Source organism: Phalangium opilio, unplaced genomic scaffold (genome assembly GCF_054372755.1).
Source record: "Phalangium opilio isolate 3A_F unplaced genomic scaffold, DU_Popi_V2 ptg000217l_1, whole genome shotgun sequence".
NCBI lineage: Eukaryota > Metazoa > Arthropoda > Arachnida > Opiliones > Phalangiidae > Phalangium > Phalangium opilio.
The window spans coordinates 12,103,346-12,166,454 of NW_028324218.1; the positions used below are offsets into that span (position 1 = coordinate 12,103,346).

Consider the following 63,109-nt stretch of genomic DNA (forward strand, 5'->3'; position numbering starts at 1 on the left):
AGCCGGTACTATTAATTAGCATGGAATTATATCTGCCCTTAAAACTAACAATTAAATATTTATCCCCGACAGTAACGATTCCAATTAATGATCTCCCAAAATAGTTGGTAAAGATAAAAATACTGAATATCATGCAGCATGCCAGTACGTGACAATTTGGTCTCGCCGATTTGGTCTTGGGGCAAATGGGTCCCGGGCCAAATTGGTCTAGAGACAAATTGGTCTCAGGACAATTGGGTCTAGAGACAAATTGGTCTCAGGACAATTGGGTCTAGAGACAAATTGGTCTTGGGGCAAATGGGTCTCGGGACATTTTGGTCTCGAGACAAATTGGTCCAGGTACAATTGGGTCTCGGCACAAATTGGTCTCTGGACACGAAAGTCTCTTTTTTTAAAAAAATATCACCCCTTCAGCATTTTTTTTAACCAGCCAAATTTAACCGAACCAAACCCAATATAACCAAACCTAACCAACCTAACCTAACCCAACTCAGCCTTGTTTGGAGGTAAGAAGATTATTTATATGAGCATTAAAAGCCCGCCTCTTAGCACGAACAATTTATTAGCAAACATAGAAATATTTTGGAAAAGGTGGCAGCTAATTAATAGGAGAATATTTTGGAAAAGGTGGCAGCTAATTAATAGGAGAATATTTTGGAAAAGGTGGCAGCTAATTAATAGGAGAATATTTTGGAAAAGGTGGCAGCTAATTAATAGGAGAATATTTTGGAAAAGGTTGCAGCTAATTAATAGGAGGATATTTTGGAAAAGGTGGCATCTAATTAATAGGAGAATATTTTGGAAAAGGTGGCAGCTAATTAATAGGAGAATATTTTGGAAAAGGTGGCAGCTAATTAATAGGAGAATATTTTGGAAAAAGTGGCAGCTAATTAATAGGAGAATATTTTGGAAAAAGTGGAAGCTAATTAATAGGAGAATATTTTGGAAAAGGTGTCAGCTAATTAATAGGAGGATATTTTGGAAAAGGTGGCATCTAATTAATAGGAGAATATTTTGGAAAAGGTGGCAGCTAATTAATAGGAGAATATTTTGGAAAAAGTGGCAGCTAATCAATAGGAGAATATTTTGGAAATGGTGGCAGCTAATTAAAAGGAGAATATTTTGGAAAAGGTTGCAGCTAATTAATAGGAGGATATTTTGGAAAAGGTGGCATCTAATTAATAGGAGAATATTTTGGAAAAGGTGGCAGCTAATTAATAGGAGAATATTTTGGAAAAAGTGGCAGCTAATTAATAGGAAAATATTTTGGAAAAAGTGGAAACTAATTAATAGGAGAATATTTTGGAAAAGGTGGCAGCTAATTAATAGGAGGATATTTTGGAAAAGGTGGCATCTAATTAATAGGAGAATATTTTGGAAAAGGTGGCAGCTAATTAATAGGAGAATATTTTGGAAAAAGTGGCAGCTAATCAATAGGAGAATATTTTGGAAATGGTGGCAGCTAATTAAAAGGAGAATATTTTGGAAAAGGTGGCAGCTAATTAATAGGAGAATATTTTGGAAAAAGTGGAAGCTAATTAATAGAATATTTTGGAAAAGGTGGCAGCTAATTAATAGGAGAATATTTTGGAAAAGGTGGCAGCTAATTAATAGGAGAATATTTTGGAAATGGTGGCAGCTTATTAATAGGAGAATATTTTGGAAATGGTGGCAGCTTATTAATAGGAGAATATTTTGGAAAAAGTGGCAGCTTATTAATAGGAGAATATTTTGGAAAAGGTGGCAGCTAATTAATAGGAGAATATTTTGGAAAAAGTGGCAGCTAATTAATAGGAGAATATTTTGGAAAAAGTGGCAGCTAATTAATAGGAGAATATTTTGGAAAAGGTGGCAGCTAATTAATAGGAGAATATTTTGGAAAAGGTGGCAACTAATTAATAGGAGAATATTTTGGAAAAGGTGGCAGCTAATTAATAGGAGAATATTTTGGAAAAAGTGGCAGCTAATTAATAGGAGAATATTTTGGAAAAAGTGGCAGCTAATTAATAGGAGAATACTTTGGAAAAGGTGGCAGCTAATTAATAGGAGAATATTTTGTAAAAGGTGGCAGGTAATTAATAGGAGAATTTTTTGGAAAAGGTGGCAGCTAATTAATAGGAGAATATTTTGGAAATTGTGGCAACTAATTAATAGGAGAATATTTTGGAAAAGGTGGCAGCTAATTAATAGGAGAATATTTTGGAAATTGTGGCAACGAATTATTGGGACCATTGTTTTGGAAAAGGTGGCAACTAATTAGGTAACCAAATAATTACGAGACCAAACCGTCCCGAGACCAAATAATCACGATACCAAATAGTCCCGAGACCAAAAATCATGAGACCAAATGGTCCCGAGACCAATTAGTTCCGCGACCAAATCAGCAAGACCAAAATGGCGTGACCAATTCAGCGAGACCATATTTTCCTATTCCGGCAGCATGCATATTTCGACAGATGCCAGCGGTCCTATACTACGAGGTTTTCCTCTCTACTAATTATTTCTACGCTTATCCTACTAATTGATAATAAGTTTAAATAGCGAAATTGTTGTACTCATCACTTAATTCTTCAGGCGGCGAGCGGCGATAGTTGAAGAAAGTCTATATTAGAGTCGAAGTTGTATAGATGGGCTTGCGCGGTGCAACGGTTTAGCTGGAACCATTGATGGGCTATTCCGGCAGCTATGTTTTACTCTCTTGGAAAAATCAGCGGCCAGCGCTAGGTCTTCTCAATTAAGTTAGTCCATAGGCTCGGTCCGGGTGGAAGGCATAAGTGGCATCCTCTGATTTCGCTCAGTCGAATTGAGTTTGTTCCAGAATCCCGTTAAAAGGTCGAGTTCGAATGAATCCAATAACAAGACTGTAGTTGCTTCCAGTGTTGCTGACTTATATAGGCGCGGGAGAGTTCAAGTGACGTGTCGTGATTCTTGGTTTGAAAAACCAATTACCGACAGTCCATCGATGGTATTGGTAATTTCTCTCTCGGTTAGCTGGTTTGAATTTGGTGCGAACGAACGCGCACAGTACCGTGGGGTTTACCACGGGTTTTTAGGTTGACCCTACCTAGCGAACTATTTCTATGGCATCGGTATTTTGTACTGGCATGCACAAAAATATATATCTTTTGAAACTGGGCTCTATAGCCAGTTGTCAATTTGCTAAGGTGACACCCAGAAGGGGCTTAACGTTCAGAATTGAATCTACACTTGATTGTCGAGTGGCGCCCAGAAGGGGCTTAAGACTTCGAGGTATGGCTTTTTGTGAATAGAAATAAAATAGGATGAGGAACTTTAAACTGCGGAGAAATGCGTTTGGCAACTCTTTAGGATAGTGGTGGTGGTTTTAAAGAATAACAAGATAGGTTCACGACCGCATTATCAAGAGTCTAAAATCCCTAAAAGTACGCCTAAAAGCTACTGGAATATTGAGAAGCGTGGTTTATAAACTAAAACTATTATCTAATGTAGGGGACCTAATAAAATTATCCGCTACAGGTAAAAATACTGTGGAATGGTGTATTTTTGAAAAGTTATTTGAACGAAACAGTACTGATTTATCGATATCTCCCTCATGAGTAGTCAAAATGTGCTATTCATAGCATTTTTACCATCATCGGTTTAGCTTTTCAATCTATGAAAAATACTACGATTTTCACTGCTATCCTATTAAAAAACGTTCCCACTATCGAAAAATACGCTGATTTACCCATAATCTCTAAAGGTTTTTCTCAGAAAATTCATACGGTATTTCTGAAATAAAATAACTCCAAAGGTATTTCTCAAAAAAATTGCAATGGTGTTTCTCAAAAAAAAAATTCAAAGTTATTTCGCAGGAAATTCCAAAGGTATTTCCAAAGTATTTTTCAAAGAAAAGACGCCAATATTCCGAATTTTCCAAAGAACGCCTTAAGGATTTCTAAAGAAATTTCCCATGGAATTTTCCGAGAAAAGAGCTCTGAAGAAAGATTTAGTTTTCGACTCAAAATCACCAAAAGACCATTCCCATTAATTTATGGCAGACTTATCAGAAACACCCTGAGTATAAGTAATTTTATATAATAGCTCCTCACACCGGTGTATTTTAGGGTGATATATAGTAGTGAACTCAAAAAGCACACGCGAATTTTATAAGCAAAGTCAAATTTACGATCGCCTTGTTAAACAAGTACTTACGTTTGAACGGACAAAGTTCCAGGTCTCGGTAGCAACATACATTTAATAAATTCTCCATTCTTTTAAGTTTTGCGGCGGAAAAGTATTTGAAACAATGTATTAAATTGCCTTTATATAGAGAATAAAATTATATCCGGCTCGTAAAAAACCGGAAAATCGCAAGGAACAGGAGTGTTTAAAAAAAAGAATCTCATTGGCTACAGTATATGGACGCCAAATCTGAAGACGTTGAAAGGTTAGGGCGTATCTATTCTTTCACATTTAACGAATTTGATTTGTTGGTTTCGAATCAACGATAACGTTAGGGCCGTTATACAAATAATCATAATATCTTCTACATCTTACTTAAGTTTTTTAGCCCCATCCTATATTTGATTTTGGTATTTTTTGTTTCTTTCCAAATATTTAACAAGATTTATGGACTTACATTTAATTTGGAGCTATTTCTTTCCATTAAGTACCAATTAAATTACTTTAAACTCAAGCTATTTACACATTAAAATGCAATTAAGCAACATAAGTAATTTTTCTCTTCAGTTTAGACTTGTTTGACTACCTTAAATAAATTCCGAAAAAGTTACGGCTCTAGAGCAGTGTTTCATGAGATTTGAAAGTAGTGCCGTGAAATTTCCAGATCAGCTTGTAAATTTCGAGCCTTAAAATTGAAAATTTGGTTTATAGACAAAGTTTACATTATATCAGGGATAGATTTAATTTTAGAAGTAGGAATGGAGAACAGAGTAATCTGGCCGCGTGTCAAAGTCCCGGACCCCCTTCCACGGGATGGAAGAAGAGGTGGGTCATAGCGACAGAGGTAAAAAGGAATTATGTATTTTTCGACGTCCCCGTCAACAACGTCATCAAAACGTAATTTAAGTGAGACAATAAGATGATTTAAACTTTTCCTTACGTGTTGGAGGGAGGGACTCTATACTGGGTTATGAGTCAGACTGAAGTAAATACTAACCGTTCTCTATTCCTACTTCTAAAATTAAATCAATCCCTGACTATATATATTCCTACTGAAAGATGCGTATGCCATATGGTAGTTTTAAGTTATGATTATCGGTTCACAAATAATCTTACCGTCTCTAAGAGTTTAGTCCTGTGACTTTGATTAATACTGACTATAAAATCATTATAAAAAAACCGTTTTTACAAACGGAAAAAACCTGATATATACTACATCGTTGATTTTGGGTCGCCACTCACTGTTCTTGTCACGGCTTCTAAGGGACAGATATTATTTTTTCTAACCGTTTCATATAACACCACCATTTATTAAAGAGGTAACATTGCGTCATGACAATTAATATCACATATCATGACAGCACCAACTATTAATGCGGTAATCTTAACACATTTTCTTTACTTTTTATTTCGGCTGACATTTTTTGAAGCTAAAAATAAATAATTTTTACCATAACAACGAAGTTATGGTAAAAATGTCAGCCGAAATAAAAAGTAAAGAAAATGTGTTAAGATTACCGCATTAATAGTTGGTGCTGTCATGATATGTGATATTAATTGTCATGACGTAATGTTACCGCTTTAATAAATGGTGGTGTTATATGAAACGGTTAGAATAAATAATATCTGTCCCTTAGAAGCCGTGACAAGAACAGTGAGTGGCGACCCAAAATCAACGATGTAGTATATATCAGGTTTTTTCCCTTTGTAAAAACGGTTTTTTTATAATATGTGTCCCTTCCTTGAAAGGCTTGGTCTTACTAATAATGAAATATGAAATGATTAATTTCGAACGGAATGGATATTTATGTGTCCCTTCCATGAAAGGCTTGGTCTTACTGATAATGAAACGAATCGGAGAACGACAGAGATACGTGCATTGTAACTCATAGAGAGTCCAAGTCTCAATAAACGAATCGAAGATACGTGCATTTTAACCTCAATGCCTTAGTACGTCGTTAAAAGATCCCCCACCATGATAAGAGATAGATAGAGCCTACCCTCGAGAAAAACCTACGCGACCTACGCGACTTACGCGACCTATACGCTCATGGCAGCACAAGGGTTGAAAACGAATTGTCGTTTATTCGCGTGAAGTCGTAGGGTTGCCATTTCTGCACCTCAAAAATACTTACGCTGAGGGGTCCTGTTTGCAACACAACGGTTAAAAATGAATTGGCGTTTATTCGCTTGAAGTCATAGGCCTGCCATTTCTGGCGTCAAAATTATCTACTCTCCCGTTCCAAAAATTTGCCCGTACAAAGGCAGGAAACTCGAACGACCCGTATATATCAGCCAGTCTGTCGACTGGCTTAAATATTTTCAACAAAGAGTGAAAACACCAGATATAACACAGATTAAGGAATAGTTACTTGAGATTTTCTTTACAAAATGGACTTTCGTCATTTAAAAATGACTTCCCACTGTACCGAAATCGTTTACAGTCGAACTCAAAATTCGAAGGTCCCATTGAACCGAAACCTTGTCCCTGGGCGCTATACGAAAATTGCGTCCGCGAGCACTTAACGACAATGAACGTCGCTTAAATGCACCCGATTCATAAAAAAAAACATATTTCACCAGGGGCGCAATGATAGAACCATTTGATAGAGCTCGGAATTTTCAATCCATTATCCCCAAATTGGTGGATAACAGATTATTTATAAACAAAGTTGTGGATTATAATACGATTTAACATGTAAGTTCTGTGGATAATTTTCGAGTATGGATAAAGAAAAAATAACGAGGATAATGCAGAGCTCTACCATTAGATTATAAAAATTTACGGGTAATGTAAAATAAGCCTAACTTCGAAATATTTCAATTGATATTATGCTTAAATGCAAAAACGGATTTATGTACTAATTTGCTACGTTCAACGTTCTTCCTACATAAATCCGTTTTTGTTAAATGGTAATTAACACAAACAAGTTGGGAAACCAAATTAAACCTCTCCTAGTCGAGACGATATTATGAGGTTTTACTTAAATAAATAAATAAATATAATTGATTTTAATTATTTTAACCGTCATTAAATTACCTTAATTCTAGTTAAATCGTTTTATGGAACTTTATTCCTAAAATCATTTTAAACATTTTGTTGACATTTGTATTCAAGCGTATGCCTCTTTAACAAATTTTGGAAATTTAGGGTATATTAGGCGATTGATTCACGATAAATTATAAGAAAACCCGCAAATTGCGTGAACCTTTGGTGGAAGCCCTGCCATTGGGAGGCTAGATGTTTCTCGTAATTCTTGCCGGTCGCCGCGTACTTCTTAATCCTAAGAAGCCAAAAATTGCTTTCTGCGAACGCTTTTGCTTCGATTTGCCAACTGCGAACGCGGTGACAAACACACACACAGACACGTCCAGTGTAATACCTCTCCGTGACGTCATCGTCACTCGGAAAGGTAAAAAATATATATATTTATTTATCAGAAGTTTATGACTTCTTATCCTGGGAAGTATTGGACTCTAACCATATCCGGAACCATCTCTGTTAGCCAACTTCTTATTAGGTCCGATCACCGCGCCACCTACGGCGTTTCCCTCATTTTGAGCTGGCAGGCTGATTTGCGCGCCAGCAGCGGGCAAGTAACGAAACTTTAAGGTGTGTCCTGTGGTTTGAGGTAACGAATCAGAAACGGTGACAAGAACAGCTGTTAATAGAGTTTGCTAGAAATTCCGGTCAAACTAGTGTGGGGTCCTATAGGCCCACGAATTGTACTGGATTTTCATAAAGTTCTAGCCGGCTTTTCAACGATTGGTGCTGAAGAAGTTTTGAACACGCCCCACAGTTTGAGAGCCACAGCCTCTCGGCGTGGGGTTTCTTTCAGTAGATTAGATATTTTTCCTAGTGGGGAGGAAACTTTCGACCCTCTTTTACGATTGCCATAGGCGATTTTGACTAGCAGGGATGGATACTATATAAAGCCTTAGTGTCCAATACTTCCCAGGATAAGAAGTCATTAACTTCTGCTAATACTGTTGGTGAAAGAAACTGTTGGTCTTGTATTTAATTTTACTCAAAATCTTCCAGTTTAGTAAAGCTTTATCAATAAAAGATAGGGCCGAATATATTTAACCCGTAAAAGAGGTCATTACGGATTTTTAGAACAAATAGTGGAAAAATTATTGGCACGTATATGTCTCGACGCCTAAATGTCGCGGAGCCTAAATGTCACGGCGCCAAAATGTCACGGCACTTTATTGTATTGGCGCCTAAATGTCACGGTGCCTAATTGTCTTGGCGGCTACATGGCGGCGCCTAAATAACCAACGCTTAAGTGGCGGCGCCTAAATGTCACGGACCGATTATAGCCTAACCAAACATAGAATATTCTAGCCTAGCCTCATCATACCAAACTTAACATAGAATATTCTAGCCTAACCAGACATAGAATATTCCAGCCTAGCTTCATCATACCTAACCTATAACCTAGAATATTCTAGCCTAGCTTAATCGTACCAAACCTAACCTAACCTCTATTATTTTAGCTTAGCCTTACCATACCCAACCTTACAACCTTACCTACAATATTCAAGCCTAGCCTAACCAAACCTAGCCTTGAATAATCTACATTACCCAACCCAACCTTGATTAACCTACATAACCCAACTAAACCAAGATTAACCTACATAACCCAACCCTACCTAGATTAGCCTACATAACCCAACTAAACCAAGATTAACCTACATGACCCAAGTAAACCTAGGTTAACCTATCCTAACCTTACCTAACATAACCCAACTCAGATACAGAACAAATTTCCTTTCAGACATTAATATTTAGCTTATTTCCGTTCCTGATCTCTCATATAAACATTAATTATTCGCCACGGGAAGAACATCACGCAAGAGTTGTCACAATCAGGTGAAAAACATTAGCATTCGTATGATAGCATTGGGATTACTGCATAAACCCCATAGATTCGAAATCAAACCTGCTACGTTAGGATCAATGGTGTGTATGTATGGCGCTGTCAACTGTGGGCCGTGGCACCACCACCCCTCTTTACATTGTAACGATGCCCCAGGCTTTGTATGGACATTCTTGGACAAAGTTTAGATTATTATCATAAAAATCTGATTAATTTGAAATTCGCCATTCCGCTAATTTCGAAAATAGTTTGGAGCATTTCTGTTGAATGTGATTTCATTCCAATGTCAAATTGCTTCACAGGGAGGATACCATTTTGATCGAAGTGTGAATGTTCGAAAAACAATATTAAAAATGTTCGGTAGAAGAATGAGATGATGGCACCAGAGGTCAATGCTATGTCCTCATATTCTTAGCAACGTAAACTATTAAGGGTTAAGGGCTTGTCCATCTTGTTAGCTGCCACTAATCTTATTAAATGTATTAAATTGTAACAGTTCCTCGTAACTTCCTTTTCCTTTGATTTTTTTCCAACCGATATCACAAAAAATAATACTTTGTTTCTCTAAACGGATATCACCAAAATAATTCCTAATCGTGTATTTGCCAAGTGTCGAGATCTATATAATACCTTCCTGCTCTAGCTGTTATCGAACTTCTCTGGTTTAACACGCAGAAAAACTATTTTTAAAACAAGTTGGGAAAACCAAAATATTACCTCTCCGAGTCAAGAGGTCTACTACTACAAACTTATTTACCCAGATATGGAGTTATTTCACTTTTTTGAAGTAAAAATTTACGAAATATTGAAGTAGTATTCCAAACATAGCAAACAGTAAAGTAGACGACATTTTACATCCAATAAGGATAAATCTTGGACACATGGAAATCAGTCAATGGGGAAAAGAACAGGAAATGAAGTCTACGCTTCAGCTGTTTACCCTATATTCTGGTAGCTACATTCACAACTGGTTTTCAGTGTAAACACAATCGTCTCGTCTCACCTCAACAATATTCTTAGTTTGCCAACACGAATGTTAACGTTAAATAACACCAAAGCTAAATTATACCCAGACGCACTAATAGTCATAGCGCACCGTAAAGAGAATAAAAAGTCTGTAGCTACTCGTTTACCACTAGCCCTTTTACTAATCTAATTGCCACCATGATCTTTTCTTCTATTATAAAATCTTTACCTGATTATTTAAGAGTGTATTTAACTTTCGGCTCACTCTGAACCGTTAATGTCTCTTCATTTCAGACACGAAAATCAAAGCCAAAAGTTTACTTCACTTCAGGCCTCAATAATTTACACTTTGTTTCACTAAGCCTATTGCGGATAATACTTGTTTTACCCGCCGGAGTCTAGGTCTTAGGTTTCTTCATGAAGTCACTAAACCAAGGATTATTCTATATACAGATGTCGTATAGCTTAAGTAATATATAAACAGCCATTTCAAATAACAATATTAAAAAAAATCTTTGGAATATCAAAATGAAACAGAGCTTTAAAGCTACAAAACTACTAAATGCATCATAATTACGAAAAATACTTCCACATATTCACTTTATATTATGTAAAAAGGGAATATTAAGGTTCTGTATGATTTCTTAACACATCAACACAAGGCTAACTGCTAACGCGACGCACTAGTGTAACAACGGACGGACACACACAGACAAAAAAATAAGCTGCTTTTTAACTCTTTCCGTATTAATTTTGAGATGAGAAACAAGATTATCTTAAATATTAAAATAAATATAATTAATATTAAATATTTTCTTCGTCAGTTGTTTGCCTTATTGAACGTTACATCGTTTTGATATAGAACAATTAAACATTCTAGAGAGACTTGACTAATATTGGCGTTTGAAATGAAGCATACGCCGGTTGCTTCGACTTACTCAAATAGGTAGTATATAAGGGATTCGAATCGCGGCTGTAGATAAGAACATCGCAATTGCGTGAACCTTGGAGGAAGACCCCTCCATTGGAAGGCTAGACGTTTCTCGTAACCCTAGCCGATCGCCGCGTATGTCTTAACCTTAAGGATGTTGGTGGTGTTAGAAGCCAGGTGTACAGACTGGTGTCCATGTGGGATGGACAAAAACAAAGACCAGAAGATGGTTGTGTTAGAAACCAGGTGTACAGACTGGTGTCCATGTGGGATGGACAAAAACAAAGACCAGAAGATAGTGGTGTTAGAAGCCAGGTGTACAGACTGGTGTCCATGTGGAATGGGCGAAAGACTAGAAGATGGTGGTGTTTAGAAGCTAGAAAGTTCAGACTGGTGTCCATGTGGGGTGGACAAATGAACAGTTGTTAGACAGACAATGGAGTTATAGCCTGTAAGTGGAATACAATTTCCGGGACTGTAAATGCGGTCTGGAAATTGAATACACGTTTGCTCCGATCTGCAAACTGCGAACGCGGTCACGTGGGTATAACAACGGACAGACAGACAGACAGACAGACAGACAGACAGACAGACAGACAGACAGACACGTCGAATTTAGAACCTCTCCGTGACATACGTCACTCGGAGAGGTAACAAATATGCCACCGCAGATAAGAAGAGGGGTCGAAAAAGAAAACTCATTCAAAAACCCTGTTTTTTTTCATATTCATTAATGTAATAAGAAAATCAAGAAAAGAGTTAAATTATTATATTAAAAGCGAAGAGCACTGTTAGTTATTGGCAATTAGCAAAGCGATCCCGCCGTTACGGTCGTTGTCTGTGATATTTTAAAAAGTGGAAGCTGTCCTTTTTCTGTAGACACTAAATAATCTTTGGGCCTCCCAAAAGGAAATGTCTGCGTAAGAATTGAAGCTTTTTACAAGTTTCAAATTCAATAAAACAATGCTTTCTTAGCTACGGGTCTTGAAGATTCTTAACAGGCTTAATACCAACAGAACCAAACCACGTCAAAAACCTTAACAAAGTTTGACTGATATCAACCATGCTGTTTGACCAATTTCGTTAAAGAATTGGGACTGTGCATAAAGAAAAAACCGTTTCAAGCAAAGAAACAAAAAAACCAACAAACCGCTTTGTGAAATACAAAATGTTTCTGAAGGTCTGTCAGCAATTACGGGTAGTGTTCTTTGGACGATTTCAAGTCGAAAATGTTTGTGACATTTTGCAGTCCGATCCACCGTTTTCGAGTCATGTTCATGGCGTTTTAAGGATCTGCAAACCAGGATTACAATTCTATTTATACACTTAACTCTTAATTGTCTTTAGGTCACCCGTATAAAATATCCGCATGATGTGGTTTTTTTTTTGGAATCGAAGTTTTTTACAAGTTTTAAAATCAAATAAAACAATGCTTAATTAAGAGTTATTCATACGGCTAAAATATTACGGGTTTCATGTATACCCAACTTTAGGGAGTTCAACCAAACCATTTCTAAAACTTTCCCCTGGTGTTGTTTATACTAACCATTTAGTTTTGTCAAATACGAATGTAGGACATAATCCCCCCTGGACACAATCCCCCGGATATAATCCCCCCATTAGAGAAGAAAAGGACATAATCCCCTCAGGTAGGAGACAAAATCCCCCGGACAATTTCCCCCCGAATGGATGCCGAAGATAAAATACCCCCAGCCCCAGGACAAATTCCCCCCAATCCCCCCAATGAATGTAAAAAAAATGTTTTGGAAAAGGCGTACCTTTGTTGGTCGCTATAATTTCCATGGTTTAATGATCAAGTGCTAAAATATGCATTGTCTTTTATAGAAATCTTAAAAAATATTAAGCCTATAATTATAGGACAGTCTCTAAAGAGAGGGAAATCTCAATACTTTAAAAGTAATGTTACTTCGGAAGAAAAAAAATGTAAAAAATAATATTTTGGAAAAGGCGTTGTTACAACATTTCCAAAATATTACTAACCGAACAAAACCCAACTCAACCTAACCTAACCTAACCAAACCTAGCCTAACTGAACCCGAATAAAATCAAAAAATTGTCAAACTGAATGTCAATATTGAATGTCAGTGACACAACCAATTAACAATTCGAAAGCAAAAATTGTTTCGTATTTCCTTACCTTAGAAATGAATGAAACTGAACGAAATAATTAGATACAATTCAATTTATATTTTGCTAATACTCAAGTACCTTCGGGGAATCGAACCCACCATTCTTCTCTCCGCTGTTCAACGCCTCATCCACTACGCCACCAGATCGCTGAGGCTTCCAGTGTTTTAGATAATATTGATATTGTATTTTTTATTGTCGGGGGATTATGACCGGGTAATTTTGTCTAGAGCGTAGGGGGTTTTGTCTTGAGAGAGGGGGGATTTTGTACATTTTTAAAAATGGGGGGATTATGACCGGGGGTCTTTTGTCTTGGGGGTATTTAGTCCGTATACCGTCAAGAATAGTAATGAACTGTGACCGTGCATTAAAAACAAATTCACGAACCAATTCTCTGTACACTTATAGCGCATTACATTTAATCATTTTCGCACTCTCAAGGGAATTGCTTTTAAGATTACGAGTAATGCGTTTGATCCTTTATTACAGTCTACAGTTAAGTAACTTAACTAACCCCTCGATTCTTGTATCCCCATCATCTCAGCTGCATTCCAACTTTTGGCATTGTTTCTTGGCTAAACGGAGGATACCCCAATGGCCCCTGTCTGTTGGTTTCTCTGTTTGTAATAAACGAATTTGTCTATAGGGAGATAACAACTGGCTACGGGGAAGAGATAGCCTGACGTCACGCAGCTCCACTACTGGTTGGCATTTTTGCGTGTAGAATACTGTTTCCAACCGCAGGGGGAATGAAACTCCAGTAAGAGATAGAAGGGTATGACCATGAATTTATTCATTAACATGAATACATATGTGTATCATTAGCCTTTCTATCATGTTATTCAGGGATGGGAGGGACCTTTCTATTACAAACGCGTTTAAGGTCATCGCGGTAGCCAATCAAAATCGAGACACCTGGAAGTTCGAACAGCAGCCAAGCCAACCAGTTTAACAAAATTGTGTGAGGGGTACAATTTTCGGTTAGGTTTACCAAACTGCGTCAATTGAATATTGAACATTATCGCCGATACGTGAATAAATATCTCAACACGATGTGCGAAGGTGATATTGATATTTCAAAGAAATTATATTAAGTGCGTGCAATGTTTTTCCTAATCTAAAACTGAAAACTGTTGGTAAAGTGCTAAGCCTTGGCCATAAAGAAAATGAAACTGTTGAAAATTAACTATCAACACCTGAAATCTAGGAGGATGGAACTCGTTCCGGGAGGGGAAAATAGCTTGCCAATAGTACAGAAGTCTTACACCCATGCGTGGCAGTGTGAAAAAGTGGGCATACGCTTTAACTGCTGCCTAGTGGACGAAAATCAAATCATATTTCTTGAGTCCCCTACTCCCCCCCCCCCGCCCCTTCTCTATGACTATGAGAAAAAATTTTTTTGAATTCTAACCGTCCGTCTGCTTCACTCTTCAGTAAGTTCAGTGTTTGGATGTCTTCTGTTCGTTTCATTTCGATTCATTAAGTTTTAATGATTAAGTAGTATTTAGTTTTAATGATAAGTAGTATTTAGTTTTAATGATAAGTAGTATTTAGTTTTAATGATAAGTAGCATTTAGTTTTAATGATAAGTAGCATTTAGTTTTAATGATAAGTAGCATTTAGTTTTAATGATAAGTAGCATTTAGTTTTAATGATAAGTAGTATTTAGTTTTAATGATAAGTAGTATTTAGTTTTAATGATTAAGTAGTATAAGTAGTATTTAGTTTTAATGATTAAGTAGTATAAGTAGTATTTAGTTTTAATGATTAAGTAGTATAAGTAGTATTTAGTTTTAATGATAAGTAGTATTTAGTTTTAATGATAAGTAGTATTTAGTTTTAATGATTAAGTAGTATAAGTAGTATTTAGTTTTAATGATAAAAAGTATTTAGTTTTAATGATAAGTAGTATTTAGTTTTAATGATAAGTAGTATTTAGTTTTAATGATTTAGTAGTATAATTATAAGTAGATTAATTATTTCTAGCAAACAATTACTCTCCGACCCCGACTGGGCCGACATTGCGAAAATTAAAGATCCGAAGGAAGTCCGAACTAGCAGAAAATGTTTATCCAAAAAAAAACAATCCTTGGAAATAACTAACAAAGCGCTCGATAGGTGGTGCCACTATCTTATGCCCACCTTTTTACACTGCCAATCATGGCGCACCCACTCAGCTCTCTTTTCCCCTCCCGGAACGAGTTCCATCCTCCTAGCTGAAATGGTGAGAATTGATCATGCTGGTTTTTTTTCCTGCTGTTAGAGGTAAAATTAATGCGGTAGTTGATCAATTTACAAGCATAATTAGTCTTTCGCATGACAAGAGCTTTAGCTTTAAAAACAAACCGCCGGAAATTCTCTGACGTCATGCAAACTAAGCCCCTCCCATCCCTGAATATGTAGTTTAACTAGTCAATGCAGATATATATTCATGTTAAATGAATAAATTCATGGTATGACGTTTCTGGGTCAGAACTGTTAGCTCCCTATAGTGAGAACAGTGATTCTAAGCAGAATGACGCTTCGTCGTATTCTACTCCAAGTCATATATGCCTGATATCTTGCCTTAAAAACATTTCTCTATAAACGTCAGAAATTTGCTTACAGTTTTTGGTGCAGATTTAAGATCTGGAATTTTTTTATCTGAGCCAACCTTAGCCAGTTAGCCTACAAACTATAGTTCACCTCGACGAAGAGATTTCCTTTTTTCCTTGAAAATGTATTGGAATTGTTTATTTAATTTAATTATTCACAACCTTAAAAATATGAGGTATTGCAATATTTTCTCTTTATTTATTAAAATCTGGTTTTTCCTCAGAAAGGTTCCGCCGTAATTGGCAGTCGTTTAACAATGTACCCGATGTTCCAGAAGTGAGTGTAGAATTAGGCGTAGGTTGATTTGAAGCTGCATCTTGAAGGGTTCTTACCGCTTCTCGGGCTGGGAAATAGAAAAAAAGTAAACATTCATTAACCAAAATACAATTAAGTCACCCGGCTTTGCCTGTCAGTTCGTCGCAACATTTTTTTTTTAACAGGTAAATTATAGTTTTTAAAAAATACGGTAATTTCACATCTCTAGGTAGAACCACTTCAGTGTAGCTTATTAGCAACGAGTGTAGTCAATTTCAACATTAAAGTAAGCAAATTCATTAACTACGCCTGTAAATTTCTTTCCACCATCACTGGTGGGTAGAGAGGAGTGAGGCAAGACTGGACCTAAACTGGACATTAGCATAGGTTCCGCATAGAGCGCGGCATTTTCTATCCATTATCCACAATTCGGTGGATAACCGATAATTTATAAAAAAGTTATGTCAGGGATAGATAGACTTTTTAAGACGGAATGGGTAACAGGGTTATTTGGGGCGGAGGGGTATGAAAGAAGAGGCGGGTCTTATTTTCGTTATGGCGTTATATGTATATCCGGGTCAAATAAACGTCGTCTGCCCCTTCGTCTGCAAAGTTGGAATGGGCTAGGATTGTAATTTTTGAAATAACATTTTTTAAAAATGGAAGTTACACAAGACATAGGGCTTGCAACTGAAAAAAAAAACGGGGAAGACCCAAGAAAATTAAAGTGAGTTAGAATTGAGTAAAAGTCTTCATAGATATTACAGCACGAACAGGTTTTAACCAAACACTAAGCTCACAAAACTCCTGACCATTCACTAAGCCTTGGTTAACTTCATCAAATTCGTTTACAAAATCATGAGGATAGTAGAAATGATTGGCTTAAGAAAGAAGTAGCGAACACTTTTCACCCTTACTCCAAATCCAAAACACCGGCACCAAATTCACTAACTACCTTCTTAATTGCTATTAAAAACAATTACCGAATAATTACCGGACCCTCGCATTTAGACGGCTCCATTTTGAACCCCTGTGAAGATGCTTATCTGTACAACCAAAGCCCACTCGATCCGCGCTCTATAACTATAGCGCGAGCAGCTTGCGTCGTGACGCGCGTGATCGAGTGGGCTATGGTACAACGCATTAGGGGTCGTAGTCATGGCGACAGAGGTAAACAAGAATTACGTATTTTTGGCCCTCCCCGTCAGCAACGTCACCAATACGTAGTTTTAGTGAGCCAATAAGATAATTTAATTTTTTGGTTACGTGTTGAAGGAAGGGGCTATATACTCGTCTATGAGTCGCACTGAAGTAAAGGCCAAACATTGTTTATTCCGTCTTAAAAAAGTCTATCTATCCCATCATGAGTGAATCATATACTAGCTCCCTATAAGTTACTCAGTCGCACTGGCCTAATGTATCCAGCATTTTCTTCCGAATAGTCGAGGCGATAGGAGGGGAGGCGGGTGAAAGTGATAGTAGACGGCGCCCTCTCTTAGGGCTTCGAAATTAATATATCGGTAACTTGAAAGTGACGATAGTTCCAAATCGGATTAACGGTTTTGGTTTCTTTGCGTCACATTCATTCTTTTGCTTATTTAAAAATAATTTGGGTTTCTCAACAGGCTTCGTTAAAAATGAGTTGGATCTTTAAGTTTTTCTGTTGGTTCTTTAGACGCATTATTAAAAAGTTTAGTAAGGTTTTCGAGAAGACTAGGCCTATTAAGTTGTTGCTTAGCTCTAATTTTTTGATAAAGTTTGGTTCTCTCACCATAAATAGTTCCTGTCTCTGAACGTTGCATACGGAATAAAAATTCTTATTCCGCTCTGAGTTTCTTTCAATTGGGCTTTGTAAAAAATATCCAAAATTCTGCCATTTTAATGCGAAAAATTAAACTTCCTATTGCGCCAACCTTAACCCATTAAAATAATTCCAAAGATAAAATACGTCTGTGAACCGACCGCAAACATTCACAGCATTTCTAAAACGTCGTCTGCTTATACAAACTACCTTTCAGTTCAAAGTTTCATTGGTTGATCTCCTTTTCCGGTTTTTTACCGGAAATACGTAAGCGCCGGGAGAAGTGTTATTTTTCTCACTGTAGGTCGCATATAGGTAACATTTTTTGGCGGGAAGAAAACGCTGGATACATTAGGCCAGTGTGGCTGAGTAACTTATAGGGAGCTAGTATATAATTCACTCATGATCCCATGTTATCAAAAACGGATTTATGGGATAAGAACGTCGGATCATAGCTTTAGCCTCTAGTACCATCCTCGCATACTTTATTGAGAAACTTCGTCTGCTTATATTTTGACTCCACCCACAAATTCGATCTCTAGAAGTAGCTATATACAGAATTTGTGGGTGGAGTCAAAATATAAGCAGACGAAGTTTCTCAATAAAGTATGCGAGGATGGGGAGTGAATTCGCTAACTCCGACGTTCTTATCCCATAAATCCGTTTTTGATGTTATGTATATAATACGATTTAACATGCAAATTATATGGATAGTTTTTTGAGCACGGATGAAAATAAAATGACGTGGATAATGAATAGATAATGCCGAACTCTAGTTCCGCACAGTATTATAAAAACTATATAGGTGATTTTCAATGATAGCAAATAACTTCGAAACACGTTAAAAATTTTAGCATTTTACATAGTGTACCAGAAAGTTCACTTATGATAATCTAGAGTCTATAGAGTCTGCGCAGTGACTTACCGGATATTAATTTTTGGAGGGATAAATCTGCATCTTTGTTACATACATGGAATAGTGCCATTGAAAGAGCCCTTTTTAGTTGGTCATTTGACAAATTCTTAGCTGCCAGCGCGTTCGAAAATTCCTCCATAGATTTTTGTACCTCTTTGCTATTATCACGTGCATTATTAACTTCATGAACCGACGTACTATCCGAATCATATTCATCGGCTTCTATGTCATCTAAATCATCATCTTCATCAGCTTCTTTATCATCCAAAATATCATCTTCATCTCCGATTGGTGTGATTAATTCATCGTCTTCATCTTCCACTGTAGCATCCACATCATGATCTTCATCTACCTGTGCAGTACTCGACTCTCCTTTTTCAATTGTTGGTACAGCGTTAAATGCATTTTTAATGCTTGGAGATAAAGTATCAACTTCAGCACATTTATGTTTTTCATCTTCCGTTGTTGCTGAAAGGTTACAAAACTTAATAAAATATATGTATATATATAGGCATATATGCCTAAAAGATATATTCTAAATTCCTTATGTTTAAAGAAATATCTATTTTAAAATTGGCAATTTAAAAAATCCTAGGCATTCAAACGATGGGCTGCAAATATTTTATTTTCGGTTTGTTTTAGAAATACTTTCGGTTTTAAAATATCAAAACGACTTTATTAGGCTCAATTTTGACATTTGCATGTATTCAATACTTATCAAGCCTTGGAATTTAAACGCTTCTGTTGCTTTAATATTTATTAAATAGCTGAGCCACTAGTTTTAAGTGAGATAAATTAGTGCCAACTAAACCAAATTTTCTACAATTTATCACGAAAAAGCCTTCCTAAACTGATCTCTAAGATGAGATTAATAAAAGTTTATACATTGATTACGTCATATTCAGGTGTATTGTGGTTCAGATTCCTAGAGGCTTATTGCGTATCTAATTCCATAACAAAATATTAAGGGATCAAGGGATCGGCTAAGGCGACTGTTTACATAAGCCAAACACCTTAAAGTGTTGCTGTGGTGGAAACTTATTTTGGTAGACAACATTTGAAATTATTAATTTACCTTCTTAATAACTTAAGAAAAAAGCCATTTTAGAACACGATGTTTTACTTTTTCATACTTTCCAGTGTATTTTGAAAGGCAAGCGTATTCTTAAAGTGAGGGTGAAGTGGAAAATCAAGTGATTTTTTTATCGATTCTTCTATTAATTATAAGACCAGCCTGCATAGTGAAACATTCAGGAAATACTTCCGAATGATTTTTAAATTCAAATTAGGTTCAGATTTAAAGGATAATTTTAAACAAGGACTGCCGACCAATCGCGTAACGCCCTGCCTTTTTGTTAACAAAATTTTCGTGGCACGTTCCGTGTTGAATGATATTTATCACGAGATTTGATAAAATTAGGCGCGCGACGTGACGATCGTGACGCGAGACATGGATCGTGCCACGAGAATTTTGTTAACATAAGGGCAGGGCGTTACGCGATTGGTCGGAAGTCCTTGTTTAAAATTATCCTTTAAATCTGAACCTAATTTGAATTTTAAAATCATTCGGAAGTATGGTCTTATAAAGTTATAATAGGGACTTGGCAGTACTACGTCATGCAACGTCAGGCTACCTTCCACTAGTGCTAAAAACATACCAGGAGGAGGGGCTTATGTAGCTTTCATTCTGTTAAAAAAACATACCATAATGGCGCTGGGGGCGGAGTTAAGCCCGAATTGCCAAGTCCCTATTGGTAGAAGAATCGATAAAAAAATCACTTGATTTTCTACTTCACCCTCCCCCCTGGCCTGATATGTTTTTGCCTCAGTAGGCCTAAATATACGCGGTGCCGTGAAGCCGAGGTTTAAGAGAGGACTCGTGATTCGATGTGAATTATCAAAATATGGTAAAACATAAAATATTTTAATTTTTGATTTAGGCATTTTTAAAACGAGAAATCGCATCTGTTAGAAGTTGCTCAAAAACGGGTTACAGAAACCAGACAGAGAAGACAAGCAAGTTAAAGCGTGACAATGATCTGACCAAAATTATCTTCTCGATCAGACCTTGAAAGTTGAATGAAGAAAATGAGCCTAGAGCGATACTTACATCCCTTTTCTTTCCAAGATGAATCTACATTTTGCGAACTCGCGCGCGTATACTTCAGTTTTTCATTGTTTTCGGTAGATGGCGAGCCCTTTCTAATTTTATTTTCAGTTGTGAAAAGAGGCTTTTGAGAAAGTTCGTCACTCATTTTCCACTTATCGCTAATGGTTTTCTATAATTTTAGATTTGAGAGAATATGGCCTCGGACATAGTTTTAACTGAAGTACTTCTCATAAAATCCGTAGAAACTCTGATACATTGTAGCAAAATCTAGTCTAGGCTCTTCAATTGAGAGAGAAAATTTTGGCGCCACTAGTGGCGCTAGCTGACGGTGGTATTATAGATAACCGGAATTATCTGTAAAAGCGCGGGAATACTCGATCGAAGTGTCTAGTAGAGAGGGAATGGAATAGTTGAATATTCATACCAAATTAATTAAGGGCCGCTACTCGCTACAATTTGGGTTGCCTTATATTGCTTATATTAATTTCAGAAAATTGTTGTTTGTATGTTTATTCTTTACGCACAGTCTCAAGTCGTTACCGAATTTGATCAGACTTTGGGGTGGGGTTGATAATCAGTAACTAGGACTTTCACGAGCTCGAGGTAGCTCAGGCATCGAGCCACTACGACTCGCGAGTTGGCTCGCGAGCTTAGTCACTGAAATAGTTTCCATTTAGTCTTTCTTCTCTCCACCAATAGCGTTCCGTTGTATTTTTACATGAAATAAAGCGTCGGAAAATTTGCTTTCTCTCGCCTCTAACAGTGTGCATATAACGATTTCTTCACATTTTACTGATCGGTTTTTACTGAACCACTAGATTCCTATACATGGGATAGCATTTCTAGTGGTTCTCAAGACTTACCAAGCCGAGTTTTTAAAAAGCTCGACTCGTAACGCTAGTAGCAGCACAGGTTTGAGAAGTGGTTTGACTGAGTTTTTCTCAAGGCTGATAGGGCGGAGAACATATTAGTTTCATGATTAACCCTAAAATAATAATCGTTTTATTGAATTTGAAAGAGTAAAACAAATTAGATTCTAAACAACAACTCATGTGGATACTTGATATTGGTAGGCCCAAAGACTATTTAGTGTTTTGGATCTACGTAGAGAAGAAATGCTTACTGGCGGCTTCCAATCCTTCAAAACACAGCCAGGTATCTTCCTACTTCTTTACGTTTACCCTCTTTTGAGAAATTAAGAACTAATAAACCAATACTGTTTGTATCAGAGTACTTGAATATTAAATTATTTATCGCATCGAAGTTGTAATTTCATAGAAAATACCTGAATTCCTGTTTATAAGGAGTCAATTTCATTATTAAATATGTATCAAAGTATTTATTTAGTTTATTTTTGAAATATTCTTGTAGCTAATTTATTCGTTTTCAAACTTGGTTAACGCCCAAGAATTCCCAAAGGCCTGGTTAAACCAACACTCTACTCAAAAGTGGGGTCTTTACGTAGGTTGTGTCGGAGTAAGTTTCGTAGATAAGTAGGCCTACAGAGTCAAAATGCAAAATTTCACTTTTGGTCAATAAGTGATCGAAGGTTAGTTGCCACTTCTTCATTTTCTGATCCAGACACTGACAGAAGAAAAAATAGCTATGTTTTCTCCATCTCTATGTCCGGCCATTACTGATATTACTACTGTCAGCACTGCCTTAACTTCATTACAGGTCCCAGGGCAATGCAGTACTACGGGTCCCATATTGAAATAAATAAACATGAATCATGGTGTGCAATGGTATCCCTACATAGGGCAAATTATCCATTGAACCCATGTGCAAGTGCCATAATGGATAAGACGGCCTTGAATACCCTTTGCTTAAAACGCACAAAATTTTACATGTTAAGGAAACTGAAGCTGTGATTGGTTTGTGGATTCTCATAGGCTGAGAGCAGGGCTCTACATAAGGATATTTTTTAAGTAGTCAGCCTGACTAGTGAGACGCGTGACTTACGAATATTTGGGACATTTTCTTTACTAGTCAAGTTTAGAGCTCGGCATTATCTATCCATTATCCACAAATTGGTGGATAACCGATTATTTAAAAACAAAGTTGTGGATTATAATTCGATTTAACATGTAAGTTCTGTGGATAATTTTCGAGTATGGATAAAGATAAAATAAAGTGGATAATGGATAGATAACGCCGAGCTCTAGTCAAGTTGACTAGTGAACTCCCAGATTTCGATTTATTTTAGTAGTCAAGGCATTTTTTTTAGTAGTCAAATGCCTTGACTAGTGCCTTATGTCAAAAAAGATTGTTAAAGAGGCATACTCTTGAAAGCAAACGTCAACAATAGCTATGTTTAAAATGATTTTAGGAAAAAAGTTTCTTGAAACGATTTAACTAGAATTAAGGCAAATTAATGACGATTAAAATAATTAATATCAATTATATTTATTTAACTATTTAAGAAAATCCTCTTAATTGCGTCTCGACTCGGAGAGTATTTTTGGCTTCCCAACTTGTTTTTCTTAGTGTTCTTTTCTTTCATGTTTAGAAAATGGTCGTTTATTTAAGGCATAATGTTATGTTACCTGCCTTTTCCTTTAAGAACCCGGAAGTGCTTCTTTGCTAGTATTGATTTTTGGCTTGTTATTTTGAGCGAAAGATTTTCAAGGGCACTGTGTCTGCAAACGCGCAGCCTTGGAGCGTAGCATAGCAACGACTTCCTAGAACTAGGGTAAATCAATTTTATACAATGTAGCATACATACAATGTTTGGAGCGTCAAAATCAACGAAACTTAAGTTAGAAAAACATAAAAATTTATGGCTTCATACATTGGATCACTAACTAAAATAGAAAACGATTCAACATGCACATGGAAAAAGTCTTCGACAACAATGTGAAGTTGTTAGAACTCTTATACATTCGAAGTAAAGTTCTATAAGAAATGCTGTATTTCAGTGTTCTCCAAAAAGAGTGGTATGACCAAAGTTTTTTGGTTTTACAGCCGATGACGCGACTTTGAGTCAAAAATGTTCTGTGACATTTTGTCCTAAGGGCCACCGTTTTCAAGTTGTAATATGTGATTATATAAGGTATTTGGTCTTGCTGAACTTGTTTATTTGATTATTGATTGATTTATTGTTTAGTCATGGATAAATAATGCGCGTGAGGAAATTTGTATTCAAGCTATCCTATAACATGAAAACAAATTTCCTCACGCGCATTCTTTATCCATGATCATACGATTCTGAGCGCCAGCGTCATTTCTCCAGGCTAGAAACGTGACGAGGGATGGATTTAATTTTAGAAGTAGGAATGGAGAACAGAGTAATGTGGGCACGCGTCAAAGTACCGGGCCCCCTTCCACTGGACGGAGGGGTATGAAAGAAGAGGCAGGTCATAACGACATATGTAAAAAGGAATTACGTATCTTTCTCCGTCCCCGTCAGCAACGTCATCAAAACGTAGTTTAAGTGAGCCAATAAGATCATTTAAACTTTTCATTACATGTTGGAGGGAGGGGCTCTGTATTGGGCTATGAGTCGGACTGAAGTAAATACTAACCGTTCTCCATTCCTACTTCTAAAATTAAATCTATCTCTGGTTATATTTTTCAATTAGCTCCTCCTACTTTATATATTTACCTTTTAGAGTTCTTTAGGGACTTCTTAGACATTTTTAACTAAAAATCGCAACAGTACTTCGGTGCTACCGCCATTTTTGGTGCGCCTAATATTTCCCTTTGTTATTAACAAATGTGAACAAAGGACAATCATTGAATTAACTTTTATATAATGATTTTATTTTTGATTTTGTTTATAATGACAACGTTTACATAGAAATTATATATATTTCCTTTAACATCAATAACGATTAAATTTAAAAATTACAATAATATTAGAGTGGTAAAAATATTTTCACCACTTACAGATAATTGGCCTTAACATCCACTAATACCCCCAATATTAATTTTAATTCGGAATAGGGGCTTTTAGAATGTTAAGTTACCATTGAAAAATAATGAATTTTGTGCTTTTCAGAATATTAATAAACAAAAATAACATTAATTAACACAGACAACTTAATTGACAAGTCTTCAATAAGATACGACATTTACGAAGAATATTGTAGAGGGAACAAATATTTAATTCCCACGCTTTGTAGGTAAAGTCTGCAGAAATTAAAATCACGTTAATTATTTTTAGATCAAGCTTGAGTGAAACAGGACTAGAAATAAGGTGAACCAATGAAGTTAAAGTAATCTAGAATATTCTTGGTCACTATATAGAAATAGCAAAGAGCTTAAGAGACTTAATTTTAGAGTGTTCAAATTAATTGATCACTTTCATCTGTGCAGGCTTGCTACAAGTAAAATACAAAATAACAGTAAATAACATATTAAAAAAATTAATGAATCAAAATTGGTGACAAAATTGTCAAATGTTTTACAATTTATTAATATTATTTTAAAAACGCCTAAAAATAATTAAACTGTACGAAATTATTTATTATTTAAGTTTTTATGTTACGGGAAAACAGGGCAAATAATGTAAAATAGCACCATTCCATTTAAAGCCATAAGTTCAGTTCCCAGCAAGTTTCTTAATACCAAATGGTTTATAAACCCAACCCAGTAACTTCTTAAGTCTTACTTGATGTGACTTCATGAAATTACGCTTCTTGTTAATCTCTTCTTTACAACTGCACTTTTAACCAAACACATTTACGATAAATACACTTTTGGGAACCGCGCTTATGTCCACCAGGGCTCACTGTGTCCACGTACTGTTTGATTTGTATATATAAGACAGATCGACGTACAATATTGAGAGACAAAATCGTAAAATACTCTTTTTAAGAGTAATATTAGAAAACCGTATTGGTAACAATACTTTTTGAACCATAATAAACAAAATATTGTAATTATATATAATCTTAAGTTAAAATATTGCGTGCTGTTCCGCTAGAGCAAAGCGTTATGATTAACTGTAAATCTGACGGCTACGTAATTCGGGGTTCAGAGACAAAGCGTTGCATTCTGGGAGTCTGAGAAAGGCGTAGGTATACATGTCCACGCCCAATTCTCCGCGTCAGTAAAAACAAAAGTAATATAAGAAACCTCCCTTCGGGAGGAAAGTATACAATGGCGAATTTTTCCCGATACATCCTCGTCCCGCGAATGTCCCCGCGCACTTATACGGCCGTAAACAAAGTTTAAAAAATAGGGCCGTGCCGCGTAGAGCGTAGGAATACATTCTCTGATCTCGCGATTGCGTCGGCTGCTTAAGTTAAGGCAATTTCACAGACTCATTTTAATTTTAAACTCTTCCAATGAAATAATTCATGCAGCATTTTTAGATTTTGATGATAATCAATCATTAATAAACAGGCAGTGACTCGATTATAGGATTTTCATAGGTATTTGCATAAAATTTGATTTAAACCCTTACCTTGCCAAGGTATATCACTAACACTATACATAGATAGATTTTAAAATGGTGTTATTATCTATCTCGAAATTTTTTTCTTGTATTCATAATTTTCATCTTCTTCTTGGCTTCACAACAAACTAGATTTTCGTTTCGAAATAACCGTATGTGAATATTTATTAGCAAAATCAAGAATCTTCTTAGAAGATTCTTCTATTTCTTTACAACAGACAGCTAAGCAAACTACACTAGTTTGAAGCGCTTTTTCCTCTTTCCCTTTCCAACGACCATATCAAAGGACTAAGATCTACCGTACCTTGTCCATGAGCAATAGAGTCTGAATATGGTATTTGGTGGTTCGAGGATGTCTCGCGTGTTTTAACGTTATGCCTATGGCGTCTTGTATACTTCCCTCCCGTAGGGAGGTTTCTTATATTACTTCTGGTAAAAACAAAGTCCTCTCAACGCTATTTTTTTAACTGTTGCAAAAGGTAGCTTTTCTATTTATGTGGTCAAATGTGACGAACAGGGAGACGTTTATTTTGATAAACTTAAGACGAGTCTCCTGTTTTGATTTGACGGAAATGACCACTCTAGATTTTTTTTATTTTTTTTTTTGTTTTTGGAAGAGCAAATAAAATAATATTTCAAGTACACCCTTTTCAAAAGAGTGGCCTCTGTATCGTCTGTTAAGCCGGAACATCCGATATGTGGATCCAACGAGGTTAGATTGGGCTGCAAAGTTATGAGTCCACCAGTGACTTATTTTGTTTAGAGTCTTTGGTTCTATCACCCGCGACATTCGAAAGGGTCTATTGTTAGGCCTCTCAGTGATGCTGGTGTCCTTTTAGATACATTGTTATCTATTTACAGTTCCAGCACAACGTAATGTCATGATCTGCTTACAGCTTACAACTTCACAGAGAGATCTGATAAATAGGGTAAAATACTTGCTCGTACCTTGTTTATATGTTATTATTTTATACGTTCTTTCAAAAATAAATGAAAACCATTCTAGAGTAGACTTTTTCTTTCCCAAAATTTTTGTTACTGAAAAAAAATACTATGGAGACCCTAATTTTAAATAAAATTTAACCGCTCCTTTCTTTGACTCGAATAACTTGAACGGACGGCCACAACATTTTAAAATTCGTTCTGTTTGAAGTTTGATATTTACAAGTTTTCATCAGAATCTGATTTCTGATTTCTCAATGAGGGGCTTTTTTTTATAATTTAGGCATTATTTATTGCTGGGGTAATAGGTTGGCCCTGGTAACATTGAAATATTTTCCATGAAATACCCTGGTGGATATACAGGTAATGGGAGTCCATAAAGTCGTGGAATGTGAGGATGGACGTTGTAAGGGTTATGTAACGTTGCCCCTGGGACTGATTCTCGAATTGATGGGACTTGACCTGGATGCGAACGATATGGTGGAACTTGAAGATCAGTCAGGTGAAAACTAGATCGTGGAGGTCCAATTATCCTTAACCGTTTCACTTCGTCTCTCGCTAAAAACAAAACATAAAGAATAACTGTTACCAATTTTGAAAAACAATAAATAATGTCATATTTTTTGATTTTCAGTTTAAATTAAGATGAGTTGCGTTAAATATGATAAAATTTGCAGAAATAACAAAAATGTTTCATTTTAATAAATATTTAAATCGAATGTTATAAACACGTTAAGGATTAGCACCCAATAGTTGTAAGAAAGGCTGTTTCATTTTGACGTTTTGCCGCTAAGATCTAAAGAATAGAAGAAGTACAATAAACTGAAGAATAGTACAATCTACCGAAGAATACTAGAAGCACAATCTACCGAAGAATAGTAGAAGCACAATCTACCGAAGAATAGTAGATGTACAATCTACCGAATAATAGTAGAAGTACAATCTACCGAAGAATAGTAGAAGTACAATCTACTGAAGAATAGTAGAAGTACAATCTACTGAAGAATAGTAGAAGTACAATCTACCGCAGAATAGTAAAAGTACAATCTACCGAAGAATAGTAAAAGTATAATTTACTAAAGAATACTATTATTACGTCTAACGGCGGCAGCAAGTAAAATATGGAATGACGGAAATATAATAAATCATTCCTACTGTTTTTCATGATGTGATATACCGACAGACCTACTTCTAAATAATATTTATATATGGCTGCTCTTTCAGTGTTGATACGTTAACCATAAGCCAAGTTCCGGACAGACTTGCAGTAGGCCTAGACTGTTTTCTAGCATCAACCGCGTGAACGCGTCAATATCGAGGCGAAACAAAAATCAATAACTACACAAACAACGTCTCGCTGATTCGCGAAAAGTTCCCAGACAGGAGAAAACTTTTCCATCAAAGATTTTCAACTACGATTAAGTTTTCACCTCATTTCAGTAAGTTTTGAGACTTATAATAAAGTAATTTTTCAATATAACCAGGGATAGATTTAATTTTAGAAGTAGGAATGGAGAACGGTTAGTATTTACTTCAGTCCGACTCACAGCCGAGTAAAGAGCCCCTCCCTCCTACACGTAATGAAAATTTTAAATAATCTTATTGGCTCACTTAAGCTACGTTTTGATTACGTTGCTGACGGGGACTGCGAAAATACGTAATTCCTTTTCACCTCTGTAGCTATGACCCGCCTCTTCTTTCATACCCCTCCGTCCTGTGGAAGGGGGTCCGGGACTTTGACGCGCGCCCACATTAAGTCTGTTCTCCATTCCTACTTCTAAAATTAAATCTATCCCTGCTGTTCCAAAATGGCTGGTAGGACGGAAGCCAAAAGGGTCCTTGAGACGATATGTGGATCCAAAGACGATATATATGACTTTAAACGAAAGAACTTTGATGGACTGGTAACAGACGCTACTACGGTCATCATTTTGTAAAAGGCCTATTCATGCGTTCAGGTTTGACATTTGTTCTTGGTATTATGAACTTGCTGCATCAGTTACGGTAAAATGGGTCAACTATAGTAAAAGGGTTTTGGATCATCTAGCCTCTGATCCAGACGTTATCGCTTCGATGGCAATATAGACGTCTAGACATCGGGAAATTGAAAAGGCCTTGGAACATTTTGGGAAATAAAACATTTTACCAAAAAGAGCTTAAAATTTTAGATAGTCTGGAAAGGGTTACTATGTAACCGATGAACAAATACATAATTAATTCTTGTTTCGAAAGCTATGTTACTTTCTATCCTTTTATTATATATCTTAAATGGCAACTTCGTCCTAGAACTAAATAAGAAAAGTCATGCTGATACGTTGAATCAATTTATTTGCTGGTTTCTCCAACTAATGCAAAATCGCCCAAAGAACACCCTCCCCCCCTAAACATCATGTATAAAGAATTTTGCATGAATTTTTAAATTAGAAATTATTTTAGGTTTCAATATGTATATATAGTTTAAAACTAAAGTTTTTTATTATTTTGGTTATTTTTGAAATTATTTTTATAATTTACCTGTGACTAATTTCCATAGTGCTTCTTTCTTGTCAGCATTACTAGCACGGAACAAAGCAATGGACAAAACTCTGACCAGTTCATGACTTTGGAGATGAAGCTTCTCCTGGATCAGTCTTTTTAATTCTTTGATGCATCGTTGTGAGTTATCATCTTCATTTTCTTCTATGGTATCTATTTGACAAAAAGAAAAATAATTTTGTTATAATGGTATCTAATTATTGACAACAGAGTGCTCAATCGATGGGGGAAAATCGTTTTCAATTCTATTAGCTCTTGCGACAGACTTTTGTTTTATCTAGGTATAAGTTTGTCGAAAAACTCAATAATTAAATGACCCGACACGTGTGGTAGCAGAGATAAATTAGCAGAGGGCAAGACAGAATTTTTTTTTATAACTAATAAAAACAACTTGGGAAACCCATGCAAACCTCTCCTAGTTGAGACGCAATTAAGAGGTTTTTCTTAAATAGTTATTTAAATATAATTGATATTAATTATTTTAATCGTCACTAATTTACCTTAATTATGGTTAGACCGTTTTAAGAAACTTTATTCCTAAAATCATTTTAAACATAGCTATTGTTGACGTTTGAATTCAAGCGTATGCCTCTTTAAAAACTTTGGGAAATCTAGGGTATATAACGCGATTGATTCAGTATAATTGATAAGAAAAACCGCAGTTGCGTGAATCTTCGATGGGAGCCCTGCTGTTGGGAGGCTAGACATTTCTCATAACTTTAGCCGATCGCCGCGTGTTTCTAGTTCTTAACAATGGGCTTAAAAGTCAAAAATTGCTTTCTGCGAACACAGTATCAGAAACACAGGTACGTCGATTGTAATACCTGTCCATGACGTCATCGTCACTCGGAGAGATAAAAACCTTTCCAACATTATTGGTGTATTTTAATCACTTTAAATCCAGTTGAGATATGGCCTAAATATTATCTAAATACTTTGTTTTTCATTTTAATTTATGTTTACAAAATGTTTGAAGTTTCTGGCCTGCTTTTGTTATTTGTAGAAATTTTCCCATAATTTTGACAGTGCCCGGTTTAAAGGGCGTATTAATCTTTCCGTTTTTGATTTTCACACTTCCAAAACAACATTTCTGTTATATTTTATTTCAAAAAGAATGATACACTAAAATTCTAAAAACAAAAACCGAGACGAGCGTGAATTTGAATATAAACCTTAGAAGTGTGAAAATAAATTTAAGAACATGAATAAAAACTTAAGAACATGAAGATAAACTTAAGAAAATGAAGATAAACTTAAGAACATGAAGATAAACTTAAGAACATGAAGATAAACTTAAGAACATGAAGATAAACTTAAGAACATGAAGATAAACTTAAGAACATGAATATAAACTTAAGAACATGAAGATAAACTTAAGAACATGGACATAAACTTGATGATAGACTTAAGAACATAAAGGTAAACTTAAGAACATGAAGGTAAACTTAAGAACATGGATATAAACTTGATGATAAACTTAAGAACATGGATATAAACTTGATGATAAACTTAAGAACATGGATATAAACTTGATGATAAACTTAAGAACATGGATATAAACTTGATGATAAACTTAAGAACATGGATATAAACTTGATGATAAACTTAAGAACATGAAGATAAATTTAAGAACATGGATATAAACTTGATGATAAACTTGAGAAAATGGATATAAACTTAAGAACATGGATATAAACTTAAGAACATGAACATAAACTTAAGAACATGAATATAAACTTAATAACAAGAATATGGACCTAAATTACAATTTTTATAATATTAATACACTCTTTTTAAAGCATTTTGAGGATAAATATCAATTAATTTTTATAGAAAATTGGGTTTTCACGCTTAACTTTTAAATTTGGATTAATTATACAGGGGGTAGCAAGGGGGATTTTCTTTGGGCGACTTTGAGTCTAAAATGTACTATGACATTTTGCCGTATGGGCCACTGTTTTCAAGTTAAGATTGGAGTACTTTGCGGAAGACCCCTTAAATTTAATTTAAAAACTGAAAGACAATGATTTCTAATTTAATTAATGGGTCATTCCTGAAACGCTCAAATCCTAACTCGAAAACGGTGACCCGAACGGCAAAATGTCATAAAGCATTTTCGACTCAAAATCGCTCAAAGAACATCCCCCTTAAATTATGTCAGACTTATCAAAAAACGGCATAATGCAAGAAGAACGTTGAACATAGCAAATTCAAATTCCCTACCCGTCCTTGACCACTTTGAATGTTTCGATGGGAGTGGCTTAAAATGTCAGAACTCGCGCTCGCCACTTATCAGCCAATGTTTGGGAACCCATAGACAATTTCGTTTATTACAAACAGAGAAACCAACACTCAGCGTCGAGGCCGCCATTGGCGAGGGGTCGGTCATTCATGAAATCAAACTTGAGAAATCCGAAATCAATGCTGATTTCGAAATCCAACTTAAGAAATCCGAAATCAATGCTGATTTCGAAATCCCATAAAAAATCCAAAATCAGTAACGAAATCACAAAATCAGAAAAGAAATCATAAAATCAGTAACGAAATCACAAAATCAGAAAAGAAATCATAAAATCAGTAACGAAATCACAAAATCAGAAAAGAAATCATAAAATCAGTAAAGAAATCAGTAAAGAAATCATAAAATCAGTAAAAAAATCTGTAAATCAACAAAGAAATTACGAAATCAAAAGCGAAATCACAAAATCAGTAAAGAAATCGCGAAATCCATTACAAAATTCACGAAATACAAAATCAGAAGAAATCACAAAATCCGACGAAATCACGGTACAAATAGCAAAATCCGATGGAATCACGGTACAAATAGCAAAATCCGATGGAATCACGGGAAAAATCTCAAAATTCGATGAAATCCATTGGATTTTATTGAATTTTGAAATCAAACAAAATCCGACGAAGTCAAACGAAATCCGATGAAATAAAACAAAATCCGAGGAAATCAAACGAAATCCGATGAAACCAAATTGGATTTCGAAAGCCCGTACACTTTTCCAAAACGTCCGACCCCTCGGCCATTGGGGTGTACCCCTATGGCAGCCTCGACCCTCGATCGAGTGTTGGTTTCTCTGTTTGTAGTAAACGAATTTGTCTATATCTCCGTAACTAAATTATGTAGACCCCATGTTCTTTGACTCTTTCGACTCAGTTTGACCCTAGGAACACACCCTTTTTATGGTAGATTTATAAGAAACACCCTGTATTTTAGAAAACGCTCAATCATGCCATGAAACCTGTTCTGAACGTTTTATTATCACCAGTAAAATTCATGCTTTATGATTAGCCATAATTAATCATCGTTACATTGAATTTGAAAGATGCAAATTTTAGTTTCTTAAAAAAATGACATCATGCAGATGTTTCAGACATGTTGACACTAAACGTATTCAAAGTTTAGTATCTAGGGCCTACATAGAAAGGAATCTATTTAACGTTTATAGACCCTTGAAACACCCAAGAAACTCCGAATAGCTTAGCTAGTGCGTTATAAAATAAAGATTTAAACACTTAATTTCAGTTTTTTTACTTCTAATAAGGTTTTTACATTAGCTGACCAACAAAACGAGGTATTTTTTCTCCCATGGAAACTATGGTAGTGATATTTAACTGTCCACCCCATCTAGAGTATAATTTTAAGAAAATAGTCTAATATACAATTTTAACAACGCCACCCCCTCTAGTGTATAATTTAATAATACAATTTTAACAACGCCAAAACTGTAAAAATAATACCGTTATTGTATCTCACCAACCCTTTTAGCTGCACCGTAAATAGAACTAATCCTTTGAAAGGGGTAAAAGCGGTTGTTGGGCGTTTGCATGCATGGATATATACGAGCAGTCTAGACAGTCTACTCAGACGATGGCTCCGTTTCACGTGCAATTAAAATGCAAATTTATCGCACCGGGTTTCTTGCTACCACCAGAAATCGAGTAACATTTACCCCGAAGTATATTATAGTCAAAATTTAATTGATACCCTATAATTAGCAACTGTCATTGCACGAGTCGTATTTTAAGAATTTTGACTAATTAGATTAATTTACTTGATGATATAGTTTAGGAATTTAATACACATTTTTCAAAAGGGGGGAAACAGTATTGTCTGATTGGTATATGGGTTGCGTTCAAGAACCTTCAACGGTTGTTGAACGAATTTTTGGTGCTTCGCTACGTTATTTAAATTTTGTCTGCTGCATCATATTAAAACAAACCAAGGCTTAACAAAGTTCTTTGAAATTTAAACAATTTTTGAAAGTATTGGGCTAAAACTCTTTTGAAAACAAATTAGATGACTTTCAAAATTTCCTGAATTATCCTCCAAACACTTTTATAAACCTTGGGTACCAATTATTAGTCGCCATTACAATTGACGTCACGAAACAGATGGTCAACGAAAGTACTTCATCCATCAGCCGATAACTTCCTTGACAATCCGGTATGTGGATCCAAAGATGTTACATAGGGCTTTAAAGTTACCAGTCCACCAAAGTTTTTTGTTTGAAGCCATATCTATCGTCTTTGTTGTATTCATAACGGATGTTAAATTTTAAGAATCAAGGTGATCAAACATCAGACTCTGTTTTACCCATGACTTTTTTAAAGGTTGGTGCAATTCAGACTTCTACAGAGTTTCAGGCATTGACTATCGGCTGCCATAGAAAGCATTTAAGTAATATACTTTTGATAGAAATGATATTAGGTTCTGTTCCTCCGCTTAAACACCACCTTTTCGTGGAAAGGTTTAGTTCCTTCGTTTATAAACATAGTATTTAACATGACTGATACGTGGAAGTTTCTTTAAGCGCATAGAAAAGATCTACAGTATTTCATAAATAAATCATAACCCCTATAAGTATACAAAATTTGTAGTTTCAACAGCCCATTGACTATTTGTAAGTGAACGCAAAACTCTGTCTCTCTCTTGTTAGGTTGAAGCGGTGAAACTTAATAAATAGGATAGAAAGACGATGCCAGAAGTGGCAGAAATTGTACGAAACGATACAATACATATACTTAGGGTCAATTATTAGCTTATGATTATATTTATTAAGTAATAACAGTAATAGACAGTAACATTTACTTTATTTAACCTAAATTCCTTGAATATTTGAAAAATTGACAATTTTACGTGTGGGGCTGTAATCTTAAATAAAATTATTGATTATAGTGATTACGTGTCTGTTTCGAAGTAACCTACGCCTTATTTCATCAGTTCAAAGGTATACATTTCCCAGGTCAACGAATTATTATGTGAGAACTTCAGACAGTGACGTCAGTAGGGTGCCCCCAGATTAAACTGTAGTGATAGTTACCAAATAATTCTGTGTATAGGCTTCAAAAGTCAAGGTTTAAATATGATTTAAAATTTTGGTGTATTTTATTATATTCAATATGAAACAGGGAAATTTCTTTTAAATAAGAATGTGTCTCCAACCCTTTAAATTAAAGTACACCTGATTTGCATTCTTAACATGAAATGTGTATAGAATCTGTGAATAACTACCTCAAAATAACATTAAATAGTTGTAATTATGACATACTACAATTGTAAAATCATTTTCAATATTTTAGAAATGGCATTTGAACATTATTGAGCAATTATGAATCAACATTTTTTGTCGGACTATCAGTTATGACCAAATTTAAATACAAAAACCAGTGAGCGACAGACCATGATGATTTAAAAACAGACGTAAAATATATTATTCTTTTCTATTATTTGGAATTTGGCTTCGTCTGAATGATATGCAAATTTTTACGATCGACGAACGACGAACTTTTGTAAAACCAAAAAAAAAAACCTGTGTCCCATGTATTATTCTTCGATTTAAGCGATGTCTGGCTTCAAGGTAATTATTGGGTACTTTGACAATTGAATAGATTCATTAAATGCTACAACATTTTTCGTTTGGGTTGAAAAGCTGAAGTGTTTAACTAAACTAAGTAAATCTTTGTTTGAAACAATCGTTTCAGTCTGTAAGTTTAATCAGAAGTGAGATGAGACTAGAAGTGAAGGGCTCTAGCATTGATAGTAGATCCTGGCACTAGTGAACAAATTTGAGGATTTTATGCCGCTTCCCACGCGCCTAAAATAGAGAGAAAAAAATTGGTCGAGTTCCAAAAACATTTCCTACCCCCTTCCCCTCAACCTAAAGCGGCCGAACACGGACGCGGCTCCTTGAATCTAGTTCGGCCGTCTACCACCGCGAGCGTCTCACGTTTTGGAGGGAAAATTCATAAACCGCTACTAGAGGGCCAACCGTTCTTGTGTTATCAAGAATATTCACCATCGCCGAGTGAACAATTTGGTTAGCTCAGTACTTCTGGTCTCATCTCACTTCTGGTTTAATCAATAAGTATAAAATGTAATAGTGTTTAAGCTTGTCTCGTGTCTCCGGCAAACAGTTGAAACTTGGATGAGTGAGGGGAGATTTAGTAGCAATCTCCGTAGCAATAGCTAGCAGATGGGGTAGTCTCTGTGCCCCATCTGCTTGGTTTTAACATATCTGCGCAAGTACGAAGGTACCTTAAAAACTGAACTTCTTTGTCGTAGAATGGAACTAGAGAAAGTGAGTCTTAGATTTGTTAACATCATACTGGGCACTAAGGAAGGTTCTATTACAACCCAGTGCCTGAGACTCACAATTGGTTATTTAAATTTGCCTTTGATACTACAGCTTTATTTAATTTTTACCTCTCCGAGTGACGTATGTCACGGAGAGGTTCTGTAACGATCGTGTGTGTCTGTCTGTGTGTGTGTGTCTGTTGTTACACCCACGTGACCGCGTTCGCAGCTTCCAAATCGGAGCAATCGTGTACGCCATTTCCGAACTGCTTTCACAGTCACGGAAATGGCTCCTCTACTTGAGTTCTCACACCACCATCTTCTGGTCTTTGCCCATCCCACACGGACACCAGTCTGTACTTACTGGCTTCTAATCACCACCATATTTTGATTTTCGTCCACCCCACATGGACACCAGTCTGTACATACTGGCTTCTAATCACCACCATCTTCTGGTCTTTGTCCATCCCACTTGGACACCAGCCCGTACATTCTGGCTTCTAAACACCACCATCTACTGGTCTTCCGTCTATTCCACATAGACACCAATCTGTCTCATTGGTTTCTACTCCATTATCATCGTATGGTTTTAGGATATAAGCGGCGATCAGCTAGGGTTACGAGAAACGTCTAGCCTCCCTAAGGTGGGATCGCCACCAAAGGTTTTCGCAATTGCGCTTTTTCCTTACTATTATAATGGAAACGAATCGTATATATACCCCAAAATTTGAAGAAAGCGGGCAAGAGGGGTACCCTTCACTCTAAACGTCAATATTAGCAAAGTTTGAGATGATAATAGGTATAACTTTATTTTAAACGATTTATCTATTATTAATGTTAATTATTGAAGATTAAAATAATTAAAAATAATTATATTTATTTAAATATTAAAGATAATATTGTTTCTCAACTCAAAATTAATACCGAAAGAGTTAAAAAGCAGTCTATGTTTTTGTCTGTGTGTGTCCGTCCATTGTTACACTAGTGCGTCGCGTTAGCAGTTAGCCTTGTGTTGATGTGTTAAGAAATCATACAGAACCTTAATATTCCCTTTTTCCATAATATAAAGTGAATATGTGGAAGTATTTTTCGTAATTATGATGCATTTTGTACTTTTGTAGCTTTAAAGCTCTGTTTCATTTTGATATTCCAAAGATTGTTTTTAATATTGTTATTTGAAATGGCTGTTTATATATTACTTAAGCTATACTACATCTGTATATAGAATAATCCTTGGTTTAGTGATTTCATGAAGAAAACTAAGACCTAAACTCTAGTGGGTATAGTGAAACATAGAGTAAATAATTGAGGCCTGAGGTGAAGTAAACTTTGGGCTTTGATTTTCGTGTCTGAAATGAAGAGACATCAACGGTTCAGAGTGAGCCGAAAGTTAAATACACTATTAAATAATCAGGTTAAGATTTTATAATAGAAGAAAAGATCATGGTGGCAATTAGAATAGTAAAAGGGCTAATGGTAAACGGGTAGTAGCTACAGACTTTTTATTCTCTTTATGGTGCGCATTGACTATTAGTGCGTCTAGCTACAATTTAGCTTTGGTGTTATTTAACGTTAACATTCATGTTGGCAAACTAAGAATATTGTTGAAGTGAGACGAGACGATAGTGTTTACACTGCAAACCAGTTGTGAATGTAGCTATCAGAATATACGGTAAACAGCTGAAGCGTAGACTTCATTTACCATTCTTTTCCCCATTGACTGATTTCCATGTGTCCAAGATTTATCCTTATTGGATGTAAAATGCCGTCTGCTTTACTGTATTATTCGCTATGCTTGGAATACTGCTTCAATATTCGTAAATTTTTACTTCAAAAAAGAGAAATAATTCCATATCTAGGTAAATAAGTTTGTAGTAGTAGACCTCTTGACTCGGAGAGGTAAAATTTTGGTTTTCCCAACTTGTTTTAAAATTAGAAGTGCATATGCTTTTACGTCCCCGTTGGAAAGCTTTCACCTATAGGCGAATAACTGGGTCGAAAGGCGCAAAAACTAACAAGTTGGGAAACCAAAATTAATCTCTCCGAATCGAGACAATTCTTCAATAATTAAATAAGTAGAATTGATTTTAATTATTTTAATCGTCATTAATTTGCCTTAATTCTAGTTAAATCGTATTAAGAATCTTTATTCCTAAGATCATTTTAAACAAAGCTATTGTTGACGTTTGAATTCAAGTGTATGCCTCTTTAACTATTATTGGAAATTTAGGGTATACATAGCGATTGATTCACAATGAATGGGTTGCAAAACCTGCAATTGCGTGAACCTTTGTTGGGAAGCCCTCCCATTGGGAGGCTAGACGTTTCTCGTAACCCTAACCGATCACCGTGTACTATTTAATCCTAACAATGGGAGTAGAAGCCAATAATTTCTTTCTGCGATCACGTTCCGATTTGCCAACTGCGAACGCGGTGACAGACACACACAGACAGACATGTCCAGTGTAATACCTCTCCGTGACGTCATCGTCATTCGGAGAGGTAAAAAGGAAGATCGGTTGGGATAGACCCAACTATTAAAATTTTATCAGAGCAGTGGAAGAGGCGTCCTTGATAGTTACAGACTCCCACTCCATCTATTAAATACGTTTGATGAAATTTATATTTATATAAGTAGAATCAAAAGCTGTATACTTTTTACATTATAACTACTTATGGCATACTTTTGATGAAGGATAATAGACACATTCCAAAAGTAGGGGGCAAAATAGGGTGTTGCGTTTGACCAACTTGTTGCCTAAAGAAGACGAAAAATCCGATACAAAGACGTTAGATATGACTTCAAACAAATGGCCTTTGATGGACTGATAACTTTTAACTAACGTCATTGGGTTGCTACACCTTAACCCTATATCAAGAAGACGATACTGGACTCCCCCTTCCAAAAATGTCTGTTAAAAGGTTTATATTTAGAGTCTGCTAAAATTAACATGCCAAAAACCGCTACATTTCCAAAAATGTTCCTTTTAAAGCTACCTAATAAAAATTAGTTTTTCCAAATATTCAAATTCTGTGACGTCAATGAAAAATGATGGAGAGTCAGCTAGGATTTTTATTTAATCATAAAGGCCATTCTTAGAATATCCATAATTCTTCAAGCAAATATATCACACGTGTACTTATGTTTAGAATGACTTTTTCCTGTAAGGAAAATTTCTTTTGAATTTCATGAAAAACCAGTAAGATTAAGGGTTTGCCTAAATAGCAATAAAAACCATTATGAAAAAGTACAATTTTGTAGTTGTAATTTCAGTCGCGCGAAAACGTTTTCTCTTAGTAAATCATTATCATCAAACGCTGCTGTAAAATATTTAACAAGTTGGGAAACAAAAATAAACCTCTCCGAGTCGAGGCGAAATTAAAAGGTTTTTCTTGAGTAATAAAATAAATATAATTGATATTAATTATGTTAATCGTCATTAATTTACCTTAATTCTAGTTTAATCGTTTTATGAAGATTTGCTCCTAAAATGATTTTAAACACGGCTATTGTTGACGTTTGTATTCAAGCGTATGCCTCTTTAGCAATTTTTGGAAATTTTGGGTATACAAGGCGATTAATTCACAATAAATTATAAAATAACCCGCAATTGCGTGAACCTTTGGTGAAAGCCCTCCCATTGGGAGGCTAGACGTTTTTCGTAACCCTATAGCCGATCGCCGCATACTTCTTAATCTTAACTATGGGAGTAGAAGTCAAATATTGCTTTCTGCGAACACGTTTGCTTCGATTTGCCAACTGCGAACGCGGTGACAAACACACACACACACACCCAGATACGTCCAGTGTAATACCTCTCCGTGACGTCATCGTCACTCTGAGATGTAAAAGTTGGAAGAAAAAAGTGGTTAGCTATTTGACGAGCCGCATAGCAAAAGACTAAATGTTCGTTTTCTGAAAAGTGGGCAAAATAATCTATCAATATCTATATTAGTCAAAGACCTGCCTGACTAATAATCAAGGTGGAGCCCAAACTACTTCACCTAGAATTCTGAACACTTGAGGGGACGTTTTAATCTTAAGTAGTTTTGGCTTTTGGGTTTCACGATCATTTAAAATGGTTGCCAGGTATGCAAAAAAACCATAGTAAAGTGGTTCCCTTGTAGCTTTAGGTGTTCGTTTTTCAGTCATCTTTAAAATGGAGGCCCGAAATGGCTTAAAATATTCAGAAAGGCAAGGCGGGTGCCTTTGCTTCTTATAATGCATACATATTCTGAGTTTCATCAAGGATCCATATACGACCTGAGAACGTGCAGGTTTGTAATACATTTCACAATTTGTAATTGAAAGAACGCTAGATCATAGTCGAATTTAAATATTACTTTCCACCTTAGACCATTTAACACATGGACAGGCATCAGGCAACTGAATAGGGAGCTATGTTTGCTTTGAGCAACGACTGACACTAGCGGCGGATGTTGCAAGTTTTTCAATAAACCCTAGTAAAATTCGAGCCATTTTGTTTTTTTCAGGAGTAGAGGTCTCCAGTCACCGATATGGGGAGAAAATCTGACTAAATTATAAAAGTGAATTGAATTTCATTATTTATTTATTTATTTATTTATTTATTCATTTTAGCCTATCTTTCATTAAAGATTCATAAACGATCTATCAAATTAGTTTTTGTAAATATCACTCTGGTATTGTTTATAAAGTCTGTTTAATATTAAGCCATTAAGCCATGGTTAAAAAATATCTCGAACCATTACAGACGAATTTTTCTTTACAGGACATTTGGTGATAAATTGCGGTCGGTAGACGCGTAAGGGCGCGTGCTACGCATTGCCATTTGTTAACGGGTTTAACATGGCTTTGCCTGTCCATGGGTTAGGTGGTCTTAGTTTCCACCTAGGGGCGCACATAGACGTATGAGAAAGAAGGCCATTCATCTCTCCTTTTTCGACCTTCAATATTTTTGAAAGCTGAGAAAGAATACTGAATTTTTTGGCTTTTTCAAACGTTCTCAGATCTCATATTGGTTCTTGGTTTCATATATTATCAGAAAATGATATCAACTGCTTATCTAAATAAGTTTATTAAATTAGGTTCTATATAATAGTAATCTGTCGAATTCTGACGTTATGAATAAATTATAGTGTGGATTTGCTGACTATGTATATTTTTTTAAACGTTATCGGCTGATTGTAACATTGCAAAAGGTCTTGATATAACTTAATTTTAGTTGAACTTTCAATCATTTTTAAGCACCCATATCTATACCCTTTTCAATGTTTTTTCGCCTCTACATAGGTCATTAACGTTCGGATAACTGATAAGAAAAACTTCACAAAAAAAACGAAACCCTGGATCCATAACAATTTTAATATTGGACTGGGATTTAGGTCATATACAACGTCTAAACTCTGGAATAAAATATATTTAAGCCTTTTTCAAAATTCGGGGGTAAAATTGAGCCTCGTTTTTCACCACTTTGTTGTCTGAAAGTCCAACTTCCAGCGAAAAGGGTTCAACCGAACTGAAAACCGAGCATCGAGACTAGCAATGAAGTGACCGTGCCGATTTTCCTGGGTTCGAATTAAAAAAAAAATATAACCCACGGGTTTTACCCACCATGAAAAACCCGCTTAATAAAACCCGTCACTAAGATCTTCAATTTTGATAAATTTGAATGCTAGAATAATTTCAATTTAAAGATAGTTTAAGATATTTGTTGGTTTTTTTAATTAAGCAGTGACTTTTGATTGACAATTTCTACAATGCTGCTAAAGATAAAAAGCCCAAAAACCCAATAAAACCCGGTGGGTTGGTTTTTATTTTTTAATAAAAGCCGGAGTTTTTTTTTTTTTTTTGAACCCTGAGATTTTCGAATCCCCACTGTTGTAAAAGTTGGAAGGGTTCTAGCTATAACTGAATATACACAAAAGGGAATTTCCTTCCGAGGAAAGCAAAAATTCGGGAGGAAATTATTTTAAAATGATTTCTATTGTTCATCTTCAGTTTCTTAGAACCACATTTTACGGTTTTCAGTTACCTAGAACCCTTCCTATTTTTGCCCCAGCGGAGATTCGAAAATTTGCACGGTCACTCTATCGTTTTCAGTTCGCTGGAACCCTTTTCGCTAGAAGTCGGCCTTTAAGATTAAATATCCAGTGCTTGGACAACAAAGACATTAACTACGACTATATATGAATGTGAGTGTGCTGAAAATGAGATGTGATTACGTTTACCTGTCTTTTCTGTGCGGTAATGAACTTGTTACTCGTCTCTACACCCAATATAGTTCTACCAAGAAGCGATATCTAGTTTCCTAGGGTGAAGGTATAAATTCGCCACATTTCTAGCTTTATCTCCAGTCCAAACGTAGGTCCGGAGTTAATCCCCGCCACTGAACTACAACCAGCATCTCACTGTTTCTTGAAAACTCACGTCAGCGCGAAGCGAATGACGAAAATTACGTATTTTCAACTGAGGAAAGGCGAAATAGTCCGGCCTCATTATACGCCCCCCCCTCCCCTTGTATTTTGAAAGAGACTATGGCGCGCGAATACTTAGGCATCTTATACCTTCTCCCTCGCAAACTAGATATCGCTTCTTGGTAAATCATAATAATACCCTTATGTGTTTTGGGCTGGGTTTTTTTTAATTCAAACCCTGGGCTAAATGAGCTAAGATTCGTTTATTTATTTATTTATTTTGTATTATATAGGTGTGTTTCTAATTATAATCCTATTTTTAACCATTTTTTCACGCGCTACGGTTGATGACCACGTCATATCTATAGCCAATGAACATGAAAAATTGGAAAGTTAAATTTAAACGTATAAAAGAGTTTATGTTCGACCACCATACAATTTTGATGGTTTTCTAAAATCTTGAAAATATGATATTTGAGCTTAACAAGTTAGGTTGCTTCTTCGGACGGAGATATTTTGAGAAAGGGATATAAAACGTTCACTCATTTGGTCTTCAATTAATGAGAAAGATCTCTATGTCGCGAATGGAACTTTTTGTAAAGCAATATTAATCGTCAGAACTATGTCATTTTCGTCAAGATGTCGCCAAAGATTTCATTGATAGATATATGACTTTTTTTAGTATATTCTAAAAAACGTTTCAATCCAAAATTAAAGATCCATTTCTGCGCTATTATCCCTTTAACCACGATCAGACTTACATTACATGCCTCAAGCATGACCTCAAGCGGTAATTTAGTGAAACTAGGGATAGATTTAATATTAGAAGTAGGAATGGAGAACAGAGTAATCTGGGCGCGCGACAAAGTCCCGAACCCCCTTCCACGGGACGGAGGGGTATGAAAGAAGAGGCGGGTCATAGCGACAGAGGTAAAAAGGAATTACGTATTTTTCGCCGTCCCCGTCAGCAACGTCATCAAAACGTAGTTTAAGTGAGCCAATAAGATAATTTAAAGTTTTCGTTAATATACTGTATTGTAAACCCAGGTGAAACCGAACAATTAAAATTCCATAGAAAGCATTTATGATGATAGACGACAGATGTTGAAAATAAAATAAATATTGGCTAAGATTCAAGACCAAATTTTAACTATCATGACGTCAATGCGCAAAAAAAACATGTAAACCTTCAAATCTAGTTATTTGTGTAATATGAATTTTTATTCAAATATAACTTGGCTACGCCAATTAATTGAAGACCAGCTCTCTTTATAACTCATTTAAAATCTTAGTAATTAACGTGTCTCGGTACAAAGAAATAATTCATCCAACCGATGTGATTAAAAAATCTTGGTTAAGGCCAAGTTCCAACGAAAAGGGTTCTAGTGAACAGAAATGGAGCATCGAGACTGACAATGCGGCGACCATGTAGATTTTCAAGCAAATGTTGGAAGGGTTCTATATAACTGAAAGCCGTGAAAAGATGGTTCTAGCAAACTGAAGATGAACAATAGAAATAATTAAGGAAAATAAATTCCTCCCCAATTTTTGTTTTCTTCCGATGGAACTTCCATATTGTTTATCTTTAGTTAGAACCCATCCAGCCTTTGGTCCAACGGGATTCAAAAACCGCCAGTCTCGATGCTTGGTTTCTGGGAGCACGGCAGTGCTCCCAGCCAAGTCGAGCACTGACATCCTTTTCTCGAAGCAACTCGTGGCACTTTTAAGCCCACTGTAACTTCGTGATGGGTAAAGGTAAAAGTCTGAAATTTTGCTTGCCGCGAGGACTGTCAATCCTAGCTATAGTTTCCAAATTTCAAGTTCCTACCCTATATACTTTCCGAAATATCGCAGGTGAAATTTACCTTATTTTGTCACTCACTCACTCACTCACCGATCATCAAAATTCTAAGGTACTTCTAGAGGAGATAGAAACTTAAAATTCAGGATTTAGTTTTCATTTATTTTATAAAGCACAGAAAAATTAAAACATCCCGAAATTTTTATAAAATTGTTCTTTAGTTCTTTATTTTAAAACTAGATGGCGCTGCCGTCTTTTCAACAGAAATAGTGTGTGTTATTGATGAAAGGACGTAATGGTCCAAAGTTAACCGAAAGTTAAATATATATTAAAGCTAATAGGAGTAGTAGTTTAAAAAAATGTGTCGTAACTGATGCTACATTCTTTTATTAGGATTTCGCGTACAATCTTCATTGCATATTCTCTGCGGGTCGAAAGGGGTAATTCAGCGTAAATATGGACAAACGTTAGCGATTATATTGACAAACGAAGTATAACGAGAGGGTCTACAAAAAGAAGTGAGATCCTATGAAAAACATTATCATGTACAAAAATGGGCCAAGCCTCGCTCGTGCCCTCTCCGCCGTAAAACGTTCTGAGATCCCATGTAGAGCCAAGTCTGCCTTTTGTTCTCATTCAATCGCTAATTGAACAATTATGTTATAAATTAAGTCCTTTTCCTAATTAATAACCAATATTCTTTGACTCTATCATTATTATACATCTTTGTTCGTATCAAAAATATCGTGACTTGGCAAGCGCAGGTAATTACCTAATAAACGTGTACATAAGGTTATGCATAAATCGCCTTATAAACTTGTAAATAGGGTTATGCATAACTCACCATATAATTTATACATAGGGTTGTGCATGACTCATCGTATAAACTTGTACATATCCCCTCGACCATAAACGATTTAGTGAATATCCCTTCGATTATTTTCATATCGGCAACGATTTAGTGAATATCCCCTCGACTTCCTTTTAATATTACTTACCTGCGATTGCCAAGTCACGATATTTTTGATACGAACAAAGATGTATAATAATGATAGAGTCAAAGAATATTGGTTATTAATTAGGAAAAGGACTTAATTTATAACATAATTGTTCAATTGGCGATTGAATGAGAACAAAAGGCAGACTTGGCTCTACATGGGATCTCAGAACGTTTTACGGCGGAGAGGGCACGAGCGAGGCTTGGCCCATTTTTGTACATGATAATGTTTTTCATAGGATTCAGTTTGCTTGAGCCCTTTTCGTTGGAAGTCGACCTTATATATTGAAATTGGTCTTAATTTATTGAAATTACTTCTAGTTAAAACTATTATTTCAACTGCTGACACTACTACTACTACAACAACAACTACTACTATTACTACCAACACTACTACAAATATTACTACCAACAATACTACAAATATTACTACCAACACTACTAAAAATATAACTACAAACACTACTACAAATATTACTACCAACACTACTACAAATATTACTACCAACACTACTACAAATATTACTACCAACACTACTACAAATATTACTACCAACACTACTACAAATATTACTACCAACACTACTACAAATATTACTACCAACACTACTACAAATATTACTACCACTATAAGTACCAACACTACTACAAATATTACTACCAACACTACTACAAATATTACTACCAACACTACTACAAATATTACTACCACTATAAGTACCAACACTACTACAAATATTACTACCACTATAAGTACCAACACTACTACAAATATTACTACCGCCACTACTACTTCTACTATTAGTGCCACCACCACTACTACTACTAATACTATTACTACTATTACTACCACTAATATTGCAAGTAAAATTAAATTTAAGGCAACTACTACTACTACTACCACTACTAATACTAATGCAACTACAAATTCGTTTAAATTTAAGGCAACTACTATTACTATTACTACCACTAATACTACAAATACAATTAAATTTAAGGCAACTACTACTACTTCTACTACCACTACTATTACTACAACCACTACTACTACTATTTATTTTAAGGCAACTTCTACTACTACAATTACAACCGCTACGAATAGCCAGCTATTAAAAACATTGTGAAAGTTTTAAACTCGAAATATTAATAATTACTTTACATTTATATAATTGATTCGTAATTATTATCCTTTTCAAAATTTAAATCTGTAACATAATATTGTAATTTGATGAACTGTGTCTATTCGCGAGAGCCGGCCCAATAGGCCTATCTTTCTTACGCACAATAAAACCTCCCATCCATCCATTCATTACTACTACCGACGCCGCGGATGAACCATATTGATCACTGTATTATGCAATATTTACGTTATGCACGCTGAAAACGTTAGTCACGTAATTTTACGTCTTAACGATTTTTTCGATGATTCACTTTATAATTTCATATTTTTTATCGATTTTTTAATGACGAGTATTTAAACACTGATAAAATACTTTTATTTTTATTTAAATTATGGGTGTAGGAAAATGCCTTCAACTATGAAAAGATATCCTTATTTCATATAAACTTCGCAAATTAACATTATAGCCCCATACGATATACAAACCATTTAATGATTAAATTCAACAAGTCACTGAGGGAGTCAAGAAGTTAAATTTCGCTTAAAATTATAGTTAAACTACGAAAGCAAATAGTTCAGGGTCTCGCCGCGTGGCCGTAACAAAAGGGAATCGTAGTGATACGAACATACATTGTATAAAAGTCTAGCCGGCCCAAATTATGTAAAAAAGAAAACCTTCCGTTTACCCCAATCAATTAGAAACGTCTGGGTTTTGGTTTTTGACATCACGCGATTATATTTTGTATATTATCGAGTCTGGTAGTTGGCTAGTCCAGTCTGTCAGACCAGACCTAGCCATATTCAAGCGTGGATAGCGCGAGTCAGACGTTAAATGTTAAGGCCGATGACTTAGGAAACGAAAAAGAAGACAATTTCAGTCTAGACATTGAGCAAGCAAGCCAATGAAGGCGCGGAAGTTTTACTATAAAAATTTCCTGAAAGTATATACATGTATGAAAGGATTTGGCACAATGTTGTTTACAACAGCTCGAGTTTATACTTAATAATAATTTACGAATATTCAATATTCTGCTATAAAAGGGTCACGAACTTAAGTTTCCAAACTTTGCTGAAGTTCTAATACGGATCGGGTAACTCTACGATAACCCTTTCCTTTATAGGAGTTGCGAGAGGTTTCTGGCAATCGCCATCGGTGTAAAGAAGTGTAAGACTAAGATACCCTTTAAGTTCCTTGTATTGCGACTACTTCGATTTTCAGCGAGATTTATAATATTTTTCAATATTTTGGCGAGGAAATCCCTTGCCAGTTAGTCATGCCTTAACATTTCATTGAGATGATAGCATGGATATGTACTACCATAAGTTCTTAAGATATGTTCCATAAGTTTGTCACTGGTTCTTGAGAGATTTAGTATGAAGTGACGTAGAGGAAAGGTCATAGATTCTCGTAAAGCGACGCCTGGTGAGGCGGTGTCAAATGCTTAGTAGAGACAAAATTGGGAGATGGACTGCAACACCGCGTGTAATCAATTCTTGCGTCGTACTCGAGCTATCTCTCAGTAAGTCTCTAGCATTACTAAGTATAGATAGTGTCAAACTTATTGGACATATCTCATAAACTTATGTTACCACGAAATATGAATTTCCATCTTGTACCTTCCAAAAGGCATTTCCCTTTGCCCGTTGAGAAGAGAAAAACTATGACCTCCATCATCAAACCTTGTGAGTGAGACAGAAAGTCGTAATTCTTCCGTGTGCGCATGGGCGAAAATTAAAACTCACCATTCAGGTTTCTCAAGAGTGCTTTTTCCCCATGTGACATAACTACTTCCGAATCACTTAAACTTAAGTTAAAATTTCTTTAATATTATAGGCCTACATTAAGATTCAGTTTTAATCACTTCAAATTACTTTCATTGCATCTTATACCTATAATTTTGAAAATGTTAAGGTTTCGAATTCTACTAGGAAAATAAAAAATTAGCAACTAGTTTTAACAATATTTAGTTTTATTCCAAACTCGTTCCATTTTCAACGCCCCAACAAATCAAAGATAAACTAGTCTGGAATTTATTTTTACGTTATCCCATGCAACAAACGTTACATGTTGAAACAGCTAAGTGTGTAATTGATTCAATTTATTACGAAACCTTGAGCGTGTAATAAGAATAAATGTTGCTCGTAAAAAGTTACATAGAAGCTCAAAAGTAGCAGTAGATGTAGACTACGATCCTGAAATAGACGAGTATTCTAATTTTATAGTTACTAAAAGCAAAACTGTTTAGCATAGAGTTCTGCCTCTGAACACGCTTAGAATATTGGCTAAGTGTCAAATTCTGAGCTTCGTTTTACAATACATGTAATGAGTAATAATGTTGTTTTCGGTGCAAGGCGGAGTGAATGACACAAACTCTAAACAGTAAATATATTTATTTTTAGTCTGATTGGTATATTTTAAAGTGATGTATGTACAATCCGTTTGATAGGGGCGGGGCCTATATAAAGCTTGTGTTCCATCAAATAGAGCTCTACTGGGCATGCGTGGATCTATTAGCTTTAAAAGCTAGTTAAGAATGATCATCGGTATTTTAGTTGAATCTATTTGCCGAGTCGTTCCACGTTTACAGTCTTTTGGCATTGCACAATCACTACTCCACGCAATAGTAACACTACTTCTTCATAATATTGTTATTGACACGCCCCTACGTAACGAACTGTACACCCCTTTAATGAGGATGCATGCATATGAGTGGTTCCCGTGTGACCGAACCCCATCGGTTCCTACATCCGTGGGTCCCTATGTTGCGGTTTCCCAAAACCGCAGTTTACACGTTTGGACAATTCCCTGAATAGCGAGCCCTGTAAACTCGGAATGTCGTTTATCATGGTCTGGTTATAAAGTTTATGACCAAAATTACCCCTAGACAAATTCCGGAAAAACTATATTCTATTGACAAAATTAATATATATACTTCTTATTATATGAGCACATTGTAATGCCTAAGTATAGAACGTCTTTAAGGGATAAGCCTATATGACCGAAAATTTAATCCCAGATAAAGTTACGTTGGGTTATTTGAACTTAAATAGTAATAGGTCAGGTAAGGTTAAGTTGGGTTATTTGAACTTAAATAGCAATAGGTCAGGTAAGGTTAAGTTGGGTTATTTGAACTGAAATAATAATAGGTCAGGTAAGGATAAGTTGGGTTATTTGAATACCAATTAGGTCAGGATAAGCTATTTGAAGTAAGTTGGGTTATTTGAACGCAAATAGAATAGGTCAGGTAAGGTTATGTTGGGTTATCTGAATACAAATTAAGTCAGGTTAGGTTATGATTAGTAATTTGAACCCCAATAATATTAGGTTAGGTTCATTTATTTCAACCCAAGCAGTAGTAGGTTCATTTATTTCAACCCAAGTAGTATAAGGTTAGGTTAGGTTCATTTAATTGAACCCAAGTAGTCTTAGGTTAGGTTTATTTATTTGAACCCAACTTGTAGTAGGTTAGGTTTGGCTATTTTATCACAAAACCATTAAAATCAGGTAAGGCTAGGTTAGGTCTGCCACTTTCTCCAGCATGAGTGGAAGCTATGTTGTTTGAGCTAAATCTGCCAAATCCGTATTGTCAAAAATCAATAGGAATTAAATATCTCCAATTACCTTCATAATTACATTATTATATAAGTCGGTTAAACTTCATCTCGGTTCATTTGTCACTGTCATCAACTGTGAGCAGATAAATGTTGACGCTCTGAGGATGAAATTTAACCATACCTGTTTGACTTTAATTGTTTAAAAACTGCTGTATAAGTTTGAATAAACAACAGTCGAAACGCAACAAAATCTAGCTTATTAAATCAGTCTGATATATAACCTTGATGAAACTGAAAATTAAATCGTATTTCCGCATCCTTGTTGATCTCTAAAATTTATGAATCTTTTTGACGCTCTTCACGGCAATCCTTTCTATACGAGACTTAATATTTCATTCACGGTGGTTGAAATACAGATTTAAACCTTTTATTTTAAACGTTGGTGAGTTCTTCTATAATAAATTCTAGAGCAATGCATTATTCACGTCATTTTATCTTTCTCCGTGCTTGAGAAATATTGTATTTTATACACAACTTTGTTCATAAATAACTAGCTAAGCTACTCTGTGATGTCCGGGGGTGTTTTAAGCGATTAGAAAGAACGAAGAGTTTCCTGTCTATGTAGAAACTAAACACTAAATAGTCTTTGGTCACTCTATAGTACGCGCCTACGCGGCATTATCTAACCGTTTTATCTACGCCATTTATCTTTATCCGTACTCGAGATTTGCAAACATAAGATGTGTGTCAAATCGAATTTTAATCAACAAATACAGTGACGGAATTATAGGATTTTATAGGAGAAACAATGTGTTTTTATAGGAGAAACAATGTGTTTTTATAGGAGAAACAATGTGATTTATAGGAGAAACAATATGTTTTTATAGGAGAAACAATGTGTTTTATAGGAAAAACAATGTGTTTTATAGGAAAAACAATGTGATTTATAGGAGAAACAATATGTTTTTATAGGAGAAACAATATGTTTTTATAGGAGAAACAATATGTTTTTATAGGAGAAACAATATGTTTTTATAGGAGAAACAATGTGTTTTTATGGGAGAAACAATGTGTTTTATAGGAAAAACAATGTGATTTATAGGAGAAACAATGTGTGTTAACAGGAGAAACAATGTGTTTTTACAGGAGAAACAATGTGTTTTTACAGGAGAAACAATGTGTTTTTATAGGAGAAACAATGTGTTTTTAGAGAAGAAACGACAGGTTTTTATAGGAAAATATAGGATTAAAAATGCTCATATATTTTTGTAATTTTGGTTTGAACTATATTGAAAAATTTCAAAAAATAAAATTAGATTTTACTTTGAAAAGAGGAACTTGATTAAAATGTAATATATATTAATTCCTGGGCGAGCGAAGCGACATCCGCAATTTCGGTGTTTAGTAATTTCGGTAATGTGATGCTAAAGTATAAGAAAACTTCGACTAGGTCAAAAATGTCGAATATTATTTGACCTTTCATGAAATTATAGGACAATATAGGATAGGTTCAAAATATAGGATTTTGTAGGCATTATAGGACCGATGGGCTCCCTGAATATCTTTTTAAATAACTAGATAAGCTACCTGGCTTAGCCCGGGACCTTTCCTGTCCATGTGGACGCTACACACTAAATACATAGTAGGGTCCGTAGGGAGGATTTATACCATTTACATTAAGAGATCAGACTACTTTGAGGACAAAATAGTCTTTACTTTTGTCCTCCAAGTAGCCTCGTCTCCTTATGTAAATAGAATATGAATCGTCCTAGCCTAGTCTTTGATGTTTGTTATTTTTTAAGAATCCAAGTTGCTTACATCTCTCAATTTCAATAAAACGATGCTTAATTATGGGTAAGCTAAAATGTTACGAGTCTGTAATAATAGTACGTACTTAACAGGATTAATAACTAGAGGACTCGCAAACGCCCCAACCTTGAGAAGAAATCAACCAAGCAAGTCATCTAATGAACCTTCCTACCCCTAGTATTACCAAAAGATGATAGTTAAAAACAAAAAGTATACTTCGTTGAACTTTGCTCGCGCTGTGTACTATGAAAAATCCCCCTTTACCTCTCTGAAGTGTCGACCCCCCTCTGTGTATGACTATCTTCACGGCCGTAGCACAGGGAACATGGGTGAATAGGCCCCTCAAGTAGCAGATGCTACCTCTAGTACCAAGAATAATATAACTTCAATACTTTGACCATCAAAAAACCTCTTCTCTGATTGGTTGGCTCATGTAGAGGTTGAGAGGAGGGTATTTGCTTCTCATTTCAAAACCGTAGCACAAGGAACATGCGTGAATAGGTCCCTCAAGTATCAGATGCGAGCTCTAGTACCAAGAATAATAGAATACTATTCTTTACAAGACTTTGACCACCATAAAATCTCATCTCTGATTGATTGGTTCATGTTGGGGTTGAGAGGAGGGTCGTTTGCTACTCATTCTACAGGGCATCTAAAGCCAAAGGCCGGGAATGGTGAACGAACCATACTTTTTGATTTGAAGCATAAACTTTTGGTATTACTAGCAAAAACCTATCAGTTTGGTTAGACCAGGGATAGATTTAATTTTAGAAGTAGGAATGGAGAACAGAGTAATGTGGGCGCGCGTCAAAGTCCCAGACCTCCTTCCCTGGGACGTGGGGTAAGAAAAAAGAGGCGGGTCATAGCGACAGAGGTATAAAGGAATTACATATTTTTCGCCGTCCCCGTCAGCAACTTCATCAAAGCGTAGTTTAAGTGAGCCATTAAGATAATTTACACTTTTCGTTACTTGTTGGAGGGAGGGGCTTTATACTGGGCTATGAGTCGGACAGAAGTAAATAATAACCGTTCTCCATTCCTACTTCTAAAATTAAATCTATACCTGGTTAGACTAGCTCCGTATCGACTTATGACTGTGCATAAATATCAAATATGCAAACAAACACAGCACTTTCTCAAATATGTATAAGACAGATTTGGGCGAAAATAATAATAAATTCTGTTCCCATTATTATTCAGAAAATGACATAAAATTATACCGATTTAAATCCTTTACATAAATATATTAAACATAAGCGTCAGATTTCTCCTTGACCCTGGATACGTAGAAGAGCTTCCACGCTATACTTGGCAAAGTATAGTGGTAGTCTACTTTCAAGGATAATTGAAAATATAGGGAAAGAAAGAGAGTGAGAGGGAAAGCTATACATAGGCGACGTTGCAATTTTCACTTCCTAGTTTGCCGACCTTGACAGTCATTTTTTAGACCCCGTAAAGGTTTACTTTACTAGCCATACATTGCTTGTGTTGTATAATAGAAGGAAAATATAGGAAAAACAAACGCCGCTCGCGTTTTTCAAGGCTACACTTCTGTATTTGTATTTATTTATATAATTTGAAAACGAGTTAAATTTTTATGTGGTTTAGGTTTATAGAGGAAATGTAAAATGCTTTTAATTGATCTGAATTTCCGAGTTGGTTGAATCAGGAATAGATTTAATTTTGGAAGTAGGAATGGAGAACGGTTAGTATTATTAGTAGTTCGACACATAGCCCTAGTGGTCGGCGTTTGGACAAGATAATCCACAGAATTTTGGTTAATCAGTTATCCATGGATAATAATCAGATAATTATTCGTGATTACATTGCATTAATCATAGACTTCCCGTGGATAATTTCAAATTATGGATAAAGATAAAACAAACAGATATTATCCTATCCAAATGCCGACCACTACACAGCCCAGTACAGAGTCCCTCCCTCCAACACGCAACGAAAAGTTTAAATTGTTTTATCGGCTCAATTAAACTACGTTTTGATGACGTTGCTGACGGGGACGGCGAAAAATACGTAACTCCTTTTTACCTCTGTCGCTATGACCCGCCTCTTCTTTCATACACCTCCTTCCCGGGAATGGGGGTCCGGGACTTTGACGCGCGCCCACATTACTCTGTTCTCCATTCCTACTTCTAATATTAAATCTATCCCTGGTTGTAGCCTATATATGTGATTTTTTTATTTGAATAGGGACTTCATAACTTTATTTACAAAGCCCAAATTTATGTATTAGCTTTCGGACCTCGGTCCTTTTTCAGCCAAATTTTAAATCGAAAGCTCGCGCAAAAAATTTAGTTTGTAAACAATCTTATGTTTTTAATGTAATTCCATGAATAATTTAAATATACAATAATATACAATTATAAAACACCATGGATCAAAAATTTAATATCTACGTTATTGAATATATTATGTTGAATGTTGATAAAAAAATCTTAAAACATTATCATTCAAGTGACATGGATATGTTCCATTAGCAGTGTTCTTACAAAACTACTTAATCCCTCCATAATGTATTTGAACCATCAACCTCGGGTCACTGTCCCAATGCTCTAACCATCCATGCTACTGAGGCCCGTTATTAAATTGCAACCGTAACACCATTGCGATAACTTACAAGGTTATCATCAACTCAAGGTTGTACACGCAAGACAATACCATTGATCGCTTAACCTGAGATAACACCATCAACGATGTTAGTGTTGTGGCGCTTTAATGGGCTACAGTATCTCAATTGATTAGGGCATTGGACCGTGACCGAAGGTCGATGGTTCAAATCCACTCTGTAGTTTTTTTAAGTAGTTTTCAACTCGGGTTCAGTTACCAGTGATTAAGTGTGTCTCCCGCAGGCAAGGGAGGTAGTATTCATGTTGAGGTCAGGGGTAAAACGTTTGGGGTTTTTAAAGTGGTTTTTATTTTCACATTTTTCATTTATACAAGCCAGAGTCAGAGAAGTTCTACTCTTTTAACTCTGATATTAGATGAGGTGGGTTGGAGGTTTCTATATTTGCAAAGATTATCATTGTGGGGGGTCAATGTCAAATGTAGCATTCATTTATTAAAGAGATCATTTATTATAGCTGGAAACTAAAGCTATAGAAGCCTGTTACATTATCTAGTACCAGGGAAAGATTTAATATTAGAAGTAGGAATGGAGAACAGAGTAATCTGGGCGCGCGTCGAAGTCCCGAACCCCCTTCCAAGGGCCGGAGGGGTATGAAAGAAGAGGCGGGTCATAGCGACAGAGGTAAAAAGGAATTACGTATTTTTCGCCGTCCCCGTCAGCAACGTCATCACAACGTAGTTTAAGTGAGCCAGTAAAATAATTTAAACTTTTCGTTACCCGTTGGAGGGAGGGGCCCTATACTGGGCTATGAGTTGGACTGAAGTAAATACTAACCGTTCTCCATTCCTACTTCTAAAATTAAATCTATCCCTGCTAGGCTTAGTACCTCTTATTTTATTTGAAACGTGTCATACTCTTTTAACGTATTTATGAATGCCTTCACCTACTTATTTTAATTTCAACAGATTATCCGAAGGGGGTAGACACTCAGGATCTCTGTGTACACCTGAGTTCAAAAGAGTTCAGCTTTGACAGTGCATTGAGTCCAAAGCCTTCGGAACTCACAGTTCAGCTTTGACAGTACATTGAGTTCAAGACATATTGTACACCTGAGTTCTCAAGTGTCTACCCCCTCGTTATCCGACTTGGTGTAAATAAATAAAGGATTTAGGCCTAGTTTATTTTACCTGAATTTATTATTTAATGCATAAGTAAACGATGCAATACTCGTAGTTTCATTGAAAATTACACGTGTCGGTGGCTGTATGACCCCTGTGACCTCGAGGTCAAAAACAAAGAGTGTCATCCTAGCGACGCCTCCTTTGTCAAATCAGAGGCACCTCTGAAGAGGAAGTAGTGGAGTGCGTGTTCAAAAACTATCTTCCCATTTTACAAAGATGGTATAAGACAATGTATGTACTTTTAGTTATGGATCTTTCTGTTTTTATATAAGACGTCAATATCTTATCTTTAAACATATTTCATAAGTTTTGACAATTTATTTATAAAATTTATTTTCAATATATTTCAAATATAACTCAGTATAATACTATGATTATTAATCAAATTTATGTGTTTAGTTGAGATTAATGTTATCCCAAGACCGATACAGGGTGTTTCAAAAAGGGTATAGTAGGACCGAACAACAATCCATGGGTTCTATGGACGATTTTCAGTCTGAAATGTTCATTGATATTTTGCTTTAAAGGGATTATGAAATGGAAATTCAAGTGATTTTTACCAATGCTTTAACTAATTATAAGACCAATTTGCACAGTGAAACATCCAAGAAATACTTCCGAACGATTTTAAAATTCAAATTGGTTTGGGATTACATAGATGATTGGAAATTAGCACCACCTACTAATCGCGTAACGCCCTGCCTTACTGTCAACAGAATTCCCGTTAGTTCAAATTGTTCATGAAATCTCAAACTAATTTGAATTTTAAAATCATTCGGAGATATTTCTTGTATGTTTCACAATGCAGACTGGTCTAATAATTAGTAGAAGAATCGATAAAAAAATCGCTTCATTTTCCACTTCACCCTCCCTTTAAATAAATAAGGACCTCCGACCAATCGCGTAACTCCTTGCCTTTTTTGTTAACAAAAAATCTCGTGGCACGCTTCATGCCGAATGAAATTTAGCGCGAGATTTGACAAAAGTTGCTCACTATGTGAAAATCGTAGCGCGAGATGTAGAGCGTGCAACGCAAATTTTGTTAACAGAAAGGCAGGGTGTTACGCGATTGGTCGGAGGTCCTTATTTCAAATTATTCGTAAAATCTGAGCCTAAATTGAATTTTAAAATCATTCGGAGTTGTTTCACTAAGCAGATAAGTCTTATAATAAGTATAATAAGAATCGTTTAAAAATCATTTGACTTTCCTGTTCAACCTCCCTTTAAGGGCCACCGTTGACAAGTTACTATTGGAATGTTTAAGGGATGACCCCTTAATTAAATTAGCCCTACCTTTCAGTTTCTTACTGAAATTTAAGGGGCCATCCGTAAACCCACTCTTTATAAATGCATCATGAATCATTTTCGACTCAAAATCGCTCACAGAACCTAAAGTACACTCTTTCACGACCACCCTGTATAATTCGATTTAATTTATAGCGTTGGCGAGTTCATAGTCTCTTCTAAGCCGGTCTCCCTGTGAAACCTGGGTTGGTAAAACAGTTTCGGGCTAAACGATCCAGAGTATAAAACCGCATGCATTCAAGGCCGCTAAAAACCAAAAAATCCCAGACGGTACAAAAAAATTGAAATTTAGACTAGACGGCCGGCATTTGAAATGAATCCTTGGTTCATTCGCGGAGGCTGGTTTTAGAACTTTTTTACTTTGTATTAAGTTGTATATTTTTAAATTGTGAAATAATGGTAATAATTAATCTAACGCTGCCGAATTTGCCGAAGGGCGAAATCTACTAATGGGAAAAATATTATAACCAATTTCTAAAAGTTAAGTTAGAGCTTCACCGTTTTATTACGTATTTGATAACGAAGTCGCCTTACTATTTTTAGTTCAATGTTTGGTGGTTTCATATTCCAAGGGAACTGAAGAAAATTGTCATTTAGCGTCTTTTCCAAAAGCGTAATGGTTAATATTGCAAAACCATAATAGACGGTTTTCAAAGGTCTGGAGTTTTTCTACATTGTTGTCTTACGGAACATCAGACAATGGACAACCAAAAGGCGTTAAATATGACTTCAAACATAAGTTTATAAGATATGTTCCATAAGTATGTCACTACCCATACTTCGTAATGTTAGAGGCTTAATGAGAGCTAGTTCAAGAACGACGTGAGAATTGACTACACTCGGTTTTGCAGTCCATCCTCCTATTTAGTCTGTACTAAGCCTTTGACAAGGCCTCACTACGCGTCACTTTACAAGAATCTATGACGTTTCACCTACGTCACTTCATGACAAGCTCTCATTAACGAGTGACACACTTATGGAACATATCTTATAAACTTATGCTTCAAACAATAAGGACTGTGGTGGACTGGTGACGTCTTTGGTTCCACCTACCGGATGTTTTATCTTAACCCTTTATAAAGCAGGCCTTACTATCTATGACACCCTTTTGAAAAGGTCAATGGGGTTCTATAGTTTGAACATAATCGGGGTAGGTATTTACAGGTCAAACGTATGGAAGTGTAGTTTTTCAGACACGTAATCAAATTATACGCCCTTAAAGTGACAAAGAAACAGTATTGTTTATTATTGTATTACTTTCTGAAAATATTTTAGAACTTTGAAGTTACTTTCATTAAAATATTTGCATCAGGTTGCAATTTGATATCTTCGTTGTAATCAAATTACATGAGAAAATTTCAATTATTGAGCAGAAATCTGTTATTAAACGTCATAATGTTAAAGTGTTTTCTTTTTTAAACACGACACCGATTTTAAATTAAATTAAATGAAGTTAGATGATGTGAAATTACTTTTGTTTCGCACGTCTGCCGAAGGGATACTTTAGCGTGCAAGACGATCATTAAAATTTGGATCGAAACATTTGGTTTAGAATAAAAATATAAAAAGGTCTTATTGTTTCAGAAATATATACTGTAAATATTCAATTTAGAAAATCTTTGACACGTTAAAGTGAAGACACATTTATGACGTCATTGGTGTTGCTATAGTTACGACATCTCATAAGTTGCTATTTCATGAAATGGACATTTTAACTTCAGCTATGGTTAAATAGATAAGACTACACAATCAATTTTCTTGAGTACTGGCTTACAGTTGGTCCTGTGACCTTTAGTGAAGGCAGAATCTAAGCAATTGTCATTGTCAATTCCCAAACCCTAGATAGACATGGTTACCAGACAAGAAAACGGCAAGTCTGCAGTTGACGTTAGTTTTCTGTATTCAAAACACATCTCACGCTATATATATAGTTCTGTTTTTATACTCGACAGATAAGTTAGTTAACCCTTTTTTATATCTCTGATAAGTCAATCACATAGATCCCCGGTGTAATTTTATCAGTGAAGACATCCAGGACAGGTTGTCAACTCAAGAATTTTAAAATATTTTAGGACAGTGAGGATTTAATCGGCGTTTTTACAATCTGTTTTTTTAAAATGATTCGTAGAAATTTTTTGTTTTACTTTTCTGATAGGTCTTATAATCAGTAGCAAAATCGATAAAAAACATTAGATTTTCCACCTCACCCTCCCTTTAAACGTGTATAATTGTTATCTGAATCAAATTTTATGCTAATAAACAGGACACTTACATCCCCCATTTGGCGAATCAGAAGATACCGATGAAGGTTCACTGTTTCCTGGCGTTCCATAATATCCTTCGTCTGACCAATAGTTCCTCAACGGTAGAGCGTTTTCTATAATGGGTCCAACAATTGGCGTTGGCTCATGGGACGCTGGTGAAATATTTCTAGTTTCATAAGGTCTGAATCTTTTAATTCGAGCACTAGATGGCGATGAAGGTGGGGTTCTACGACTATTAGGCGATGGTGAACTATTACCACCAACTGTTCTGTATTGCGAGTCTTTATCGTAAGTAGGGATCCTCAATGATAACAAAGGTTGCATTACACTGGGTGCTGGGGAAAGATTCCGTTCATCATAATGGTTAAATCTTTTAATTTTGACGCTAGATGGCGACGGAGGTGATAACGCGCGACACACTGCAGCGGGTGTTGTAGGACCCGTTACGTCCAAATCTTCGGAAGTGTCACTCATTGAAAGAAACCGTAACAGTGCCTATTATAACCCTTTTATTTCCTAAATCGGATAGCAACGTGAGAGGCTGCCTCTAGAAGCGATTAATTTAACTTTCTCTACTCGAAACGATAGCGGTAGAGTGACTGATACATTGTATCAAGAATCGAAGTGCCGCCGCCGCTAGCGAGCCAAGGAAAAATTTCCGCTAGGCGCGCTGCCAATCGCGCCGGTAGAGAGGAAGAGATCGGGAAACGACCTCGAAAAAGCACGGATGAGTGCTAAAGCCGAGACTTTAATATTAACACGAGAGGAACAAACGCGAGAGGCGCTGCTATCGACTTTTCTAGATAAAAGGTAGCCTAGTCTAGTTCGAGATGGACAAGATAGGAGGCGTTGTAAATGGCTTGATTTTGCCTTTTAACTAGTCCGCGAAAGGCTTTAGCCGTCGTGTCTCGAAGTGAGGAAAATGTTACTGTCTGGGAGCTTCGAGGAGGGGAATGTCTCGCTTAGGAGTTTGGCTACAAGGTATATTAGGAAAGGGTTTCGTAGTAGCACGTGCTCAGGAGATGGGGATTCCCTTTTCGGAATACTGTTACGCGCATTTATTATTGGGCGACATCATTTACAAAATAGATTAATTCCTCTAATTGTTTGGGTGCCAAGCAGCTTATTTTATCGATGTCATAAAGGTCACACACGTAGCGTAAAGATAAATCATATTTAATTGTATGTAATGGGTTTTCTCGTGAAACGCAGCCTACAAAATCAGCATCGTTACTGTTTTAAGCTTCCAGTTTGTTTCTAAGGCATTTGGTTTCCTCTTTCCTGTCTTTGTGGGTAGTAAATGTCTATATTTTATGCAAATTGCATTAATATTTAGGGTTCAGTAACCGAAACTTTAAAATGTAACCGAAGTCGCCTAAATAGACAATTCCAGGGTGGGAAATAAGGATTTCTTTTAAACTGCACATTATGCCAGCGACCTCCTTGGCCTGGAATAAATAATCTGGTCCATGATCAATGCCCAGGGCAAGTCGTCTGCTAAACTAAAGAAGTGGATAATTTAAATATTTGAATTAATGTCTGGAGTCTGGTTACCCTTGAATTTTCTTAGTGGTCCCTTAGACCACTGATCCCCCCCCCCCCCCCGATTTAATTGTTAAACTGGTCCAGACAATTTTTAAACTGGTCATTTGTTCTGTGCCACTGCCTTATTTCACACGCTGGACAATTCCATTAAAAATTTCTTGAGAAAATCAACGTACAGCCGTACAGAGGCCAGGCAGCCATCGTTGGTTATTTATAGAGGTAACGTAAGACGGAGCACGAGTTCACAACACGTGGGAGGCAAGTCAACTGCCTCTAGTGGTGCTTCTTGGCAAGAGGGAATAACCTAAGTAGGCGTCCTCCTCCCCTTGTGGTGTTTGCTCCTTTCCTGGAATTAATGGAATGTCTATAGTCTTATCTGACAAGGCTTGACAGTACGTCCAACTTGTAATTAAGTTCGCTGGAAACATGGTTGCCAGTGTCCTATGTAGAATTTTAGGAATCATCTATTATATCAGGGATAGACTTTACTTTTTTAAGACGGAATAAACAATGTTTGGCCTTTACTTCAGTCCGACTCATAGACGAGTATATAGTCCCTTCCTTCAACACGTAACCAAAAAATTAAATTATCTTATTGGCTCACAAAAACTACGTATTGGTGACGTTGCTGACGGGGAGGGCCAAAAATACGTAATTCCTGTTTACCTCTGTCGCCATGACTACGACCCCTCTTGCGTTGTACCATAGCCCACTCGATCACGCGCGTCACGACGCAAGCTGCTCGCGCTATAGTTATAGAGCGCGGATCGAGTGGGCTTTGGTTGTACAGATAAGCGTCTTCAAAGGGGTTCAAAATGGAGCAGTCTAAATGCGAGGGTTCGGTAATTATTCGGGAATTGTTTGTAATAGCAATTAAGAAGGTAGTTAGTGAATTTGGTGCCGGTGTTTTGGATTTGGAGTACATCTGTAAGGGTGAAAAGTGTTCGCTAATTCTATCTTAAGCCAACCATGTCTACTATCATCATGATTTTGTAAACGAATTTGATGAAGTTAACCAAGGCTTAGTGAATGGTCAGGAGTTTTGTGAGCTTAGTGTTTGGTTAAAACCTGTTCGTGCTGTAATATCTATGAAGACTTTTACTCAATTCTAACTCACTTTTAATTTTCTTGGGTCCTCCCCGTTTTTTTTTCAGTTGCAAGCCCTATGTTTTGTGTAACTTCCATTTTTAAACAATGTTATTTCAAAAATTACAATCCGAGCCCATTCCAACTTGGCAGACGAAGGGGCAGACGACGTTTATTTGACCCGCCATTTGACAACGCCATAACAAAAATAAGACCCGCCTCTTCTTTCATAACCCCTCCGTCACGGGTAAGGGGGTCGTGGACTAGGACGCGCACCCGAATAACCCTGTTACCCATTCCGTCTTAAAAAAGTCTATCTATCCCTGATTATATACATAATTGTAAAGGACCATTGGAACTCAAATAAACTTAATTTTTTCTCAATTGCTAAATCTACATTGAAAGCCCGTTTTTCTAGGCAATGACATTCCTATAACTTGAAATAGAATCGAATAAAATACATATTTGACAGTAAAACTATATAATTGTACACCCACCAGCAACGCAACTATATAAGAAATGCAGATGATGATTCAGTGTTCAGTGAAATGACATATTTCATATAATATTTCAGTCCAAACCTTGAACACAGAGTTGTTTGTTTTTATTTACACTTATTTCCTTTGTACAGGCCATAATCAAGACAGGAAAAACTTTAGCTGCTTTCAGAATTTAGTAAAGCGACGCCTGGTGAGGTGCTGTCAAAGGCTTAGCACAGACTAAATAGGAAGATGGGCTACCGAGTGTATAGTCAGTTCTCCCTTCGTCGTTCTTGAACTATAGCTCTCAGCAAGCTTCTAGCATTACGAAGCATAAGTAGTGTCATTCTTATAGAACATATCTTACAAAAATATGGTAGAACATTTGGGAAAAAATTTTGGAGGTTTTACGATTTTTTCATCATTGCATCGATCTCAGAAAACCCCTTTTGACCTTGCCAAATTTCAACCTTCCACCTCACCCGGAAGTAGGATAAAAACTCTTGAAAAGAAAACAGACTTCCGCCTCATGGTTTTTTGTGTATATATGTATGTAATGCCTTTCTCAAGATATCTAAAACTCAGTTAAAATAACAATGTAAGGTCTTTAAAAAGCTGAATTTTAGAAATAATTTATACAGTTTAATTAAATGCAGCTCTGTAAAGATCTCTCGTTGTTATTTTAACTGAGTTTTATATATTCAGACAAAGGCATTACATAAATATAATGTTAATTAATGCCTTGCAGCGACTAAGTTACGGAATGCTTGAGTGT

General features: G+C 35.9%; 2 protein-coding genes across 2 annotated transcripts; both read right to left on the reverse strand.

The window, feature by feature from the left end:
* Positions 1–15,837: 15,837 nt before the first annotated feature.
* On the reverse strand, positions 15,838–21,300 carry LOC149616337 (uncharacterized). The gene is made up of 3 exons (XM_089856522.1): positions 20,749–21,300; positions 18,648–19,106; positions 15,838–16,009 (listed from the first exon to the last, which is right to left on the reverse strand). The coding sequence occupies exons 1-3, from the start codon at positions 20,891–20,893 to the stop codon at positions 15,861–15,863; spliced, it is 753 nt and encodes a 250-aa protein (XP_089712648.1). The 5' UTR covers positions 20,894–21,300; the 3' UTR covers positions 15,838–15,860.
* A 5,894-nt stretch (positions 21,301–27,194) lies between these two features.
* LOC149616338 (uncharacterized) lies at positions 27,195–60,257 on the reverse strand. Its single transcript, XM_089856688.1, has 3 exons — positions 59,233–60,257; positions 29,606–29,779; positions 27,195–27,649 (listed from the first exon to the last, which is right to left on the reverse strand). The coding sequence occupies exons 1-3, from the start codon at positions 59,696–59,698 to the stop codon at positions 27,378–27,380; spliced, it is 912 nt and encodes a 303-aa protein (XP_089712814.1). The 5' UTR covers positions 59,699–60,257; the 3' UTR covers positions 27,195–27,377.
* Between the last annotated feature and the right edge of the window lie 2,852 nt (positions 60,258–63,109).

Coding starts and splice junctions, on each gene's coding strand:
- LOC149616337 (XM_089856522.1), bottom strand. CDS start 20,893: ATGAGTGACGAACTTTCTCAAAAGCCTCTTTTCACAACTGAAAATAAA. Junction 19,107..20,748: donor ATCTTGGAAAGAAAAGGGAT/GTAAGTATCGCT, acceptor GTAACCTTTCAG/CAACAACGGAAGATGAAAAA. Junction 16,010..18,647: donor CCTCCAAAAATTAATATCCG/GTAAGTCACTGC, acceptor TCTATTTCCCAG/CCCGAGAAGCGGTAAGAACC.
- LOC149616338 (XM_089856688.1), bottom strand. CDS start 59,698: ATGAGTGACACTTCCGAAGATTTGGACGTAACGGGTCCTACAACACCC. Junction 29,780..59,232: donor TGATTCGCCAAATGGGGGAT/GTAAGTGTCCTG, acceptor TTTGTCAAATAG/ATACCATAGAAGAAAATGAA. Junction 27,650..29,605: donor ACTATGGAAATTAGTCACAG/GTAAATTATAAA, acceptor TTTTGTTTTTAG/CGAGAGACGAAGTGAAACGG.